At 46.0% G+C, this 72,089-nt stretch overlaps 1 protein-coding gene and 1 pseudogene across 1 annotated transcript; one reads left to right on the top strand and one right to left on the bottom strand.

Moving 5' to 3' along the window:
• Window positions 1–25,333: 25,333 nt before the first annotated feature.
• Window positions 25,334–27,079, bottom strand: LOC123405397 (annotated as a pseudogene).
• A 10,301-nt stretch (window positions 27,080–37,380) lies between these two features.
• Window positions 37,381–38,209, top strand: LOC123403560 (urease accessory protein G-like). The gene is made up of 2 exons (XM_045097486.1): window positions 37,381–37,589; window positions 37,930–38,209. The coding sequence occupies exons 1-2, from the start codon at window positions 37,542–37,544 to the stop codon at window positions 38,191–38,193; spliced, it is 312 nt and encodes a 103-aa protein (XP_044953421.1). The 5' UTR covers window positions 37,381–37,541; the 3' UTR covers window positions 38,194–38,209.
• Window positions 38,210–72,089: the final 33,880 nt, after the last annotated feature.

Below are 72,089 nucleotides of genomic sequence, written 5' to 3'. Positions count from 1 at the left end.
ACTCTTGTGGTCGGTGTATATTTCACATCGCTTCCCTAGAAGGTAGTGTCGCCATGTCTTTAGGGCATGCACTACGACTGCCAACTCAAGTCATGTGTGGCGTAGTTTTGCTCATGCGGGCGCAGTTGTCATGATAGGTAAGCCACAACCCTGCTATCTTGCATTAGGACTCCACCGAGCCTGGTTCTGGAGGCATCATAATATATCACAAAATCCTTGTTGATATCTAGAGTAGCCAATACTGGGGCGGTAGTCAATCTCTTCTTCAACTCTTGGAAGCTTTCTTCGCATTCGGCGTCCATTCGAACTTCTTGCCTTTCTTCAAGAGCTGAGTCATTGGTCGAGCGATGCGGGAGAATCCTTCTACAAACTTGCGGTAGTATCCCGCGAGGCCGAGGAAGTTTCTGACTTCCTTCACATTTATTGGCGATTCCTAGTTGGTTACCGTGGTAATCTTGGAGGGATCGACCGCCAATCCATTTTCTGTCATGGTATGACCCAAGAATCCAACTTCGTGCAGCTAGCATATGCATTTGCTAAACTTGGTATAAAGCTAGTGCTCTCAAAGCTTTTCCAACACTAACCTCAAGTGTTGCTCATGCTCTTCTTCAAACTTAGAGAAGATTAATATGTCATCGATGAAGACGACAACAAACTTATCCAGGTATTCCATGAAGACTTTGTTCATGAGATACATGAAGTATGCTGGGGCATTGGTCAACCCAAATGACATGACGGTGCACTCGTAAAGACCGTACCGGGTTACCAATGTAGTCTTAGGTATGTCTTCGGGTCGGATCTTCAATTGGTAATATCCAGATTGGAGATCGATCTTGGAAAATACCTTGGCTCCATTTAACTGGTCAAATAGGTCTTCAATCTTGGGGAGTGGGGGCTTGTTCTTGATTGTGACCTCATTGAGGGAACGGTAATCGACGCAGAGTCTGATGGTCCCATCCTTCTTAGACACGAACAGAATAGGTGATCCCCAAGGTGATGCACTCGGACGGATCAATCCTTTCCTGAGTTGCTCATCCAACTGCTTCTTCAACTCTACTAGTTCTTCGGATCCCATCCTATAAGGCTTCTTATAGATAGGCCTTGATTCGGGCATGACCTCAATGATGAACTTGATGCCTCAGTCAGGAGGTATCCTTGGCAGCTCATCAGGAAAGACATCCGGGTACTCACAGACTACTGGCACTTGGTCCAACTCTTCTCCCGATAGGCAATTTACCTGAGGGACTTGAGTGGATGTAGGCTCAGGGACATAGTTGACTTTGACCCTTGGTTGCTTGTCATGGTAATAGCCCTTTTGGCACAGTCCAATATGCTCTGGTGCTTGGCCAACCAATCCATTCCAAGGATCACATCCAAGCCTTGCGACTTAATGACGATGAGATCTGTTGTGAAGCTTATCCCATTAATATTGATCCAGAATCCTCTACATCCTAGGTTGGTCCTTAGCACTGCTCCCGAGGTATGTAGTGCCATTTCCCCTTTAAGGAGTGTAGGCTTCAAACCACATTTTCCGCAAACTTCTGAGTAACAAAAGAATGCGAAGCACCACGATCAAACAATACTATTGCTGGGGCGGAGTTGACGAGGAACGTACCTAGAATGCAGTCCGGGTATTCTTGTGCTTCTTCTACGAAGATGTGATTAATACGTCCCTTGCTGTGGTACTGTGGGTTGCGGGGAGCTTGGTTCCTGCCTGGTGCTCCTTGACCTTGATTAGGCGCATTAGGGCGCGGTGCATCGGGCTTCTTTTTGGGGCACTGCCTGGAGTAGTGCCCAGTCTGACCACATCCAAAGCAGGTAACCTGCCCTGGGATATTGGGCTTGACTCCACTGTTATTGGGTGGGTTGATTGTTGGTTTGGTGTTGACTTGCGGCTGGGGCTGGTAGTTCTGGCGGAACGTTGGTGCCTTGTACTGTTGTTGCTCATAGTTGGGTCTTGCTGGGGTTGACTGCCATGGGCGGGGCTTCTGGTTACTGGGTCCTCCATTACCCATCAGCTTCCGCTTGCGGGTATCATCCATTTCACGACCCTTATCCTCCAGCACGAGGGCCTTGTTCACCAGATCGCAGAAGGTCTGGCATTCACAGCCAACCAGCTGATACTGAAGCGACTGTTGCAGTCCTTCCATAAAGCGTTCCACCTTTGCGGCTTCAGTGTTGACATCTTCCGATGCATATCTTGACAGGAGGTTAAACTTCTGCAGATACTCCTTGATAGTTCCGCTGCCTTGCCTCAAGGCTCGGAATTCCCGCTTCTTAATGGTCATCATTCCAGGCGGAATGTGAGCAGCGCGGAATCCTTCCTTGAATACTGCCCAAGTGATAGCTTGCCCTTCTCGCATGATCTGGAACCCGTCCCACAAGGCTCTGGCCGTGCCTGCAAGAAACTGACAAGCATAAAGGACTTTCTCGCGATCATCGGTGCACTTGACCAGCGCGAGGAGGTCTTCGATGGTGCGTATCCAGTCATCGATATCCAATGGTTCAGTTGTCTCCATGAATATAGGAGGCGGAGTCCTCATAAACTCAGACAGAGTAGAGCGACTATTGCCATTTCCATTTTACGGTGGATTGTTCACCAAGACTTGAGCTAGCTGTTGGATGGCAGCATTGTTGCCTTGACGTTCCTCTCGGAGAGCTTGGAGGAACTCACCCATAGTCAGGCTCTCCGGAGGAGGCGGTGACGGGGGAATATCGCCTTGCTGGTGCTCGAGGTGATCTCCAGCTTGAGCATTCCCACCGATTCCCTGCTGCTGGCCAAAGGTGGCAGAGCTGGGGTTGCCGAAGGTGCTGGTGCATGTTGAAATCACCATCCTCTTAGCGGAGAAGACATGTCAATATGTCAAAACGGTCGGGGAATCGTGAGGGATGAAGCTCCTAAATAAGGGGGGTTTTGGTACTGTGCTAGTGTGCGAGTTGAACAAAGTTTTTGGGGAAATATAATGCATTAAAACAAGTGATGTAGTCGCTCACAAGCTGCCTAAGCAGAAATGCGGCTTGTATCATACATGATCACACAACACTCATGGTTCTCATGAACCGCTACACGGACTCAACTACACATGGGGAGACTCCTAATTGCCTAAGACGTTCCTCTAAGCGGCGAACTGCTCGGTCTCGTATGCAGGCTCGGTAGGATCTTTGTCTTCATCCTCATTGGTATCTTCCACCTTCAGAGGTGTGGGAGATGGGAGAGGTCCATCACGGCATATCTTTGTTGGCGAAGCGGTGAGGAGCTCAATATATTCTTCCGCTGTGAGACGACGACTTTGAATAGGAGTGGCCTGGAGCGGTGGTATCCCTCCTCAGAAGGCAATGGCTGACTGCTCTCTGGGTGCTCCTTCCTTCTTGACCTTGTGGGTCTTCATCATTTCCAGGCAAAGTAGGTCCTTGACTTGGTGTAGTTCTTGGTGAAGTGTCACAGACTCCTTGATCAGAAGGTGAGTCAAGGTGTCGGCGGAGAGGCTGAAGTAGGTCTGAAACCTGAGTGGCGTTCCGTCCTCCGAGGATGGGTTAAGTGTCCAACTCCCGTCAAATCCGTCCTTAATAAAATGCAGGTGACGAGCTGTTGGCTCGTTATCCATCTCGGGAAGGAGGTCGCGGAGACGCACGAGCGCCTCTCGTGTGGCTGTCTCCACTGCTAGCATCAGATTCTCCATCTGTGGTCCTTCAAAGAACCAACTAGTTGGGGAGTTGTTAGCCTTCACTATCACGTCCACGTGATATTCTTTTGTGTCGGCGTTAACCCAGTGCTCGTGGTAGAGAAAAATGGGCGTGCGATGTACTTGAGACTTCTCGAGGCTATCTCCCAAGAGTAGGGGAAAGCCCATCTCGAGAAGCATTTCAGGTACGGCGGCCATCTACAAGGTTGTAGGAGGGGGTTAGAAATTTTGGTGGGTGCAGAAAATCTCAAGTGTAAGGGCTGAGTGCACTACTCGTCTCGGCTATCGTCCATGCTACCTAAGGCTTCCTACAGTCAGGATGACTCTGATACTAGCTCTATGGGGACCCCGACTTATGAGTCGAGATCGCCGAATGAACATGCTCAGTGATCCCAGAGAACAATGCTCACCGAACACACAGATACTGAATATAAAGAGTCTTACATACAACATACCAAGATGATACATAAAATGACCAACAAGGTCAAGTTCTCATAGGTAGGGCCTATAAGGCCAAATCACATCGATACATCTACTAGCGGAAATCTGGGGGCTAAGCAGGTGCCCATGCCATCAGCTTTCACCAACAGGCATTCTGACTGAAAAGCGTCCTAGTTCGCAAGTCCGTCTCCGAAGACGAATTCTTCTCCAAATTCCGGTCCTTCCATGTCTGGTCAATAATATAACAAGTGGCAAGCCAATGAGTACTTTGAATGTACTCGCAAACAGCCATTGATATGGATAGTGCAGTTGGTACGATAATAAAGTGATATGTAGCATTTGCGGAAAGCAAGATTGAAGGTAAATAAACATGATCATAGATGGTTATGGATATGCATCATAAGCTAGATGGTATTCAAAAGAACAGGTTACAGATATCAACATATCTGTTAAGGGCTGAACACTTTGGGTTCGCCCGATATGCCAAGTCACCAAACTTGATCATATTAAGTCTTTCACATAACTCCATGAACACACACACCTTTGGTTTATGAGGAAACAACTGGACATAGTTTAAGCAGCACCACCCAACTGTTCTTGACCGTGGACACGACTATTCAAATATTTTACACTCTGAAGTGGTTGTACGCTGTACCCACGAGATCGAGGAAAACTTCTGTATCATCCACGACCCATGGTATATAACATACCCGAGGTAAGTACCCGATCAATGCCTTTCCCCTTACGATACTAGACAAAGAGTTCCACTCGATTGGTACCCAGCCCACATGATGTACGTCTTACGAGCACCAACTCTGGAGAGTATCATCCATGCGGGGAGCAACGGTGTGCCCGCATAGTGGTCCTACCTGGCACGACCCCGGTATGAGAGGGACCACATATCACTCCCGCCACTAGTAATGTGGCTCTTTGCTAGCACAGACCAAAGTAATCAACAAAGCCCCGTCCCACAAAGGGGTAACGTGGTCGCACATGTAAGGTTGGGATGGTCGACAAATCATAAATCTATTCCCATTTACAAAACCACTCACACCAAAATGTTTCCCGGTGCACCACTTGTCCACAAGTGGTCACCTAACTCATCATCACCCTCGGGCATTAGTGGCACCAGACAGGGTTTTCGTAAACCTTTGATATTTACCATCATCATGCTCATGCTTCTAGTATGCTTAGCTCTATTTGTCAACATGATTTTAGTGTGACCCTCATAGGTGGTAGGATCATGCTCAAATGCAAGTGCTCCGGAGGAGCCAATGGAAACATCATATCGATGATTCACCGAATACTTAAGATCATATGCATCGGGAATAAATGCTCTACTAGCATGCAATATAATATTTTCTCAAACATGGTCAAAGGGATGCTTGCCTTGATCAGCTAAGTATCTGGGGTATTCGAGTCCAACTGCCTCGTCAAACGTGGTATCTATCGTCATAGTAAATAATAAAATAATAAGTAGCTCACTCAAAAACAGAGCACAAACTCACTTTAAAAATGTTGCCCTATCTTGTTAAATCTACATTGCTATTTTGAAAATATTTGCCTCTGGTTTTGGTGAAAAGATTATTTAAAAAATCATTTTAACAAAAGCTAAAGTATTCAAAATAACCTTCTTAATTATTACTATACATGCAAGTTGCCTTAAAAATTTGTGCAAAGGCTCTATTAAATTCTACTCAATTTTAGAGGAATTGTGGTGGAAAAATAATTAAATTATATTGGATAACTGATTCTACGAAAATCATTTGAAACATGATTAAACACAAAAAGAAAAGGGAGTTTAGCCCATGCCTGGCTCGACCTGTGGCTTGGGCTGGCCCACTTGGCCAGCGAGCCAGCTAGCCTAGGCGCACGCACCGCCAGGGTGAAACCTGACGCGCGGGCCCCTGTGGTCAGCGGTAGAGAGGAGAGAGGGGAGAGAGAAGAGCCACCGACATATGGGGCACACATGTCGGGGTCGTCTTCCACCTCTGGACAAAGGGGAGGGGAGGCACGCCGACAGTGATACCGACGCCCTCGAGCCCCAACGACGGTGGGAATGGAACCACCATGTCGTCGCCTACCTGCTGGTGGTCGAAAGGATGACGGGGAGGCCCTGGTTCACCGGCGATGAGGTGGCTGTGGTGGAGCCGATTCGGGAGGTGGATGAAGTGGGTGCTACAGGCAAGGATTAGCTCGAGGAAGTGGGGAGAAAGCTTCTTGAACTCACTACGGTCACTGAGGAGGAGCAAGGAGTGTCGGAGCTAGCCTGTAGCCCGAGATCGACGGATCTCTGAAGCAGCGGGGCCGCGGTCGATCTCGAGCACCGGAGCTTGCTTTGCTCGAATGGAGTGGCTAGGGGTTCAATCTAGGCTCCGGAGGAGTGGAATCTGGGTGCTGGAGCAAAGGGGAGGCCTATTTATAGGCCCTCGACGGTGCACCGAGCGAGAAGCACCGGTGGTTTCACCGTGGCTCACAGGAGGGGCAGTGAGAGCTCGGGGTCAAAACCATGGTATTGCGGAGATGGTTTAGGACCCCTGTGACTCACTTAGAGGGAGAGAAAGTGAGGAGGAGTGTGCATGCGTGGCCGCGGTCTTTTCGCCGAATCTGGCACGCGCGGACACGCGTCGCTCCGGTTAACAGAGCGAGGGAGGAGGGGCTGTGAGGCTCCCCTGATGTAGAAGGGTTGTCGAGGACGCGAATGGGCAATGGGGGGAGGCTTGAACCGACTGGGGCTGGCCACCTTTGCCTCGGGTGCGCCCTGCAGCGTGCCTAGAGCGCAGATTTCGCATTCCACGTCATGCTGGCGTGATTTGGGCGCCTTGGTCATGTCTGGCGTGTCCTAGGGCTGGGTTGGAAGATCCTTAGCCGTTTGAGAGCCGAGAGACTCCCTGCTGGTCAAGGAGCTGATTAAAGAGGTGATTCCAGACTTGAACCAGAAATTAGAACAGGGTTTTTGGCTCTTCTGCTTGCATTCAAGGAGGGGACACTCATCTGTAGTTGGGGAGTAGTGCTGGTTGTTTGGTCTATGAGTTTGGAGGGAAGTGTATGGGTGTGGAGTGAGGTAGGAGCTATTTTACTAGTATGGCAGAACTTGTTCGGCAGGTGTTTGGGGTAGCTACACTTCACCACTTGTGATGAAATTAACATGATTAGGTTTGATGCAAAAAATAGGATGCTCCACCGAATTTGAGCTTCATTGGACAAGCTTGGCAATGCAAACTTGAAATCACCCCCAAATGGGCAGATCTATCCCTTCCAAATAGAATGTGGGTAGATTACCCCCTGCAAATCCCATTTTTGGCACAGACTCCTCGTTTGGGGTGTTGAACACTCCTGCAAAATTTCAAGCCATTTGGATAAACTTTGCTATGTAGAGATGTTTCAACTTGATTCTAGACATAGAGGGTTTTAGGATTATTTGGTGAACCAAACCACCTTGGAATGAGGTGAAACTTGGCATGGCCACCAAATATAGCTTGGGAAGGTTGCTGAAATTTTGTAGGAATTTATTGGAAATATTTCAAGAGGTCAAAACAGACAGAGATGGTTTTCATGGGTTTGCTCAAATATTTTGAATATAAATAGGGGTTGAAAATCTTATGTATGGAAAATATATGTCCTGTGAGTATCTCTAAATTTTCTCAGATTTTCTAAGGCACAAAAGTAAGTTTTCATACAAAAATATCATTTGTGGCCTAAAAAATGGACATGCCATTAAAATAGGAAAATATTTTGTTTTTAATTTTTTTAATAAACTCAGATTTTGAAACTACAGTTGAAGTGTGGTAAAAATAGGGTGTGACAGGGTGAAAGTTCGCTTGGCGCAATCTAGCAAGCCTTGGTGCTTGGTTAACCAATCCATTCCTAGGATCATATCCAAGCCTTGATATTTCAAGATGATAAGGTCTGCTTGGAAGTGTACCCCATTGATGTTAATCTCAACTCCTCTACACCCTATCTTGGTTCTCAACTCCGATCCTCGGGTTTGCGCCAACATGGGACTACTCATGGGTGTAGCATACATACCACTTTCTAGAGAAAAATTTTGAGTAACAAAAGAATGTGAAGCTCCACAATCAAACATGACGATTGCGGGTGTCGAGTTGACAATGAACGTACCCAGTATGACGTATCTTCCTGGGCTTCCTCTATGGTGACGTGGTTCACACGACCTATGCCATTGTTGGGCCGGTTGCAGGGAGCTTGTTTCTTCAGTGGAGCCCCACGACCTTGTCCTTGGTTCTACGTATTGGAGCGCAAAGCATCTACCTTCTTGTTGGGGCGCAACCTTGAGATCTGTCCTGGCTGACCACATCCAAAGTAAGTGACTTGACATGAGTTGTTGTTCTTGCCACCATTGTTCTTATTGGGGTTGTTGTAGGATGGCATGGGATTGGCATACTGCTGAGCGTGATAGCTCGGACAAGGTCGAGGAGTCCCGACTTGCTGAGACTGATAGGTTGGCTTGGCTAGGGATGGCTGCCATGAGCGAGGCTTCTGGTTGTTGGAACTACCCTTGCCGTCCATCTTGTGCTTGCGGTTATCGTCCAGAGCACAATGCTTGTCTTCAAGCATAAGTGTCTTGTTCACCAGATCAAAGAAAGTCAGGAATTCATAGACGATAAGTTGATACTGTAGAGCTTGCTGATGGCCTTTCATATAGTAATCCTTCTTAGGTGCCTTAGTGTCAACATTGATAGAAGGTTGAACTTCTGCATGTACTCCTTGACTGCGCCAGTTTGTTGGTTTAGTGCTCGGAATTCTCTCTTCTTGATGGCCATGATCCTAGATGGAATGTGGGCCTTGCAAAAACCAGCCTTGAAATAATTCAAGGTGATCTCATGGTCGCCTTGCATGACCTTGAATCCGTCCACCAAGCGCTCGCGGTCCTTCCGAGACAGTGGGAGGCATAAAGCACCTTCTCACGGTCTTCGTTGCACGTGACCTGTTGTGACAGCCCGAGACTAACGCTCCACAGGATTCCCGTTTTATTTCATTGTCGTTAAGTGATTCGTTTGTTTGTCACATTCATTATTGCGTCATTTGCATCATCCACATTGCATCGACACTTTGTTTTTTTCGTTTTTAAAAACTTGCATCCGTTTGTAGTTGCCGTTTCTTCCCATTCTTGCCGTTGGCCATTTCGAGACCAACCACACACGCACGCGCGTGCAGCATAGGTGAAACATGGGTTTTAAAAGTGCATATAAAACATTCTTGGAATGGGCTGCAGTTGGTGTGCACTCATAATACATTGTAGGTAGACCTCGTGCCAAATTTCGTCGCATTCGGAGGTCGTTTGATACCCCAATGGATAAACCTATAGCGGCCCTATAGTTGGCAAAATGTTAGACGTTTCGGTTTATAATCCTATCATGGGCCGCAATCGTCCTTCTTATATCAGCCGCAAACCACTCTTCAGAGCCCACTACTGACTAACCGAATCCCCCCTTTGATACAGACCGTCTGATGGTGATCAAACGGTCCAAAAACGAACAAAACCCCTAACCCAAGCCATCTCCACCTATAAATGGACACCTAGCCTCCTCCTCGAATTCCATGTCTCTTCACTGCATAGCCACCACCTCCCTTGCGCACATCCTCCCACCTCCCAGTCGCGCAGGCCCACCAAAACCTAGATCCATCCCACCCACGCCCAAATCAGGCCGCCGCCGCCACAACTCCCCATGGGAGCTCCTCCCATGCCTTCCATGGGACCTGCCCGCGCTTGAGGATGCCCACCCCTGCTCCCTCTACGCTGGTCGACGCATCGTTGGGGCCAGCTGTCATCGATGACCCAGGCCAGCCCCGCTGTCGTGCCCTCTTTCTTCACCCCCCTTCGATCTTCTCAAATCTCACCTCTCCCTCCCTCTCTCCCCACGGGCTGGAAATAGTTGCCGCCTACCATGGTGCTCGGAGCTCTATCCACCGTTGTCGTTGCCTGGATCTGACCTTGATGACTAGATCCATCTATCCCTGACACCTCACGGCCATCTGGCCAACTCCACCTCTCCCCGTGCCGGATCCCGACGTGAGTCGCCACCATGGCTCCTATTCGTGTGGGAGCGGGAGAAGGAGGAAGTCGCCCTCGCATGCCTCGCTTGCTAGCACGTGTATGGGCCGCTAGGGCACACAAGGCCCATATCTAACACCCTAACCCGACATGCTTCAACCTCTCCATTCACGAGCCTAGCTGCATCCTGGTATAACGGCCGCACCAAGGCCCAACAGCCTCCTCAAGGCCCAACCAAAGGAATCAGCTCTGCTTGTTGTAGAATCCGAAGTATGTCTAGAGGGGGGTGATTAGACTACTTGACCAAATAAAAACTTAGACTTTTCCTAGTTTTAGTTGTGGGCCAGTTTTAGCAATTATGACTAGTTAAGTTCACCCATAGGAGTGGAAAGTAAAGACATGCAAATGTACTGTAGAGGGTAGGGAAGGAAGATCAAACACAAAGGTTGACATGATGATTTTGGCGTGGTTCTCATAGGTGGCGCTATCGTATGTCCACGTTAGTGGAGCCTTCAACCCACGGAGGGTAATGGTTGCGAGAGTCCATGGACGGCTCCACCCACAAGGGGTCCACGAAGAAGCGACCTTGTCTATTCCACCATGGCTTGCGTCCACACACGACTAGCCTCACTCACGATAGATCTTCATGAAGTAGGCGATCTCCTTGTCCGTACAAACTTCTTGGTCCAACTCCACAACATGAAGTAGGAGGCTCCCAAGCGACACCTAACTAATCTAGGAGGCATCACCCTCCAAAAGTAATAGATGTGGTAGAATGATGAACTCCTCGCTCTTGTGCTTCAAAAGATAGTCTCCTCAACAATCAACCACTCTCTCACAGATTTGGCATGATCAGGAGAGATTGATTGTGGAAAGCAACTTGGGGAGGCTAGAGATCAAGTTTCAAATGGTTTGATTGGAATCTCTTGATCTCAACACATGAGTAGGTAGCTCTCTCTCAGAAAAATGGACCTGGGACGTGTGTGTGTGTGTGTGTTCTAAGTGCTTCCTCTGCGAGTGAGAGGAGGTGTAGGGGTATATATAGATATCCCGCAAAATCCAACTGTTATAACATTTTTGCCAAACTCGGTAACACCGTAAAGAATCTCGATGGTACAAAGTTGCACTAAATGTGGCAACTTTTTAATTCTCGGTGAGACCGATATATGAATCTCGGTGGTACCGATACGATGACCTAGGGAAGTTTCCAAATCTCAGTGGTGCCGATTTCAATCTCGGGAATTCTGATTCTTGAAATAGACACAACACAAAGTTGGTCACTGTCTTTAGGTGGCACTGATGTGAAACTTAGTGGTACCGAGAGATTAGGGTTTGGAGAAGGATTTGTTTGTGAGAAAATTGGTAGGGCTGAGTGGGAAAACTTGGTGGCACCGATATTGCTGTTTTGGCCTGGGACACTGATTTTGTGAGAGAAATGGGGAGTGTTTTGGTGGCTATCCCTAAGCACTTGAGCGGCCAATTCATCATAATACCTCACCCCCTTTTAATAGTATTTGTTTTCCTATGGACTCAAAAGTGATTTCTCACAAATGTGAAATGTAGAGTCCTCTTGTTTGAAGGTTGAACCAATCCTATTATTTTCCTTGCATCAAGGGGTTTATCCTCACAATTCTTTAGCAAATGCATCTTTGAACTTTCCTGAAATATACTTGGATAAGATCATAAGTTCTGTGATACATATGTTGTTATTAATTACCAAAACCACCTTAGGGAGCAATTGTGCTTTCACTTGTCTAGCCCAACTTGTCTTCGACCTAGAGCTCCAAGGTGAGCTAAGCTCTACCTTGGGTGCTGCTCGACTATCTTGCGCAAGTGTGTGAATTGTTGGACCAATCCCAATTTTTGTCGAGTGTAGTTTTTTCCTTGTGCTACGAATTTTGCTATTACTCCATGACTGCATAATTACAGGAAAATGACATGTTCCAAAATGCTAACAATTTAATAACCATACATCGTGTTAAAAAATTAAATATGAAAAATGTTCAGAATTTGGTGTAAATTGAAAATATACAACTTTCATACATGTTTAAAATGTTCAACTTGAGGTTTGCAGTTATTTTTCATAAATGCCATGTTAAAATGATTTATTTCATAACTAAATAACCGTACCTCGAGTTAAAATGATCCACATATGTACCTTGACTAGCAAAATGTGTAGAATAACATGGTGGCATTTATTTCGCGGTTTAAGAAAAATCTAAAATTGTATTCTAGGCAGAAAAATATTGAAATCCAAATTACATATGGGGACTCCCCGGAATTGTTATTCATTGTTCTGGTCTCGTTTAAATTTTCCTAAACATGTAATCTAATTATGCTCCACCTCTTGTCATGATTAACAACATTTAAAATGTTTGTCTAGTTAAAACAACATTAACCACATTTCTATAAATACAAAGATTTATGAATTTTTTTTCTATGTATGTTCTCCTTCTCCATTTAAATTTATTAATTCCATCATCACCTTCTGCCATGACCACCCATGTTTAACAACATTTAAACTTATTGTGTAAATACGAGAGTGAACTAAATGTTTCGAGCATGGATATTCATCAATATGGAACTCGTTGCATATTGAACTTCACTTAACTTGTAATGTTGGATTATTGCATCTTGCCATGCCATGCATAATTAAATGGACATGCATCATATTTGATGTGCATGATGTCATGCATATGTTGTGGTGTTTACCGTTCCATTTGTTTGTTTCTGGATTTTCTTCTCCGTCCTAGAGTTTTGAAAGTGTTTCAAAGTGTGAGCATCCGTTGGACGACGTCTGTTCATCTACTTCATGGATTCGTTTTTCATCCAAGCGGGATCTCAGGCAAAATGATCATTTCCTTGGATACTAGTACGATCATTGCCATGCTACTTGTCTTGTTTCTGTCGCTATGTTTAGATACCTACCACTTGTTTGTCAAGCCTCCCAAAATGCCATGATAAGCCTCTAATCTTCCACACCCCAGCAAACCATTGTTTGGCTATGTTACCGCTTGCTCAGCCCTTCTTATAGCGTTGCTAGTTGCAGGTGCAGGTTGTTCCATGTGATAACATGTATATCTTGGGATATCACATATTAGTGCTATTTAATTTAATGGACATATATACTTGGTAGAAGGTGTAAGGATTGTCCTTTTCCTCGGTGTTTTGTTCCACCTTTGCCGCCCTAGTTACTTGTGTACCGGTGTTATGTTCCATATTGAGCGCTCCTAACATGCTTGGGGTTGTTATGGGGACCCACTTGATTATTTGTTTTTGGATAAAACTCATCTAGCAAGGCCCAGCTTTGGTACTACATTTTTATAATAACAAATAAACATGCATAGGGGGTAATTAACCCGTGGATAATTAATCAACAACCCAGGTCCGTGCTCCGCATGAGTGTTGGTCCAACTTGTCCATTGTGGGTGGCCGATAAGGGTAACTCATTCATTGGCCTACCGAAAGTTTGGAGAATCCGACCGTGTCCTGAGAACAAGATATGTGGCTCCTATGAGGATCATCGACACGCCGGGTGGACTTAATGGATTTGTTTTAACTTTTCTGAAAAATTTGTCCACCGGGATATCGAGGATACTTTGGGATATCTCGAGGTTGAGGTTTTCCATGCAGCTTGTGGCTAGTTTGCGATGGATGAGTTGGAGGACCCGTGCAGGGTTAAATCTTTTCGAGAGCCGTGCCCGCGATTATGTGGCAACTTGGAATTTTTATAACACCCGGTCATAGAAAACTTGAAGTAAACGTAATTAAAATACACCAACCGAGTGCGTAACTGTGACCGTCTCTTCTTGTGAGGTTTGAACCAAAAAGGGAATAGAGTGGGGTTATGTTTGACTCGTAAGTAGGAGTTCAGGATCACTTGTTCATCATTTATATTTCACATCCTATTATGCATAGATCACTCATCTTATTCTTGTAATCGTATGTTAGCCACATATTCAAATGCTTAGTGCTTGCTGTAGCCTCACCAATTAACCATTCCCCACCCATTAAGCTTTGCTAGTCTTGATATCCTTGGAAATGAGATTGTCGAGTACTTGTGGCTCACAAATTACTACAAGAACGGTTGCAGGTACAGGTAATGCGATGCTTTGACGTGAGAACAATGCTTGTTTGATTTGGAGTTCATCTTCATCATCATCTTCTTCTTCAATGATCATAGGAGGGTTTCAGGCTGACAGCCTGAGATAGCAAGATGGATGTCATTTTTTCCAGTTGATTTCGTCCATAGTTGGACCCTGCTTTTATGCATGATGATTTCTATGGTTGCTTGTATTGAGATGATCATGATTTATCTTGTGGTAAGTGTAAGCCAATTCCATATACTCATCTCCTCTTTACATGTACTTGTAGCAATATCCATTCTTGCGAAACACGAGATCACTTCTATCCCTATCAAGGCCCTCAAGCCCGAATGAGGATAGTACCACATCTTGGGTGCTACAAGTTGGTATCAGAGTAGTACCTACCTAGAATCTTCCTTGATTGATCGAACTTGGTTGAGTCAAGTCTAGTAAAAACTATTTTGAGTCAACTTATATATGGGAGAGTAGGAAATGTTTTTACTCCTCTTCTATGCTATGGTGAAGAATCCTAACGTAGGAATTTTAATTCTACCCCTCTTCCCACTCAAATATTTTTTAGGATCATGTGGGTATCTTGAGACCTCTATGATGTTGATGTGACGAAATTTTGTACTTGGTGCCTCGTGTGTGAATTGACTTTATTCCGGGGTGAAGAGCTCCAAAGGGTTCTCGACACATCATTATCGTTTAGTTTCCTTAGTATTTCAGCACACGGATGGTCAAAATTGCTTCAATACTATTTGTGGCGAGAGGAGTTTGGTGTCACCCAGTACTGGGGAGATCATCCAGATGTACTGCCATTTTTGGTATCATTGTGATTACGAGGGTGTGAGGTAGATGAGTTTTCGAGATCTCTGGTTATGTGTTGAGGATGTGATACACTGGAGCGTAGTATCATGTTAGGAGTTGTGTGAGGTTTTGCTCCTTGTATCCGTGGACTAGATTGAATAACTAGAATATTATGGGAGTTCTCACGTGGAAATTCAAGTAGTTACCTAGGATTATCCTTCCAACAAATGCATAATGGGTTCTGTATTTGTTTGTCGCTTAATTTGCAAGCATCATCCTTTGTTTTGTTGAAGTATGTTAATTCGAGTTGCCTCGATGTGGGGTGTTGATTCCGAACTTTCCTAAATCTTGTTCCCATATTTCGATGGAGCGTTTTTACTTTTCATCAATTGAATTTTGTCCACAATCAGGATGGGAAAGAATTGCATGTTTTTCCTATAGGAGTGCTTCTCTTAAGGTTAATTCAATCCTTTAAATATTTGCAAGATCTAACCTCATTTTTCATTTTTCATAGTTCGTTTGAAGTGCCTTTCTTTTCATTTATGCTTCCATTATATTTTCTTTCGTATTTTATCCGGTGATCCATTGTGAAAATTCACAGAAGTTCGAGTGTCAGAATTCTTTGTTCTTGTTTCTTCCCCGATGGATTCGATTCAACCTCTCCGTGTTGATCATTCTTCTCCACAGTTTTCAGCATATCTCAGAAGATTCATGTTTTTGTTCAAAATCCTTTCAAATTTAGAGATCTCAACCCCATCAATTTTTTAACTTTTACTGGTGCAATCTCTCTTCCTAAGAAATCGTTGCAACTGTGTTCTCTTTGAGTGGGCCCATAACCCATAGTTTTCCCCAGGATCTTACGTCACTCTTCTAATCTTTTCCAGAGATCTCAAGTTTTTTCCAAATGTGACGTTAGAATGAATTCCCTCAGTCATATTCCTCATCTAAGGTCGTTTTCTAATTTTTTTTCATCATTGGCTCAACGTTTCCTTATTCGTTGTTCCGGAGTGTTTCCAGGAATTCATGGTGGTGTTTATCAGTGTCATTCTCGGTGTCGAAGACCAAATAAGATTTTCTCTTAAACTTGGTTCATTCTCAAAGATTCATGATTTCAGCTTCATGCTATCCTCTTAAATTGTTTTGGATCATGATAATTCCTTCCATATCTATCCAGAGAATTTCAGAGTTGTTCTAATTTCCCGATCCTTCGAAGGCCATCATTTCAGGACATTTATTCGTTCTCAACTTTCAGTTTTCATTCTCAAATTATTCTGAATTATTTTCCCTTCATATGTATCTCAATTATTCTAGTGCTTCGCTCAAGTTTTCTTCTGGCGAATCATGATCTCTTCATTCTCATGTACCCCCAATTAATTGGAAGTATCCTGATTCGTGTCAAATTCTTACTGGTGTTTCATTGAAGATTTCTCCAAGAGTGATCTCTCTCCCTCCAATTTTTCAAGAACAATAAGTGGTATGCCAAATCCATTGTTTGTCATCAATTTAATTTGATGAAGGATAAGCATAACATAATTATTATTCCAGTTTCCTTGAGATGATTGCAATCCTTCTTCTCGAGTGTTCTTGATATCAAATTCTCAATTCTGAGGTGTTCATCTCCTCTTCTCCGGAGTTTCAAGTTTTCCTGAAGTATCACATTGTGAATCTTCATCTAAATATTTGCAAGGCCATAATATTATTATTTTAAACTTTCACTTCTTTTCTATCATCCTTTTGGTTACGAAGGTTCTTCCTGGTGGTTTGTTAAGGATGTAATTCTTCCTCGAAGTGTTCTTCAATATTTTGTTGGAGGAGCTCAAGTATTCTTCCTGTTGTATTTCAAATTTTAATTCATTCTCCATTATATTCTGAGGTGGTATTATAACATTTTTAATTCATTAGGGGTCTCAGAGGTAATTTATCAAGAATGAGATATTTAAACCCATTAGTCCTCCTCGGAATTATCTTAGATTGGCTTCGGCCTAAAGCTTTTCCTAAGTATTGTTGCTATTATGTAGTTTATCATTGATCCAAGTTCTCAATGCATCCTCTTGGTGAAACAAGGCTTGCATATCTTGTTTCTCCCAAGAAATCATGTTTTATTTAGTTGCCGGTTGTCATCTCAAATTTAAGATGGGTTTCATAAGTCCACACCAAGCTTATTACTTAGTTGTTGTTGATGTTCTACCAACTCCATTCTATCCTTCTTTCTAAGGATTCTTTTCTAATTCAATTGCGATAGACGCTGTTATTTTGTTCTCCATTCTTTTCTTTTCAGCGGTCTATCTTCTGTTCTTTTGTACTCGTGGCATTTTGATGTTGCTTTCTTCAGCCCATCATCTCATTTTATCAAGATCATGTTCTTTCCTTGCTTATCCATTTAATTGGATTGTTGCGACCTCCTCTCAAATTCTTGCCATCTTATCAAGTTTTGTCTCTTTATTCTATCGACATGATGTCCAAATTCATTCTTTCTAATTCTTGGTCTATCTCGTTTCAATCAGAGTGATTTCAACTCTTTCTTGACCCTTGTGTTCTTTTCTTCCCTTTGCAACCTTCAAGTTTTGTTGGTTTCACTTGTTTGCCAATGAAGCAACCAAGTTTTACCTCTTCCTTTCCTATTCCTCTACCTCTTCGCATTCTGAGATCTCAGGTCGAGATCTCTTGTTAGTGGAGGAGAGTTCTGACAACCCAAGACCGACGCTCCAGAGGATTCCTGTTTTATTCCCTTGTCGTTAAATGATTCATTTGTTTGTCACATTCATCATTGCATCATTCACATTAGTCGCATTGCACCGAGACTCTGTGGTTGTCGTTTTGGAAAACTTGCATTCATTCGTAGTCGCTGGTTCGTCCTATACTTAACGTTGACCATTTCGAGACCAACCACACATACACGCGCCCACGACATTGGTAAAATGTGGTTTTTAAAAATCATATAAAATTTTCTAAGAATGTGTTGAAATTGGTGTGTGGTCTTAATATATTGTAAATAGACCACCTGCCAATTTTTGTCGCATTCGGAGGTCGTTTGATACCCCAATCGGTAAACCTATAACGACCCTATAGTGAGTCAAACGTGAGAGATTTCAGTTTATAAAACGTGTCACGGGCCGTAATCCTCCCTCTCATCTGAGCCCCAAACCACTCTACACATCACTCTACCCACTAACATAACCCCATCCCAATGCGGACAGTCTGATGGTGATCGAACGGTCGGAAAACAAAAAAACCCTAACCCTAGCCATATGTGCCTATAAATGAACACCTAGCCATCCAAAACGGGAAAGCCTTGCCCCCTCCTTGAATTACGCATCCCTCCAGTGCGTAGCCGCCACCTCCCTCGCACACAGATCCCACCTCCCAGCTATGCAGGCCCATCAAAACCCAGATCTGGCCCTCCTATGACCAGATCATAACGCGTCGCCGCTGCCGCTCCCCACGGGAGCTCCTCCCGTGCTTTCCATGGCTCCTCCCCGCACTTGAGGATGCCCGACCCCACCGCCTCTGTGCTCGCTGGCACACCGCCGAAGCCAGCTGCCGTCGATGATCCAGGCCAGCCCCGCTGTCGTGCCCTCCTTCTCCATTTCTTTTCCACATTCTCGATCTTATCTCCCCATCCCTCTCGTCTCGTGAGTAGGAAATGGTTTTCTCCTCCCATGGTGCCCGGAGCTCCGTCTACTGCTGCCTTTGCCCGAATCTGACTCCGGTGACCAGATCTACCTATCCCCAATGCCTTGCACCCGTCCCGGCCAACTGTACCTCTCCCCGCTGAATCCCGGCGTGAGCTGCTACCATGGATCTTGTTCATGCGGGTGTGGGAGGAGGCACTACTGGAATTCAGAATTTTGTCGTCTGCGTGGCCTTTGCCGTCTGCTGACGCATGGCAAAGGTACTCTTTGCCGTCAGCTGTCACAGTGCTGATGGCAAAGGTTTATTTTGCCGTCGGCCACCTCTTTGTCGTCTGTTGGCGGATGGCACAGAAGCTCTATGCAGACGACAAAGGGTGGGCAGACGGCAAAGCCCCCCCCCCCAAACGGCCGAAACTCCAACCCCACCCACCCCGCCCCTTTGCCATCTGCATGGAACTCCTTTGGCGTTTGCCTGGGAGCACGGCGGACGACAAAGGGGACGACGGCCCACCAACCACACTAATGGCTGCCCCCACCCGATGCCTCCCCCACCCCGCCCCTTTGCCGTCTGCCTGGGACTCCTTTGCCATCCGCTTGCGAGCACGGCGGACGGCAAAGGGGCGGCCCACCAACCACACTAACGCCCGCCCCCTCCAACTGTCGCTTCCCACGTAGCCCACCAGTGCATCTGCGCCCCGTGCCGCCTGCCGATGAGCTCCCCCGGCCACCCCTAGGTTTTCGCCTCAACCCCGCTCCTCGAATCCCGCCGTTCGGCACCAGGTGCTCTGCACCGACGTCCCGCTGCTCCGGCCCAAGGAGGCCGCGCCGCGCTGCCCCATCGTCCCGCTGCTTCGGCCCAAGGAGGCCGCGCCGCGCCGCCCCCTCATCCACCATCGCGCCCTCCTTCACCACCTTGCCCTCCTCCTCCCCACGACCCCCTCCTTCACCACCACGCCGCCCCTCCTCCACCACTACCCCTTCCAACCAGCGCACCACCTCCTCCCCGCGCCCCCTCCTCCTCTACGGTTGTCCTCCTTGCGCCGTCTTCATCGTCCGGCCGCCCCCCTCCCGTGAGTCCCTATTTTTTTCCTTTTTCATATAATTTGTTAATTAGATTAGTTAGGTTAGTTGTTAATTACCTACTGTTAATTAGGTTAGTTAGGTTAGTTGTTAGCGGTAATGCCCATTCAAATTTTGGACCTTGTTCGTGTTAGTTGTTAGTTTGTAGGTTAGTTAATTAGTAGATTTAGTGGTAGTTTAGTTAGTTGGTACATTCTGTTTAGTTAGTTGGTAGTTTAGTTAGTTGTTATATTTAGTTAGTTAATTAGTAGATTTGTTGTACCCAAGGCCCGACAGCAGACAAGTTTCACTACGAAGCTCCCCTACACTTACCCTAGCTAGCTTATGCGCGGCCATATTACCCGAACGACAAATCCAACTGACCTTGAACTCATCGAAAGAATTAAGCATTGTCTTGATATCTTGTACCCAAGGCCCGACAGCAGACAAGTTCCTATCTGGATGATTATCTTCACCACCAGTGCCCTGCTATCCAGTTCCAAATTTGCTCGTTGGATGTTAGGACCAATAGCCACCTATAGTGCCCTTCTGCACGCCAACGCTTCTACCGCTTCGGGATCAGCAACGCCTGGGAAGAAATGGCAAACTATGAACAAGAACATCGCATTATTATCCCGGAATACTGCCCCACCACCACCATTTGTTCCTTGCTTTGAGACCGCGCAATCAGAGTTTATTTTTACCCATCCATTGACAGGAGGCTCCCATTTCTGGATGGTTTTTGGCTCCGTCTGTGTGACAGCCCGAGACCGACGTTCCACAAGATTCCCCCTTTATTTCCGTTTCCGTCGTGTGATTAGTTTTATTTGTTGCATCGTCATGTAGTTTGCATCATGGCATCATGCATGGCATCATGTCAACTGTGTTTTGTCGGTGTTGTGTGTTGCTCCGTGTTGTTGCTTGTGAGTGCTTGTGCGTGTGGCGTTGTTTGTTGACGTGATGAGAGTGGGTGCAATAAAGCTGCTTCAAACCCTGTTACACCGCGAACCTTAAACCTCCTCCCCTCTTATTTCGTTTTTGTGGTTTTGCTAAAGTTTCCGTTTTAACCCCTTTAAAAAGGGCGTCTTCTTTTAAAAATCCTTTTTATTAAATGTGGGGACAACCCCTTGGGTTTCCTTTATTTTTTCCTTTGTTTATTTTCTAAAACAGACTCTTTTATTTTCTCCTTTAAAGAGCCTTTATTTTATTCTTTAAATAAAAGGGGGGGTTTTTTTTTATCCTCTTGCAAAAAGGGTTTATTTTAATTATTCAAAAGGTTTTATTTTTATTCGTTTAAAAAATGCCCAATCTATTTTTAAAGTTGGGGTATATTTTGAAGGAGTAAAAGGCATTTTTTTATTTTTGTTAAAACCATTTTTTCTCTTGTGTTTGTTTTTTGATTTTTTTTTAAAAAAAGAAGCCAAGTGCTAGCACGGAGAGGGAGTCCAGCTAGCCAGGCCCAAGGCCCAGCCAGCCCCCCTCCCGGTAGCCCTAGCGAGAGGGATCCTGCCCGATCCCTCGCGTCTCCCCCCCAGGCAGCCCCCTCCTCCTCGATCCCTCGCCTCCCTGCGTCGCCTGCCGCCAGGAGCTACTCCGCCGCGCCGCCGAGCTCGCCGTTCCCCGCCTCGCCGGATGCTCGCCGCCAACCCCGCCCTCTAGGTCGCCGCCTCCAGCCGCCGTGCGCCGCCATGGCCACTTCCCCGCCGTGCTCGCGCTGTGCTCGCCCCGCCGGCCGCCTCTTCTGCCCCAGGCCTCCCGTGCCGCCATCCAGCAGGGGCCGCGTCGCCTCGTCGCTGCTCCTCCCTTGTCGGCCGTCGTCCGCTCGCCGGTGCTGCGCCGCCTCGCCTCGCCGTCCCTGCCGCCGTCCGCCATGACCAGCCACCAGAGGTCCTCCCTCTCCTGGAGCCGCCAAGGTCCCGAGCTCCTGTTTCCCTGCCGAGCTACTGCATTTGCTATTGCTGCAGATGCTAGCTCGCTATGTTGCTGAGCTTGCTGTGCCTAGCTACTTGGAGTTGCTCTTTCTGATGCATGTTGTAGCGTTGCTAGCTAGCTTGTGCTGTTGTTGCCTTGCCTGCTTGCGTTTGGCCTGCTGTTGCAGAGAGCTGTAGTTGCTGCTATGTGGCTGTTAGATGCCCTGCTAGCTTGCTTGCTTGCTGCTGCTAATTAGTTGTTTGCTATTGCTTGCTATAGATGCTTGATGTTGCAAGTTGCTGTTGTTAGATGGTGGCATGTTGACGTTGTGTCGCCGTTGCTTGCTGCTGGTGCTGCTTGCGTCGCGTTGCTGTTCGATGTCGCTGGTTATGTCGGCAAAGACCGCGTGCGCCATTCCCTCCTTCATGGAACCGACAAAATCGGCGAGATCCACGACATCCTCGACGACCCCGACCATCTTTGGAACGTGTTCGACTACCGACGCCGAAGACCCGTGAACCGGCACCGAGAGTACGACTACCGTCGACGAGACCCGAGTACCACTACTTCCACGACGACCACGACTTCCACGACGTCTGCTATGAACCGATACGCTCTGACACGCACGCTTCGAAGGTATACCGATGAGACGTGTCATGTACCGGATGCTTGTGATGTATGAGATGTATGTATGTTTGTGCCGTATATTTGCCCGTTGCATGTTGTCTTCTTTTCGTCGTGCCCCGACACATGGGAACCCGGTAGCGGGATCACCCCATCTATATTTAACATTCCCGCACACACTCCCTATATGTTGGCACGATATCTCGACAAGTTATCGGGATAGGAACGTTGTTGTGGCTTCGTTTCCGTCTTGCCGCCTTAGTACCCCTTTTGCTCGCCGTGGCGACATTTGTTTCTTTCTCTTCTTGCCCGTGGTGTTTGAACTTGCATGCATGACGCATTCATGGCATATAATCTTGTGTTGCATGTCTCTTTTGCCGTAGGGTCCGTTCTAAGCCCCTCGTGTTAACCAACTAGGATGACATGTAGGACCACCGCTTCACCCCTTGTCATGTTAACAACAATTTAATATTGCTGTGTGAATAATCGGGAGTGAATTAAATAATTAATCGTGGAGTTTCGTCGATATGCAACCCGTTGCATATCGAGCTTCACTTAATGTGTAGAGTTTGCGTGAGGTGAACTGCCATGCCATGCCTTGCATCATTGAACTGATCATGCATCATAGTAGGTTGTGCATCGTGTTGTGCATCGTGTGGTGAATATTTGTGTTGATGTTTGTTTCCAGTTTGCTTCGTCTCGATAGAGTTCTGCAAGCGTGTCGGAATGTGAGGACCCGTTCGACTACTTTGGTTCGCCGACTCCACGGAGTTGTTCTTCTTCCAAGCAGGATCTCAGGCAAGATGACCATTTCCCCAGATACCATTACTATCATTGCCATGCTAGTTTTACCGTTTCTACCGTTTATGTCTCGTTGCCTACCACTTGTTAAAGATCAGCCTCTCTTCAACGCCATGATAACCTTCAACCTGTTCGACCTAGCAAACCACTGATTGGCTATGTTACCGCTTGCTTATCCATGTTATTAGCGTTCCTAGTTGCAGGTGTAGTTGCTTCCATGTGATAACATGGGTTCCTTGTCATATCACCATATTAAATGCTATTTAATTTAATGGACCTATATACTTGGTAAAAGGTGGAAGGCTCGGCCTTTCTAGCCTGGTGTTTTGTTCCACCTTTGCCCCCTTAATTTCGGCTACCGGTGTTATGTTCCACAATTGAGCGCTCCTAACACGATCGGGGTTGTTATGGGGACCCCTTGATAATTCGTTTTAGATTAAAGCTGGTCTGGCAAGGCCCAACTTTGGTACTACATTTGCCTAATAACTAATGAACCGCATAGGGAGTAATTAACCCAAGGAAATTTAATCAACCCCCGGGCCAGTGCTCCTCATGAGTGTTGGTCCACCCACCTAGCAGTCGGCGGTGCCTCCACGGGGCAACTTGAGGTTTGGTTCCCGTCCACTATGCATAGACGGTGTGTCCTGAGAACGAGATACGCGGCTCCTATCGGGATCGTCGACACACCGGGTGGCCTTGCTGGATTAGTTTTACCTTTGACGAAATATCTTGTGCATCGGGATTCCGGTGATGCTTTGGGTAATCTCAGAGTTGAGGTTTTCCACTAGGGAGTCCGACGAGATTGCGAGCTTCGTGATTGAGGAGTTCTATGCGGCTTGTGGTAATTTGCGATGGACTAGTTGGAGCACCCCTGCAGGGTTAAATCTTTTCGGAAAGCCGTGCCCGCGGTTATGTGGCAACGTGGAAACTTTGTTTAACACTGGTTCTAGATAACTTGAAGTTAACTTAATTAAAATATGCCAACTGTTTGCGTAACCATGACTGTCTCTTTCGTGAGTTCCTTCTCCGATCGAGGACACGGTGGGGTTATGTCTGACGTAGGTAGGTGTGCAGGATCATTCATTTGATCAGCCGTATTTCACGTCCGCTATGCGTAGATCTTCCCCCTCTTTATTTCTTGTACTCTAAGGTTAGCCACCATATATATATGCTTAGCCGCTGCTGCAAACTCACCACTTAACCATACCTCACCCATTAAGCTTTGCTCGTCTTGATACCTTTGGAAATGAGATTGCTGAGTCCCCTGTGACTCACAGATTACTACAACACCAGATGTAGGTACATGTAAAGGTTACTCGACGTGAGCGCGTTGATTGTTCGTTTGGAGTTGCTTCTTCTTCTTCTTCTTCATCGATCTAGGATGGGTTCTAGGCCGGCAGCCTGGGATAGCAAGGATGGACGTCGTTCTTATTTTCTCGTTTGTTTTCATCCGTAGTCGGACCCTGCTCTTCTCTTGATGATTATGTAATGTACTAATGTGACTCTGATGTAGCTTGTGGCGAGTGTAAGCCAATTTTATTATATATCTCTTCTTTTTAGTACATGTACTTGTAACGATATCCATTCTTGCGACACGACGAGATGCGCTTCTATCCCTGATGAGGCCCTCGTGCCAAATTGAGGGTAGGGTTGCATCTTGGGCGTGACAGGCTGTGACACCCTTGTCTCGTTCGCTGCTTTCGAATCTGACAGTTGCACCTTGATAGAATCTATTATTTCATGTGGCTGCTGCAGCTTCTACCCCTCCCTTGTGTTGTTTCTGGCGACCATGGCCCATAAGTAGCCTGTAGCATGAGCTCCTTCTCATGGTCAGCAACGGCAGCGACCATTCAAGCAACCAAGATGAGAGAGCCTTCTGGGAGGTCAAATTAACCGGTGGACTAGCCACCATCACGGCCAGCTCCTCTTTCATCAGTTGCCAGAATGTGACCGAGTGTTGACTAGTTGTAGATTCTGTTAATTAGTAGATTTAGTAGGTAGTTTAGTGGTAGATTCTGTTTTGTTAATTAGTGGTAGCTAGATTCTTTTTCAGTTACTTAGTGGTAGATTCTGTAGGTTAGTTTTAGTGGGAGGTCAAATTAACCGGTGCACTATGTTGTGGTGTGTGTGCTTCCACCGGACAAAATAATGAAATTTTGAAACATCCCTGTCAACTATAATATTCTCAACAAAAATACTACTAGTACTACTACTATATGGTGCCATGCGCCACTCGTGCGAGATTTCTTGGACCAGTAAACTCGTTATCGTTCAACCAAACGCTACCGAGAAGATCCACAGAAAAGTTGATTGAGCAGAAGGAAGAAAGTTGTGCTTGGCCTCGATGAAGGAAACGAATCAGGGGGCGTTATGCGGAGTTGGCTGACCGTGATGTATAGCATGGAGGAGGCGACGATGGTGCGGTAGCGGCCGAGCCACGAGTCGGCGACGGCGGCGCCGAGCAGCGGCAGCATGGATGCGGCGCCGGACCAGGCGTTGACGGCGGCGGCGGCCGTGCTCTCCCCGAGCGGGCCGGTCAGGTAGTTGATGAGGTTGGAGGAGATGCCGTAGTACGCGAACCCCCGACCCCCGATGCCACTTACCCTCGACCCCCGACCACCGACGGCACTCACCCTCGACCCCGACCCCCTACCCCGACCCCCGACGCCACTGACCCCCACCTCCCAAGCCCCGACACCTCTTCGGCCTCTTGTTGACCGAAAATACACCAACCCCCGACGCCAATGACCCTCGACCCTCGACGACACTAACCCACATAGTTATGAGTTAGGTCACATAGTTATGTTAATTATAAAAACATCGTATTTGTGTTGATAGTGTGAATTTCAATGTGCAGTTGTTCGACGACCTCCACGTGCGTTGGACAAGCTCCGCCCTTGTGTTTGTTGGTGAGCACAAATGACTTCTCCTCCTACCCCCTTAATTTGCTCTGTCCCGGTCTTCGTGCCGATTGAACTTGCTAGCTATAGGTTTCTTCAATCATGAGTATCCGTGACCAGTATGCGCCTCCCGTTCAAAAGGGCGACATCTATAAATATGCATTTCTTTGCATATTTATAACCGCCATCCTTTCGAATTGTCCAACATTATCCATGGATAGCCCGAGTATGTGTAGATTGGGTTCGTTTTCCCATATGTTGTGCTCTGGATCCGATGTAGAATTTCATCAGTGCCTCCCTATTGTTCTCCGGGCACACATCCTCTTTGCTTATTGCCGAGACGTGTATGAGGAGAATAGCGGGGAGGTGCTGCCAAATTCTGCGTCGCATCTGGAGTAGAGCATGGGAAAACAAACCCAATCTACACATACTCGGGTGGGACTAGGACCTATCTTTACCTATTAGCGTGTAGGTTGCATGGACGTAATAAAACTGACAAACTTGATTAGCGTATGAATATAGATGATGAATTATATTTTTTTTCTTGTGCCCCCATAGGTAGCTAGGCAACATGAGTGATCGTGCTTGGATGTACACTCGCCACCCTAGTCAGAAAGACATGACCCATGAATGGTTAACAAAAACCAGGGGGTTTGTGAGAGCTGTATTTGCAAATGGCCAGCAAAAAACATGGTGCCCCTATCCCAACTGCAACAACTGGAAAAGGCAGACAGAGTTTGAAATGGGTAAACACCTGCAGAAGTGGGGTTTTACGCCTAATTATACGGTGTGGACTTTTCATGGTGAGTCTGACCAACGTGCCAGAGCTGAGGTGATTCGTCGTCGCACCGACGAGCATGGTACCGGGATTGAAGACATGGTGCAAGACTTTGATGATGCTCGGGATTCGGACGATGAGATGGAGGAATCTGCAAAGGCCTTCTATGAAATGTTGGAGTCTTCAAAACATCCTCTCCACGAGCAGACTGAGCTTTGTCAGTTGGATGCCATTGCGCAAGTAATAGCTCTGAAGGCTCAATTCAACCTAGGCAGAGAATGCTACGACTCTATGATGACGATATTTGGACGCTTTCTATCCAAAGGCCATTTACTGCATGCAAACCTGTACCAGTCAGAGAAAATCCTCCGTGTACTTAAGATTCCCTATGAGAAGATACATGCGTGTGAGAATGGATGTGCCTTATTTAGGCTTGAGTATGCGGCCTTGAACTATTGCCCCATTTGCAATTCTTCCAGGTATGTTGTGGTAGACAATGGTATGGGTGAGAAGAATCAGACCAAAATCCCCATTAGTGTTCTTCGGTATCTGCCAATCGTACCAAGAGTTCAACGTCTTCTCATGGTCCAAGAGATGGCCTGACAGATGACATGGCACAAATTGGGCAAAAGAACCGAACTAGATGCGGATGGGAACAAGATGTTGGTACACACTTTAGATGGTTTTGCGTGGAGGCACTTCGATGCATTACATAAGGATAAATCGGAAGATCCAAGGCAACCTAGAGTTGCCATCAGCACGGATGGGTTCAATTTGTATGGTATGACAGCAACACAATACAGTCGTTGGCCTGTATTTGTCATTCCACTAAATTTGCCACCCGGAGAGATTATGAAAAGAAAGAACATTTTCCTGACGTTGATAATTCCAGGGCCCAACTATCCGGGGAAGAATATGAATGTGTACATGCAGCCGCTTAAGGATAAGTTGCAAGAAGCCTGGGATAATGGGATCAAGACCTACGACGCGGCTACCAATTTTTTTTCAAAATGCATGTGTGGTACATGTACTCGACGCATGATTATCTGGCGTTTGCGCTATTCGCTGGCTAGTGTGTGCATGGAAGGTTCCCGTGCACCACATGCAAGGCAACTCTTCAGTTCCGTTGGCTCCAGGCTGGTCGCACGTATTCTTGCTTCGACATGCATAGACAATTCCTGGATCCTGACCATAAGTTCAAAAAAGACAAGAAGAACTTCATCAAAGGTAGAGTTGCCAAAAACACTGCACCAGCTGCATTGCTAGGCCAACAAACCCTTGATCAGTTAAACGCCCTCGAGCCTGATCCTTTGCGTCCAGGATACTTCAAAGGGTATAATACGGAACACGCCTGGACTCACAAGTCATGCTTATGGGATCTGCCTTACTTCAAAGACCTCCTTTTCCCACACAACATCGACGTGATGCACACTGAAAAGAATATTGCGGAGGCCATTTTTGGTACATTGTTCGGCATAGAGGGGAAGTCAAAAGATAATCCTAAGGCTAGAATCGACCTGGAGGCTCTATATGATAGACTGTTGCAAAACTTGTGACAACGGAAAGGAAAGCAAAGCATAGCGAAGCCAAAGGCATGGTTCAATCTTGAAAGGCCAGCTATGAGGGAAATGCTATTGTGGGTGAAAATGCGGTTGATGATCCCCGATGGGTATGCTGCGAATCTAAAGAGGGGATCGAGTCTTGAGAAATCAAAAATATTTGGTCTCAAGAGTCATGATTGGCACATATGGATTGAGCGGGTAATGCCGGTGACGTTGCGTGGCTTTATACCTGAGGATGAATGGCTAGTACTGGCAGAGCTGAGTTATTTCTTCCGTTCTCTTTGTGTGAAAGAACTATCGCCTGGTGTTCTAGATGAAATGGAAGAGTTGGTGCCGGAGTTGATCTGCAAATTAGAAAAGATCTTTCCACCGGGCTTCTTTAATCCAATGCAACATTTGATTTTGCATCTCCCGACCGAGGCAAGAATGCGGGGGCCTGTTCAAAATCGATGGTGCTACTCAACTGAGAGGATGCAGAAGACGCTTCGAGCTAAGTGTAAAAATAAACGTAGAATCGAAGCATCGATGGCCGAGGCATTCATTACTGAGGAGGCGGTAAACTTCGTGAGAGCACACTACGAAGCCAAAAATCATCATTGGCATAACCCGAAGCCTCGGTACAATGATGGCGATCCAAAAATAGTTCGATCCAACCTCAGCCTATTCAAAGGTAAGCTCACACCATCCGGTGCTTCGAAAGGGAAATCGTTGGATGTCGAAGAATCGCGGACCATTTCATTGTATATCTTCACCAACTAACAGAAGTGTGGCCGTACATCGAGTAAGTTCTCGGTAAATTATTGTTCCACAACTTCTAATTTCTTTGAACTACTCTTATTCCCGGATATTTGATATAGTCGATACGTCGCCAAATTCTTGGATGGAGCGGTCATCGAAAAGGATTCCGTCGAAGAGTATGAGCTTCTCGCAAAGCATGGAGGCGACTATCCCGGTTTCATCTCTTGGTTCAAACAAAGGGTAATTAATTACCATTAAGGGCCCATTTGATTTCTTGGTCTAATTTGCGGCTAATTCATCCATTCTTTCGTATTAAACTTGTAGGCTGATGCAGAGTCTATGGACGCGAGTTGAGACAAGTCGCTAATGGTTTTGACTATAAGGTCCGTTCATTTGACAAATACAACATCAACGGGTATCACTTTCGTACCTTTGGCAAAGAGCTATATATGCTCGACCTAAAGACTACAAATTGTTCTATCTCTGCTATTGGCGAAGGAGGAACCAAGTATTATGGAAGAGTTGAAGCAATTTATGAACTTCTATTCTATGGTGAAAACCCACCGACCGTCGTAGTCTTGAAATGTTATTGTTTGAGCCGAGGGAGACTAGAAGGACTCATGAACATATAGGACTAGTCGAAATCAACCAAAACACCCACTTAGATGTTCCCGATGTCTATATTACGGCTCAACAGGCGACACAAGTTTTCTATCTACCGTGGGCTTGCCAAACTAATCCAAATCTCAAAGGTTGGGATGTCGTTTATGAAGTGCCACCACATTTTAGACCACCTACCCTCAATGAAGAGGATTACGAACCTCACATTAACCAAGACACATATAAAGGAGAATTCTTCCAAGAAACACGTATGTCCAAGAAACGTTTCAAAAACCACTCTACTTCACCCCAGAACATTGAAGTAGACAGCAACAGTGAATCCATCTTAACCCCTGAGCCCGAACAGGAAGAGCTGGAAGAAGAAGAGGTTACTGCTGCGGATGACCTGTCACTTCTTGACCGATTACATAATGGTGGCCTTCCACATGTTCTTCGTGACAGTGATGATGATGATGCATTTATTGATGATAGTGATGATCATGATGCATTTATTTACCCCGAAGCATATATAGACGAGCACGATTGTTATTAGTTCATGTCAGTTATTCAACTATTATACTATATATAAATTTTGAGTTCATGTTAGGTATTCAATTTTTATTAGTCATGTTGGTATGTATGACGATGATACACTTAAATATACATTTTATTACTCATGTTGGTATATATGTTGTACTAATTTCATTTACTCTTTGTCATGACAGGTGTTGAAAGATGGTGGGAAAGGGTCGAAAGCACTCCGCGACTCCTTCTTCGTCGGCAGGTGATGGGATGGGTACGTCCATTCCTGCCTCGCCTCTTCGGAGAGTGTTGCTCTCTACTATGCAAGGAGCACCCCCCGTGAGAGGAGGTCGACCCCTCGCGAAGCCGAGAGGTACTAAAGGTACACGTTGTATTCATGTTAGTATTTATGTTGTACTCATGTTGCATGCATATTGGTATTTATATACATTTTATTACTCATGTTGGTATTTATGTTGTACTAAAGGTACACGTGGCCGCGGGAGAGGTAGGGTGGTGGCTGTCACGCCTTCTAAGGTGGAGGCTACACGGTCTCCTCCACCACCCCAAGCTGATTCACCCGAGCACAGGACTTCTAGGGTGGATTCGTCTGAGGTGGAGGCTACACGGTCTCCAGTTCACGAGCCTCGGGTCAACGAGCCTCAGGTCGACGAGCCTTCGACCCACGAGACTCGTGTCCCAGAGCTTCGTTCTAGGCGACTCCGGAGCAAAGCAGGGATGAGGGTACGTCCCCAGAGACCCAGTGGGATACCTGGGCTGAGCCAAGTGGCCATGCTGGTAGCGACGAGGAGCTGGGTGAGGGGGCTAGCGTCTATGAGCGTGGTAGTTCGGGGCTCCCGCTCGTGCCAGCGACCCCCGAGCAGAGGTGGTCGATTAGGCCAAATGGGGACAAGTAAGTTAATTTACTCTTATTTAACCTTTTGCCTTCACGTTTTCTCAAATATCTAATGTTTTGGCTTTAATTTGTCATACCGTAGGGGTTGGATTGTTGCCAAGGGTGTCTGCAAGCCCAACAGCGTCCTTGGTGTGCTTTGCCATAAAAACTTCCCAGGGTTTGTTACGTTGCCCGGTCGGGAGCGAGAGGCAGGAATGACCTGGGAGCACTACTTGGGTGCCCCGGCCCCGCCGGAGGTGGAGATCGACGGTGTTTTGTGCCACACGAGGGACGACATGGTGATCCGACAGTTCTGGGTAATTTCTCCTTCACACAATTATAAATCAACCATAGCTAGTTATTGTACTAATCGGTGTTGTCTCGTTTGCAGACCTACTACAGGTGTGACGAGGGATACGAGGAGGACGTGACAAAGGTTATCGAAACCGAATGTCGCCGCCTACTTCAAAACTTTCGGCACGAGGCTCGGGTGCACGCTGTTCGAGACTACTATGCCACGCGGCGTATTAGGAAGGACAATGCGAAGTGCCATGATTCTAATACGGAGAAGGAGCATTAAATGAAGGTAATTACATATTATTATGGCTTTCTAGTTAGTTTCCTTGATTTGGTTCTTACGCGCTCAAATTTCTCTTTATTAACTTAGGTGCCCCCGAGATGGTGTGTGGATAAGATGGATTGTTGGGAGGCCTTGGTGGATCAGTGGTCCTCCGAAACGTGGGAGGCCAGCCACAACAACGCCAAGGAGAGGCGTGGCAAAATGGTTGGTGTGCCACACCATCAAGGGAGCGTCAACTTAATCCAATTTGGCGAGAACTGGGTACGTGGTTTGCTTCATGCCTCATGTAATTCATTCTTAATGCTATCTTGAGCCCTTTTCTAATACAATTTTCCTCTCTCTCTTTTAGGCGCGTCACCATAAGACGGAGGTGCCACAAATGTACAACCTGTATGCGATGGCCCAAACTGCCTCGTACAAGAAGGTCAAGGCATTCTCTGAGTCTGACCTCGAGCATCCAGAAAACTTCACCAACACCTCCTCCCACCACAAGCTCGTGAAGTACAGAGATCACGGGAAGGCGAGGAAAGGGGAGGACTTTAACCCGAGCGAGGGGCCTATTGATCCAGAGCTGGTGATGATAGCTGGCAACGGGAGGCCCCATGGCTCGATCCCCATTAGAGACGGCCTTATACGTTGTCCTAGCACTCTCCGGCAGATAAAGGCATGCCAAACGAGCTCCTGTCCAGAGATAACACCTCGTCCATGGCCAATCGAGATCGCCATCGAGGTTAGTTTAATGGACTCAACTATCTTTCCGCATTATGTTGTGCGTTGGAACCAATATGATTACAATGCTAACAATGAGTTGTGTTGCAGGATGCTATTCAGAAAGAGAGAGAGCCAATGCAGGCGGCTATGGCGGAGAAGGATAAGGAGATGAGGGAGCTGGAGGAGAGGACGACTGCATTGGTGGAGGCGGAGAGGGCACGGAATGATGCGCCTAACAGGGCCATATACGAGCTCTTCGTGGTAAGTTTCCTCTTCATGTTATTTCAAATCTTGCATTTTAATGTCCGTTTCATTAATAAATAAAAAGTTTGACTTGTCGAAACCAAATGTACAGTCCATGTGCGAGAAGCGCGGCCAAGTCCCTCCGCCGATGCTAATCATTAACATGGCGGTGATGGTGAGTTTCATTTCAGTGGAGTGATCTTAAGAGTGTCCTCATGCTAATGACACATTGCAAACGATGTTTGGTGCAGAATATCTCCCGAAACGCATCGCACGACCCTTCTATAGTGGAGCCTTCTCCAGGACAGCCTTCTCCAGGTGAAACAAGCCAGAGCCACCGTGCTTCACCGTCGTGATGACGATAATGGTATGTTATTTCTAGTGTTTTAATAAAAATTACATATACTTAGCTAAGTTCTCTCCTAAATGACATAATAAGGCTTAGGTAGCTCGAAGATGACCTATTCCCCCTAACTTAGGTATTAAATGGCCTATAATTAGCTTAGCTAGATCCAAAATGGCTTAATAAGAATAGCTTGCCCGGAATGACCTATTTTACCCAAGGTAGCTCCGAAATGACCTATAATTAGCTAGGTGTAACGCCCCGGACACACCAGCCGGCGGTCGTTACTCCTAGCGGGATCTAGACTGTCCCCACATATCAATACTATTCTTTTCTACGCACTTTGTCCTCACTCATGCGCACCCGGGAACAACTTCCCGGTCGGTCACCCATCCTAGAACTACTCCAAGCCGAGCACGCTTAACCTGGGAGTTCTGTCTGAATGGGCTCCCGGGAAAGAAGGAATTCCTTATTAATATGAGTAGTCTATCATCCCTAATAAGCCAGGCTATCACACTAGGCTTCCACCTAAATGACATAATTAGCTCCAAAAAGGCATTATTAGCTAATTTAGCCCGAAGAAGGGGACAAGAGGAGAAGAAAGAGGAAAAATGGAATGAAGGAAAAAGAAGAAGAAGAGAAGTAGAAGAAGAGAAGAAGAAGGATAAGAAGAAGGAGAAGAAGGAGGAGAAGAAGGAGGAAAAAATCATCTTCTTCCTCCTTCTTCCTCATTCTCCTCCTTTTCTTCTTCTTCTCCTCTTCCTTCTCCTTCTCCTCCTCCTCCTCCTCCTCCTCCTCCTTCTTCTTCTTTTACTTCTTCTCTTCTTGCTTCTTCTCTTTCTCTTCTTCTACGTAGCTTAGACTCATCCAAGAAAGACTAAATTGGCTAATTATCCTACAAAATGACATAATTAGCTTAGTTAGGTGAAAACATCATAAGAACCTTGGTTAGCTCATTAAAATGACCAATTTAGCTAAAAAAATGAAATAATAAGCTCAAAATGGCATAAGAACCATGGTTAGCTCATGAATATTATATACTTAGCTTGGCTTCCACCTAAATGATATAATTAGCCAATTTAGCTCCAATATGGCTTAATAAGCATAGTTAGCTCCAAAATGACATATTTAACCCAAGTGAGCTCCGAAACGACCTATAGTTAGCTAGGCTTCCAACTAAATGACATAATTAGCTTAGTTAGCTCCAAAATGACCTCTTTAATAAAAAATGACCTATAGTTAGCTAAGTTATCTCCTAAATGACATAATAAGGCTTACGTAGCTGCAAGATGACCTATTCCCCCTAACTTAGGTATTTAATGGCCTATAATTAGCTTAGCTAGATCCAAAATGGCTTAATAAGCATAGTTTGCTCCAGAATGACACATTTCACCCAAGTTAGCTCTGAAATGACCTATAGTTAGCTAGGCTTCGACCTAAATGACATAATTAGCTTAGTTAGCGCCAAAATGGTCTATTTAATAAAACATGACCTATACTTAGCTAATTATCCTAGAAATGACATAATTAGCTCCAAAAAGGCGTTCTTAGCTAATTTAGCCCGAAGAAGGGGGCAAGAGGAGAAGAAAGAGGAAAAATGAAAGGAAGGAAGAAGAAGAAGAAGAAGAGAAGAAGAAGAGAAGAAGAAGGATAAGAAGGAGGAGTAGAAGGAGGAGGAGAAGGAGAAGGAGATCAACCTTCTCCTTCATCTTCTTCCTCCTTCTCCTCCTGCTTCTTTTCTTCTTCTTCTCCTCTTACTTCTCCTTCTCCTCCTCCTCCTCCTCCTCCTTCTTCTTTTACTTCTTCTTCTCTTCTTGCTTCAACATGCCATAATAACCTCAAAATGGCATAAGAACCTTGGTTAGCTCATTAATATTATATACTTAGTTTGTTTTCCTCTAAAATGAGATAATTGGCCCATTTAGCTCCAAAAAGACATAGTTAGCTAATTTCGCTCCAAGAAGAGGAGTAGAGGAGAAGAAATAGGAAAAATGAAAAGAAAGAAGAAGAAGAAGAAGAAGAGAAGAAGGAGAAGGAGGAGGAGGAGGAGGAGGAGGAGAAGGAGGACAAGGACAAGGACCTTCTAGTCCTTCTCCTCCTCCTTCTCCTCCTTCTTCTTGATTTCTTCTTCTTCTCCTCCTCCTCCTCTTTCTTCTCCTCTTTCATATTATCTTTGCTTAAATTTCCCCAAAAAGACATAATTAGCACATTTAGCTCCAAAATGCCATAATAACCTCAAAATGGCATAAGAACCTTGGTTAGCTCATGAATATTATATACTTAGCTTGTTTTCCTATAAAATGAGATAATTAGCCCATTTAGCTCCAAAAAGACATAATTAGGTAATTTAGCTCGAAGAAGAGGAGAACAAATAGGAAAAATGAAAAGAAAGAAGAAGAAGAAGAAGAAGAGAAGAAGTTGAAGGAGGAGGAGGAGGAGGAGGAGGAGAAGGAGGAGGACCTTCTAGTCCTTCTCCTCCTCCTCCTTCTCCTCCTTCTCCTCCTTCTTCTTGATTTCTTCTTCTTCTCCTCCTCGTCCTCTTTCTTCTCCTCTTTCATACTATCCTTGCTTTAATTTCCCCAACAATGACATAATTAGCCCATTTAGCTCCAAACATGCCATAATAACCTCAAAATGGCATAAGAACCTTGGTTAGCTCATGAATATTATATTCTTAGCTTGTTTTCCTCTAAAATGGGATAATTAGGCCATTTAGCTCCAAAAAGACATAAATAGGTAATTTAGATCCAACAAAAGGAGAAGAGGAGAAGAAATAGGAAAAATGAAAAGAAAGAAGAAGAAGAAGAAGAAGAAGAAGAGAAGGAGAAGGAGGAGGAGAAGGAGAAGGCCAAGGACCTTCTAGTCCTTCTCCTCCTCCTCCTCCTCCTCTTTCTTCTCCTCTTTCTTCTTGATTTCTTCTTCTTCTTCTCCTCCTCCTCTTTCTTCTCCTCTTTCATATTATCCTTGCTTTAATTTCCCCAACAATGACATAATTAACCCATTTAGCTCCAAAATGCCATAATAAGCTAAAAATGGCATAAGAACCTTCGTTAGCTCATGAATATTATATTCTTAGCTTGTTTTCCGCTAAAAATGACATAATTAGCTCAAAAAGATCATATTTTATTCTTCTTCTGACTTTCTTATTCACATTTTTGCAGATTGGATATACTACATGCATGGAAGCTCGCATTCATGGAGTTGAACAATGTCGATGGATGAACTTTATATGTGTATCATCTAGTTTTCATTTGAGTTGATGAACAATGTCGAACTATATGTATATGTATATATGGATAAACAGTGCAATACTTTGTATGTTGGTTCTTTCGATATATGGGGATGTACATTGATTTATATGTATATCATATATTTGTGGTGAATTATATATATGTGTTGGCAAGTATATGTGTGGTGAACTATATATCATATATGTGTGGTGAATTATATAAATGTGTTGTAATATATATATATATATATATGTGTGTGTGTGTGTGTGTGTGTGTGTGTGTGTGTGTGTGTGTGTGTGTGTGCTGTGAAATAATATAAAACCAAAAAAACAGGTACTATATGGGCTCTTTGCCGTCTGCCAGCTAATGGCAAAGACCTGTGCCATCAGCTCGCAGATGGCAAAGGTGCCACATGGCACCCAGCTGTGCATCCTGGGGTGTCTATATAGGCTCTTTGCCGTCTGCCTCCAGGATGGGCAGACGACAAAGAAGAGGGCAAAGAGTGGAGGGGGGAGGAGGAGGAGGTAGACGACAAAGAATAAGGGGGAGGCAGACGGCAAAGAATAAGGGGGAGGCAGACGGCAAAGCCTCCGTTAACCCCTAACGGAGGCAATGCCTGTCGGCTGCCGTCTCGAGCACTTTGCCGACTGCTCCTATGGAAAGCTGGTGGCAAAGCTCTTTGTCGTCCGCTTTGTGGGGACAGACGACAAAGAAGGTACGATGCCGTCGTAGGCTCACGCAGAAATTTTGCCGGCCGTGAGATTCTTTGTCGTCTGTGGTATTCTCTTTGCTGTGCGGGATTTAGTCTTTGTTGTCTGTGATGGCAGACGGCAAAGAAGTTGATTCCTGTAGTGATAGGCTCTAGATTGGTATGGAATGGTGTAGGTACTCTTGATCTTTGGAGATGATTGTGGATGCATAGCCGCTGAAAAATGTCCCTTTGACCACAAATCTGTTGTCAAATGTTGGAGTTATTCTTGGGCAGAATAGACATTATATGCTCTGTTTCCTGGTGTGATTATTGATTAGTGAACACTGTCATATGCTTATGATTTTTTCTTATTTTGCCAACAGACACGCCTCCTTTGCCGTGCTTACAGCCATACACTGTTTTGTTGTTCTTGTTGTTGGGCCTTATGTTTCCCTACCACAGTATATACCATCCTAAGATATATATATATATATATATTTTTAATTCGGAAGCGAGTTTGGGAGGTCTGGTCCTGATGTGGTGAAGCAAGGGTTCATGTTAAAAAAATAACCGGATGTGGTGAAGCAAGGGTTTCTAATTTCATATCGTGGCAACTAAGAAATGATGAAGTGAGATGATCCCCACAATCTTCTGCCTGTTTTGCCTTATGCAGGAAGACTGCCCTGATGTTAGCACTCTGCACTTGCCTCCGTGACAAATATAGTCTTGCAGCGGTATGTGCCATAGTTCTACCCTGTGATTCTCTTAAGATTGCTTAAGTTGTTATCTACTTTTCCGGATTAAGCTGCACCATTTGCCGCATCTTTGGGCATCAAACTTTCATATCATATGATCTAAAGATATATTCAGTTGGCATGTTTCTGAACTGCAAGCAGTTGATTTAAAATACACGTCAATATTTGTATGTGGAGACCATCATAGAAATCTAATTACTTAACATTCTTGCGTTATTTTCTTAAACACAAATACCTAGTAGTCTAGTCTCCACAATGTATGCTTGAATTATACCACACCCTTAGGATTTCTCTTTCTTTGCTTTTTTATCATCTGCAGGTTACAAATGATATATTCACAAAAGAGGATGGAGAATTCTTGGTCAAGCATGGAGCTCTTCCTGAAGAGCGTATACGTGCCGTTGAAATTGGAGGCTACCCTCATGCAGCTATACGGGAGGACATCAGCATAAATCCGAGCCCTCTGGAAGAGCTATACAACTTGTACAAGGCCGATTTGCTGCTCTGTGAATCTGGAGGAGGTATTGTCCGTGTTGAATCCCACATTATAAGGTTTATTATCTTGTATGTTAGACCGGCTTAGTGTTATCAGTTGACTGTTTGGTAAATATCTTGTATCCTCTTTCTTTTGATACGAAACATGTATCATTTTCCATAATATTATATTTACCCTTATAATCTCTTCTAAAACATGTAGGGGACTCGTGACACGACTCCTGCTTCGTCGAGTTCTTGATGATGTTTTTTAAGTTTCTACTTGTGTTCATTAGATGATGTTCTTGAGATAATGATGATATCTATTGTCATATTGAACTTTATGTGATATTTATGAGATGATGATGTTGAACTTTATGTGATATTATGATGATGTTGGACTTTATGATGATCTTAGTGTGATGTCATATTTGCTGTCATATATCTGTCATATTATTGTGTTGATTTTGAATGAAATGGTCAAAGTAGGAAATATAAAAAAAACAGAGTGTAACTATGCCTACAGCTTTGCTGTGGGCATAGATATGGCCAAGTAAGAGATATGGCACCAGTAGCCGACACGTGGCGCATCTATGCCTACGGCCTAGCTGTCTGCATATATTTACGATCTATGACGACGGCCTGGCCGTAGGCATAGATGAGCCACGTGTCGTTCAGAGGGACGGCCGGCGCAAGACATCTACCATCTATGCTGACGGCCTAGCTGTAGGCATAGATGCGCCACGCGTCACTCCGCTGGACGGCTGGCGGAGTAACGGCGCTGTTAGAAACCGTTTCATGAAAAAAAAATGCCGAGGGTCAAACTACGTTGACGGTTGTACGAAAACCGTCGGCTTAGATACCTATGCCGATGGTCTTTCTCTGCCGACGGCCGAGGCATCTACGCTGACGTGTTCTACATCGACAGGTATATGCCGACGGCAGCCGTCGGTATAGATATATGCCGACGGCATCTGGCTGTAGGCATAGTTGAAAATTCTAGTAGTGAGCCATGGAGACGATGGCGTCAGGTGGCTCGCCCCGACGATGCTAGGAGGGATAGGAGGAGGAAAATGGGTCGAGGAGGAACCCTAGGGCACAAACATGGCTAAATAGGCCGGAGGGGGGAGGGGGGGCTCTAGTGTCCGTCTGATGCAGGAGGAGGTCGATCTCATGGTGGAGATCTGGTCGTACAGGGGATGACGACAGCGAGGAGGAAGAGGAACGTTGGGTGGGCTCTAGGCCGACTAAACATGTCATGGGCCTATGTTCTCCCTCCCTCTGCTTTAATTTTTTTCCCAAATAACAGATCATGGTGTTTGGTTAAATCCCAAGGGTTACAATGAAATAAGTTTTAACAAAATAAAAATATCTTTGGTCTTCTAAAATGTTGTCCATATTTACAAAAATAAGTTGGACATTTTAGAAGAACAAAATAAATTCCTTTTATATAACATGGGGTTGTGTTTTTAAATAAAAGAAAAAGGAAAAATAAACCCAAACCAAAGGGGTGCACTCCAAAACTAACAAGAAGATTTTTCAAGTGGGAGGAACATTTTATTGGGGCAAAACAGTAACTTTCAAATCTGCCTCAATTATAATTGGAAAAGAGGGAGTTGAAACTATGGTGCAACAAGGGGTTTTGAAGGGACTCTTGTTGCACCGAACCACATAGCACATACCCCATCACATCCGCACATTGCACTCACACGTCATACCAAGGTGAAACACAAACAACAAAAGACAAGGACAAAAGAAGTGATGATATGCATGATGTCATGATGCAATATAAAATGAAGACACAAGCTTAAACTCTTTATTCAAAACCAACATGCCAACATAGGAAGGTTGGAATACAAGGAAAGATTTACAAAAAGGGGAAGGAATGCACTGGGGCTGTTACAACTCTCCCACACTACAAGAGGATCTCGACCCGAGATCTATGACTGGAAGAACTTTGGAAATTCAGAATGAAGGTGGTCCTCACGCTCCCAAGTGGTTTATTTGTCTGAATGATGTGACCATTGAACTTTGAGGAAGTTGATTGACTTATTGCGGGTCTTGCACTCAGTCTCTTCAAGAATTTCTATAGGATGCTCATGGTAGGATAGGTCGGGCTGGAGATCAATATCTTGGAGATCGACTATGCGCTCGGGAGTCTTGAAGCATCTCCGGAGCTAAGAGACGTGAAAGACATCATGCACAATGGACAAGTTGTATGGAAGCTCTAACTGATATGTAAGATCTCCTCTCTTGCCAACAACTTTGAAAGGGCCAACAAAGCGAGGAGCAAGCTTTCCTTTGATGCCTAAGAGTTGAGTGCCCTTCATGGGAGAGACTTTGAGATACACAAAATCATTAAGCTGAAAAGTCATGTCACGATGCTTTCTATCATAGTAGCTCTTCTGACGGGACTCAGCTGCTTTGAGATTTTCCCAAATGACACGACATATTTCTTCTGCTTCCGCAATCATGTCATTCCCAAGAATATTACGCTCACCAGTCTGAAACCAATTGAGCGAGGTACGACACTTCCTGCCATATAGAATCTCGAATGGAGCCTTGCCTCAGATTGCTTGAAACTTGTTGTTGTATGAGAACTCGACAAACGGTAGGAAATATTCCCACTTCATGCCAAAAGGAATCAGATGGGCTCTGACATATCTTCAAGGATCTGATTGACTGTCTCAACTTGAACACTTGTTTGAGGATGGCAAGTTGTACTGAAACGGAGCTTAGCACCCATCGCAGTCTGAAAGGAATCCCAGAACTTGGAAGTAAAGATGCTTCCACGATCTGCAAATATGAGCATAGGAACACCGTGCAAAGACACTATACTTGATGTATACAACTCTCCAAGCTGAGCTGTCGAGATAGATTCTTTGACTCGAAGAAACTGAGCAACTTTGGTCAACTTGTCGGTGAAGATGAAGATGGCGTCGTTGCCCCTCTTGGACTTCGAAAACCCCGTGACAAAATCCGTTTCCACATGATCGAATTTCCACTCGGGAATGGGCAAAGGATGAAGGAGGCCTGCTAGACGTTGATGCTCCGCCTTCACTCTACGGAACACATCACACTCGTTCACAAACTAAGAAATTTCACGTTTCATGCGAGTCTACCAGACGGTCTGCTTCAGATCTTGATACATTTTGGAGCTTCCTGGATGTATCGAGAGTAGGGAATTATGGGATTCATCCATGATAACTTTCTTGAGCTCTCCTTTAAAAATTACATGGCGGTCCTCGAAGAACAAGGTATCTATGTCATCAACACAGGAGCACTCATATTTTGGAATGCTCTTTACCAAGTCAATCTTCACTTTCTTCACCATCGCATTAAGAAGTTGAGCTTGGCGTACTTGGTCTTCCAAGGTAGGAGAAATCTAGAGATTAGCAAGAAATCCCTGAGGTACTATCTGAAGGTTGAGCTTCCTGAAAGATTCACAAAGATCAGGATGGAGAGGCTTTAGGATGAGACTATTGCAGTAAGCCTTTCTGCTCAAAGCATCTGCGATGACATTTGCTTTGCCTGGAGTAAAGTCAATGCCTGGATTATAATCTTGGATCATTTCCACCCATTGAGTTTGCCGAAGATTGAGACTAGGTTGGGTGAATATGTATTTGAGACTCTTGTGATTGGTGTAGAATTCAACCTGTCTTCCCACAGGTGTCTCCAAATCATCAAAGCATGCACCACTGCCGCCAACTCAAGATCATGAGTGGGGTAATTCTTCTCGCTTGGCTTCAACCGCCTCGGGGTATAAGCTACCACATTCTTCTCTTGCATCTGGATTGGACCAAGACCTTGGAGAGAGGCATCACATAACACTTGATAAGGCTTGGAATCATTAGGAGGAGTCAAGACTGGAGTTGAGGTAAGCTTCCCTTTGAGTGTATCGAAAGCCAATTGACACTCTCGAGATCATACATACTTCACACTCTTCTGAAGAAGGTTGGACAGAGGCTTAGCAATCTCGGAGAAGTTGCCAATGAACCTTATGCAATAGCTTGCAAGCCAGAGAAAGCTTCGAAGCTACTTCACATTGTGAGGAGGTTCCCACTCAACAATGGCATGCACCTTTGTAAGATCAACTTTGATGCCCTCAGCAGAGATGATGTGCCCAAGGTACACAACTTCCTTCAACAAGAATTCACATTTGGAAAACTTAGCATAGAACTTATGCTAACTTAGCTTATCGAGCAAAAGCCGGAGATGTTCTTCATGCTCTTCCTCAGTTTCAGAAAAGACCAGAATGTCATCAAGATACACCAAGACAAATTCATTTCTGAAGGGAGAGAAGATATAATTCATCATCCGAGAGAAAGTCGGAGGAGCTTTGGCGGGACCAAAAGGCATCACTGTGTATTCGTAAGAGCCAAAGCTTGTCCTGAAAGCAGTCTTGGAAATATCTTCTTTGCGAATGCAGATCTGATGATAGCCCATCCGGAGATCAAGCTTAGAGAACATCTTGGCCCCTTTCAATTGCACGAACATTTCATTGATGTTGGGAAGTAGATACTTGTTTCTGATTGTCTTCTTATTCAATGGACAGTAATCGATACCGAGTCGGTCCATGCCATCCTTCTTTTTGACAAACGGAACACCACAACCCCAAGGAGATGAACTTGGTCTGATCAGACCTAGACGTTCTTGCTCATCAAGCTGCTTCTTCAACTCTTCCAGCTCTTCGGGATCAAGTTTATACGGACGCTTGCAGACCGGTCCCGTTCTAGGTTCAAGTTCAATTACAAACTCAATTGGCCAGTGCGGAGGCATTCCTGGCAATTCTTCCGGGAAGACATCTTCATACTCACATACCACTTGAACTTGAGAAATGGGAGAGATTTCACCCTTCTCATTGAGGGAAAAGAGATGGACCGTGTCATCACGAGCAACGAAAATGATCACGCCCTCCGAAGGATTAGTCAACTTGACTTCTTTGGCTTCACAATCGACATATGCCTTGTTCATCGCCAGAAAATCCATCCCAAGGATCAGATCAATATTTGACTTGCCAAGGACAATTGGAGAAGCCAGAAAGGAATAGTTGCCCATCTTGACAGAGACATCTGGGGCTAGCGTGCCTGCATGCATGAATTTTCCCGGAGAGACCACCGACAATGGCTTAGGCAACTCCTTCACGTGAAAATTATGCTTGGATGCAAAAGGTCTAGAGAGGAATGAATGCAATGCACCATTGTCAAACAAAACCTTTGCAGGAATAGAATTAACCAAGAGATTACACATGATCACATCTAAGGAGTTCTTTGCTTCAGCTGCATTCACCATGTTCACCCTTGTAGACTTGGGCTTAAACTTAACCATAGCATTGCTTGGAGGTCTGATTGGAGGAGGAGGTGGAAGATGTCGTTGGTTGGTGCACTTGTTAGAGTAATGATGCTTCTGACCACACATGTGATTAGTGACCTCTAACAGCGGACGGAATTGCACTTGAGGATTTCCTCACTGCTGTTGCTAAAATTTCTGCTGGAAAGCTGGGTTGGGTGGGTGGGAAGAACCACGACCACCAGACTGCTTGAACTGCTCAGGCTGCCGAGGAGGAGGAGAAACCCAATATTTCTGGTGCTTCGAAACAATCTGAGTTGAGGAAGAGGAAGTCGAGTCTCTGAAACTCTTCCTTGAGTTCTCAACTTTGAGCAAGACCGACTCAGCCCTGAGAGCCAAATTGTAGAACTGGTCGAACTCAATGGGATCATGCAAGGCAAGGGCCAGCTGCAAGTCTTCCTTTAGACCACCACGAAACTGATAAATCTTGCTCTTCTGATTTGGAATGTCTTGCTTAGCATAACGAGCCAGCTACTGGAACGCCACATTATAATGGTACACAAACAAACTCCCTTGCTTCAAGTGCGTGAATTTCTCACGCATCTCATCCACAAAACTTGCTGGAATATAGTGAGCCCGGAAATCCCTATAGAAATCATCCCACCTGATCACTCTGTCGCCTCTGGAATCCTTCAACTGCTGCCACAATTCTGCTGCCTGCCCCTTGAGCTGGAATGTTGCAAACTTGACAAAGTCCTCTGGTCTGACATTACTGCACTCGCAATGCTTGTTCATGTCATGAATCTAGTCATCTGCATCGAACGGCTAGTCACATGAGGTGAAGGACTTCTGCTGGTTCGCCAGGAATTGATTCACAAATGCAAACTATTGACCACCATTGTTGAAATTACCCTGGTGCCCTTGGTTCCTCTCTTGCAACAACTGGACCAACATCTGAGTGTTCGCATTGGTTGCCGCCATCACAGCTTGCCATGCCTCATGTGGAAGAGACGGTGGCGGAGGGGGTGGTGGAGGGTTTGGCTGATCAGTCTCACGACCCGGATTCTGGCGAGTTGGTGGAGCCATCCTGGAGACATACAACAACATTAGACCAGAGATGAAAAATTCAAAGATTAAGCTGATTCAATGGACAGAAATATCCGAACAAGAATTCTTAGCAACTTGACTCGAACTAAAATTACTAAGAATGCTTCCGCAAATTAACTGTCGACAACATGTGACTGAAAAGACACTTGCAATAGTCAAGACTGAGCTAGAATTGCTCAGAACGAATGTATATTCCCAACATACATCTACTGAAAGAATTCCTAGGTTACTAATGGAATTCCCACCTAAGAATTTCTGAAATTTCTGGTCATACAATCGGGTCCGTAGATACAAGGAGAAATTCATCACTCAACTCCTACCATCTAACCCGTCCAGTGTATCACATCCACAACACATAAACAGAATCTCGTAACCTCATCTATCTCACACCCTCGTAATCACAACGATACTGAGTATGGCGATACATCCGGACTATCTGCACCAGTACTGGGGAAGCCAGACTCCTCTCGCCACTACTAGTATTGAAGCAATTTTGAACATCCTCCATCCTGAGATACTAAGAAATCTGAATAATAACGATGTGGTCAAGAATCCCCTAGAGCTGAACTCCCTAGAAGAAATCAAGTTAGACAAGAGGCACCAAGACAGAACTCCATCACATCGGCATCATATAGATTCCAAAATATCCGCGTGATCCTAAAAATAATTGAGCTAGAAGAGGAGTAGAATCAACATTTCCTAAGTCGTGGACCTCACCAGAGCATAGAAGAGGAGAAAAAAGAAACCTACTCTCCCATATAACTAAAACTCAAAATAGTTTGCACTACACCCGACTCGGCCAAGTTCGATCAACCAAAGGCTCCTATGGTCGTAAGGTTCTGATTACCAACTTGTAACAACTAAGATGCGGCACTTTCCTTATTTGGAGGCGAGTCCTCAAAAGGGGAAAGAGGCACATCTAAGCGTTTCGCAAGCAGGATAAACATTATAATACATAATAGATGGAAGAGTAATTAGATTTGGCTTACTCTCGCCACAAGATAAATTACAGATCCACACAGTCATACATTATTCAAATAGAAAGCAGGGTCCAACTATGGACAAGATGAACAACAAAAGCTAATGCTATCCTGCCTTGCTAGGCCCACGATCACGACCAAGTGCCTCTAGTCCTCGGGATACGTCACGTACAGCCTGCCAATGTCCTCGTCGAACTCCCACTTCAGCTGGGTATCCTCAGAAGCATCTGTATGTGGGTTACCTATACTTGTGGGTGGTTGTAGTAATCTGTGAGCCACAAGGACTCAGCAATCTCATGACCTTGGTACCAAATCTAACTAAGTCATTATGTGAGAATGGGGTATGTGTTTGAGTTTTGCATCAACCTAAGAACTTATGGTGGCTAACTTATGTTGAACTAAGTGATTCTGAACACTGCCGCGGCAACAAAAGTCCTTCCTTCGCGCTTAGGAATTCTTCTTGTTACTTCTCTGGTTTGCGTCGGTTTTTCCCTTGAAGAGGAAAGGGTGATGCAGCACAGGAGCAGTAAGTATTTCCCTCAGTTTGAGAACCAAGGTATCGATCCAGAAGGAGGGCCTCGTCAAGTCTAGAGTACCTGCGCAAACAAAAACAAGCTTGCACCCAACGCTTCAAAGGGGTTGTCAATCCCTTCAATATTGTTTGCAAAGTGAGATCTGACGGCGGAAAGTGCAACGAAGTAAAAAGTGTAAGGCTGAAAATATGGTGTGGAGTAGACCCTGGGGGCCATAGTGTTCAGTAGAGGCTTCTCTCATAATAGCAAATATCACGGTGGGTGAACAAATTACTCTCGAGCAATTGACAAAACCGCGCAAAGTCATGACGATATCTAAGGCAATGATCATACATATAGGCATCACGTCCGAGACAAGTAGACCGATACTTTCTGCATCTACTACTATTACTCCACATATCGACTGCTATCCAGCATGCATCTAGTGTATTGAGTTCATGACGAACAGAGTAACGCCTTAAGCAAGATGACATGATGTAGAGGGATAATCTCAAATCAATGATGAAAACCCCATATTTTTACCCTTGATGGCAACAACACGATGCGTGCCTCGCTACCCCTTCTGTCACTGGGTGAGGTCACCGCACGGTATGAACCCAAAACCAAGCAATTCGCCCATTGCAAGAATCATAGATCTAGTTGGCCAAACAAAACCAACAACTCAAAGAGAATTACAAGGATATGAAATCATGCATAAAAGAGATCAGAAGAAACTCAAATAAGATTCATAGATAAGCTGGTCATAAATCCACAATTCATCGGATCTCTACAAACACACCGCAAAAGAAGATTACATCAGATAGATCTCCATGAAGATCATGGAGAACTTTGTACTGAAGATCCAAGAGAGAGAAGAAGCCATCTAGTTACTAGCTATGGACCCGTAGGTCTATGGTGAACTACTCACGCATTATCGGAGAGGTCATGGTGTTGATGAAGAAGCCCTTCGTGTCCGAATCCCCCCTCCGGCAGGGCACCAGAACGTGCCCAAGATGGGATCCTGCAGAGACAGAAGCTTGCGGCGGCGGAAAAGTGATTTCGATGATCTCCTAATTTTTTTTGGGATTTTTAGGGAATTTATAGGCGCAACCCCTAGGTCAGGGGGCGCTCACGGGGCCCACAAGCCTGGGTGGCACGGCCTACCCCCCTGGCCGCGGGGTGGGGGCTTGTGGGGCCCCTGAGGCTCCCCTGCCTTGGTTCCCAAGCTTCCCGATCTTCTTCCGTTCCACAAAAAATCTTTTCGGGGATTTTCTTCCGTTTCGACTCCGTTTCAAAATCTCCTCTAAAAGGGGTCAAAAACATGGAAAAAACAGGAACTGGCACTTGGCACTGAGTTAATAAGTTAGTCCCAAAAAATATATAGAAGGCATGCAAAACATCCAAAGTTTGACAAGATAATAGCATGAAACCATCAAAAATTATAGATACGTTGGAGACGTATCAAGCATCCCCAACCTTAACTCCTGCTCGTCCTCGAGTAGGGAAGTGATAAAGAATGAATTTTTGGTGTGGAATGCTACCTAGCATAGTTGCCCTTTGCAACTTCTTTCACGTGACATGAGTGTTCAGATCTGTAAGATTCGAAACACTAGTTTGCTATTGACATGAAAACAATAATACTTCAATCAAACTAGCAAGGTAATCATGAACTTTCAAAATAACAAGGCCAAAGAAAGTTATCCCTACAAAATCATATAGTCTGGCTATGCTCCATCATCCTCACACAACTAATGTAAATCATGTAGAACCCCGGTATTGGCCAAGTAATTGTTTTCGCACTCTTGCTTTCTCAAACTTTTTATAACTATCACGCAATACATGAGCGTGAGCCATGGATATAGCACTATAGGTGGGATAGAGTGTGGTGGTGGTTGTCAGACAAAAAAGAGGAGATGGTCACATTGACTCGGCGTATCAATAGGCTATGGAGATGTCCATTAATAGATGTCAATGTGAATGAGTAGGGATTGCCATACAAAAGGATGCACTAGAGCTATAAGTATGTGAAAGCTCAAAAGGAGAACTAGTGGGTGTGCATCCAACTTGCTTGCTCACGAAGACCTAGGGCAATATTGAGGAAGCCCATCATTGGAATATACAAGCCAAGTTATATAATGAAGATTCCCACTAGCACATGGTGGTGACGAAGCAAGAAGCTCTCAATCATGAAGAACATGGTGCTATCATGAAGCACAAGTGTGGAAAAAAGATAGTAGCATTGTCCCTTCTCTCCTTTTCTCTCTTTTCTTTTTTTCATTTGGGCTCTTAGGCCTCTTTTTTTCTCTTTTTTTTGTTTTTGGGCTCTTTGGCCTCTTTTTTTTATTCCTCACATGGGACAATGCTCTAATAATGATGATCATCACACTTTTATTTACTCACAACTCAAAGATCACAATGATGATGACTCCATAGGAAATGCCTCCGGCAGTGTACCGGGATGTGTAACGATCTAGCATGGCGTATGACGTTGAAAACATCTCGCTAGCTATCTTACGATCATGCAATGGCAGTATGAGAGTGACGGCACAAGTCATGAGATGGAACAGTGGGAGTTGCATGGCAATATATCTCGGAATGGCTATGAAAATGCCATAGTAGGTAGATATGGTAGCTATTTTGAGGAATGAATTTGGTGGGTTTGTGCACCGACGAGAATTGCGCGGCACTAGAGAGGCTAGCAATGGTGGAAGGTGAAAGTGCATCTATACCATGGGCTCACATTAGTCATGAAGAACTCACATACTTGTTGCGAAAGTTTTTATTAGTAATCGAAACAAAGTGCTAAACACATACTCCGAGGGGAAGGGTTGGTAGGTGTTAACCATCGCGCGGTCAATCATGACAATCAATAGATCAATCATGCTCCAACTTCCTAACATAGCGGTTCACCATACGTGCATGCTACGGGAATCACTAACTTCAACACAAGTATCTCTAGATTCACAACACCCTACTAACATAACTCTCAATATTACCGAATTCACGTCTCAAAACTAATTGAGAGGAATCGAAACTTCTCTTTCTACTCAATGGACATGAAGATGGAGATTTTTGAATCCTCTTTGGGTACCTATCACATTTGGGACTACTTTCATAGCATAAGCCAACTACCAAATCACACACCGCCGTGCTCTAAAAGATATAAGTGAAGCACTAGAGCAAAAGTATCTAGCTCAAAAGATATAAGTGAAGCACTATGAGCATTCTAGCAAAATCACGATGAGTGCATGTCTCTCTCTCTCAAAAAGGTGTGCAGCAAGGATGATTGTGACACAACAAAAATAAAAGACTCCTATGATACAAGACGCTCCAAGAAAAACACATATCATGTGGTGAATAAAAATATAGTTCCAAGTATTGTTAACGATGGATTGAAGACGAAAGAGGGGATGCCTTCCCGGGACATCCCCAAGCTTAGGCTTTTTGGTGTCCTTGAATTACGCTTGGGATGCCTTGGGCATCCCCAAGCGTGAGATCTTTCCACTCCTTATCTCATCGTCCATAAGAACATCACCCAAAACATGAAAACTTCACAACACAAAACTTAAACAGAAACTCGTGATAACATTAGCACAAGAAAACAAACTTCCACTTCTTTTGATACTGTAGCAAACTTGAATTCCATCTATATTGGTGTTGGGCTACTGTATTATCAATTTTCCATGGCTATTACCCCCCGATACTAATCATAGTTTCATCAAAACAAGCAACCAACTCAACAAAAACAGAATCTGTCAAAAACAGACCAGTCTGTAGCAATATGTATACTTCGTATACTTCTGGTACCTAAACAAATCTGAAAAATTACAACGGCCTGTGAAAAAAGCATATAAACCAGCAAAAAAAAGAATCAACTCAAAATCTCTTTCTGAATAAACATGAAAAATCATCTCGTGAGCGCAAAGTTTCTGTCTTTTTCTAGCAGGATCAAACAACCATTACCAAGACTAGTCATAAAGGTTTTGCTTGGCTCAAACACAAAAAGAAACACAAAAAACATAATCACAACAGAATTGTGATGGTGTAGATGCAACAAAACAGAAATAAAAATATAAATTCATTGGGTTGCCTCCCAACAAGCGCTATTGTTTAACACCCTTAGCTAGGCATAAAAGCGATAGAATCACGTATCGTCGTCTTTGGTGGTCAAACCATAAGTGGCCCTCATCATAGATTCATAAGGCAATCTTAGTTTCTTTCTAGGAAAGTGTTCCATGCCCTTCCTTAATGGAAATTTAAGTCTAATATTCCCTTCCTTCATATCGATGATAGCACCGATAGTCCTTAGGAAAGGTCTACCAACAATAATAGGGCAAGTAGGATTGCAATCAATGTCAAGCACAATGAAATCCATGGGTACATAGTTCCTATTTGCAACAATAAGAACGTCATTGATCCTTTCCATGGGTTACTTGACAGTAGAATCAGCAAGATGCAAATTAAGAGAACACTCTTCAATCTCATTAAAACCCAGAACATCACATAAAGACTTTGGAATCGCAGAAACACTAGCACCCAAAGCGCATAAAGCATTGCACTCATAGTTTTTGATTTTGATTTTGATGGTAGGATCCCACTCATCATGAAGCTTTCTAGGGATAGAGAATTCCAATTCAAGTTTCTCTTCAAGAGATTTTATCATAGCTTCGACGATATGATCGGTAAAGGCCTTGTTTTGGCTATAAGCGTGCGGAGAGTTTAACATGGATTGCATCAAAGAAATGCATTCAATCAAGGAGCAACTATCATAATTGAATTCCTTGAAATCCACAGTAGTAATTTCATTACTACTCAAAGTTTTAACATCTTCTACTCCACTTTCAATGCTTTTAGCATCAAGATAGATGGACTCTGAATCATTGGGGCACTTTTCAACCAAAGTGGATTCATATCCAGCCCCATAATCATTAGGTTTGACACAAGAAAACAAAGATTCAATGGGAGTCACACCAAGCACTTTAAGATCTTCGTGATTCTCATCATGAGAACACACCTTTTTAAGCCATTCATGTCTAGCACGAATTTTGGCGGTTCTTTCTTGGCTCTCAATCATGGAAACACGCATAGCTTTCAAAGTTTCATCCATGTTGATTTTGGGAGGAGCTCATCTAACTTTCAAGGCATCAACATCACTAGAAATTCTATCAACGCTCTTAGCCAAATCGTCAATTTTGAGTAGCTTTTCCTCTATGGACGCATTGAAAATCTTTTGAGAGTTGATGAACTCTTTGATATTACTCTCTAGATCAGAGGGTAATCTATTGTAATTTCCATGAGTATTGTTGTAGGAGTTTCCAAAGTTATTAGAGTAGTTACTAGGAAAAGGCCTAGGAACATAGTTTCCTCTAAAAGCATTGTTGTTGCCAAAGTTATTAGAGGAGTTACTAGGAAAAGGCCTAGGAACATAGTGTCCTCTAAAAGCATTGTTGTTGCCAAAGTTATTCCTACCAACAAAATTAATGTCCAAGCTAGCGTTGCTACTCTCAATCAAAGAAGACAAAGGCATATCATTAGGATCCAAAGGATCACTTCTACTAGCAACCAAATTCATTAACTCGTCCATCTTAGCACTCAACGAGTTAATTTCCTCTATAGTGTGTACCTTCTTACTAGTAGGTGACCTTTCAGTGTGCCACTGAGAGTAGTTCGTCATGATGTTGTCTAAGAGCTTTGTGGCTTCTCCTAATGTGATTTCCATGAACGTTCCACCTGAGGCAGAGTCCAAGATATTTCTAGAAGCGAAATTCAAGCCAGCGTAAAAGATTTGAATAATCATCCAAAGGCTCAAGCCATGAGCGGGACAGTTTCTAATCATTAATTTCATTCTCTCCCAAGCTTGTGCAACATGTTCATGATCAAGTTGCTTGAAATTCATGATATCATTACGGAGAGATATGATCTTAGCGGGCAGAAAATACTTGGATATATAAGCATCTTTGCACTTATCCCAAGAATCGATACTATTTTTGGGCAAAGAAGAAAACCAAGTTTTTGCGCGATCTCGCAACGAGAAAGGAAAAAGCTTCAATTTAATCACGTCATTATCCACATATTTTTTCTTTTGCATATCGCAAAGCTCATTGAAGGTATTGAGATGGGATGCGACATCTTCACTAGGAAGGCCAGAGAATTGCTCTTTCATAACAAGATTCAGCAAAGCGGCATTGATTTCGTATGACTCCGCACTAGTGGCGGGAGCAATCGGAGTACTAATAAAATTATTATTATTAGTATTCGAGAAGTCACAAAGTTTGGTGTTTTCATTCATGGTGACTTCAGAAAGAAAGCAAGCACACGAGCAAACAAAGAGCAGGCGAGAAAAAGGGCGAACGAAAAGGCAAACGAAAGAGGCAAACGAAAAAGGCAAATTGGTGAAGTGGGGGAGAGGAAAACGAGAGGCAACTCGCAAACAAAGTAAATGCAAGAGATGAGTTTGCAACACCTACTTGGATGAGTTCTTGACTTGATTTTCCTCCCAGGCAATGGCGCCAGAAATTCTTCTGTTGCGGCAACAAAAGTCCTTCCTTGGTGCTTAGGAATTCTTCTTGTTACTTCTCTGGTTTGTGTCGGTTTTTCCCTTGAAGAGGAACGGGTGATGCAGCACAGGAGCAGTAAGTATTTCCCTCAGTTTGAGAACCAAGGTATCGATCCAGAAGGAGGGCCTCGTCAAGTCCAGAGTACCTGCGCAAACACAAACAAGCTTGCACCCAACGCTTCAAAGGGGTTGTCAATCCCTTCAAGATTGTTTGCAAAGTGAGATCTGACGGCAGAAAGTGCAACGAAATAAAAAGTGTAAGGATGAAAATATGGTGTGGAGTAGACCCTGGGGGCCATAGTGTTCACTATAGGCTTCTCACATAATAGCAAATATCACGGTGGGTGAACAAATTACTGTCGAGCAATTGATAGAATCGCGCAAAGTCATGACGATATCTAAGGCAATGATCATACATATAGGCATCACGTCCGAGACAAGTAGACTGATACTTTCTGCATCTACTACTATTACTCCACACATCGACCGCTATCCAGCATGCATCTAGTGTATTGAGTTCATGACGAACAGAGTAACACCTTAAGCAAGATGACATGATGTAGAGGGATAATCTCAAACCAATGATGAAAACCCCATCTTTTTACCCTTGATGGCAACAACATGATGTGTGCCTTGCTACCCCTTCTGTCACTGGGTGAGGTCACCGCACGGTATGAACCCAAAACCAAGAAATTCTCCCATTGCTAGAATCATAGATCTAGTTGGCCCAACAAAACCCACAACTCGAAGAGAATTACAAGGATATGAAATCATGCATAAAAGAGATCAGAAGAAACTCAAATAAGATTCATAGATAATCTGATCATAAATCCACAATTCATCGGATCTCGACAAACACACCGCAAAAGAAGATTACATCAGATAGATCTCCATGAAGATCATGGAGAACTTTGTATTAAAGATCCAAGAGAGAGAAGAAGCCATCTAATTACTAGCTATGGACCCGTAGGTCTATGGTGAACTACTCACGCATCATCGGAGAGGTCATGGTGTTGATGAAGAAGCCCTCCGTGTCGGAATCCCCCCTCCGGCAGGGCACCAGAATGTGCCCCAGATGGGATCTTTCGGAGACAGAAGCTTGTTGCGGCGGAAAAGTGATTTCGATGATCTCGTGATTGTTTTGGGATTTTAGGGAATTTATAGGCGCAACCCCTATGTCAGGGGGCGCTCAGGGGGCCCACAAGCCTGGGTGGCGCGGCCTACCCCCCTAGCCGCGGGGTGGGGGCTTGTGGGGCCCCTGAGGCTCCCCTGCCTTGGCTCCCAAGCTTCTCGATCTTCTCCCGTTCCAGAAAAAATCTTTTCGGGGATTTTCTTCCGTTTGGACTCCGTTTCAAAATCTCCTCTGAAAGGGGTCAAAAACATGGAAAAAACAGGAACTGGCACTTGGCACTGAGTTAATAAGTTAGTCCCAAAAAATATATAAAAGGCATGCAAAACATCCAAAGTTTGACAATATAATAACATGAAACCATCAAAAATTATAGATACGTTGGAGACGTATCAAACACCTACCTACGCCAGTCATAACCCCACCATGTTTTTGATCAGAGAAGGAACTCTGAAGGAGACAGTCACGGTTACGCACACAGTTGGCAAGTTTTAGTTAAGTTACTTCAAGTTATCTAGAACCGGATGTTAACAAAATATCCATAATTGCTACATAACCGCGTGCACGGCTTTCTGAAAGACTAAACCCCGTAGGGGTGCTCCAACTAATCCATCACAAATTACCACAGGCCGCATAGAAATCCTCGATCACGATACTGTGACTGCCCGATGCCGACGCCCCAGAAGGTTCCCCTTCTATTTCTGTTTCCGTCGTGTGATTAGTTTTATTTCTTGCATCATCATTTAGTTTGCATCGTCGCATCATGCATGGCATCATGTCAACTGTGTTTTGTCGGTGTTGCTTGTTGCTCCGTGTTGTTGCTTGTGAGTGTTTGTGAGTGTGGCGTTGTTCGTTGGCGTGATGAGAGTGGGTACAACAGAGCCGCCTCAAACTCTGTTGCACCGCGGAACTAAACCTTCTCTCCCCTTCTCTATTCTCTTTTATTTGTTTTGGGGTTGCGTAAAATTTTCTGTTTTAACCCCTACTTAAAAAAATGTTTGTCTTCTTTTAAAGAAAATCATTTTATCAAATGTGGGGGTAACCCTTGGGTTTTTATTTTATTTCTCCTTTTGTTTTATTTTAAAACTGAGTCTCGTTTTATTTTTCTCCTTTAAAAGAGCTTTCATTTTTATTCTTTGTAAAAAAAGGGTTTATTTTAATTCTTAAAAAAGGTTTTATTTTTTTATTGTTTTAAAATACCCAATCTATTTTATAGATTGGGGTATGTTTTAAAGGAGTTTAAAAGGTATTCTCTTTATTTTATTTTATTTTGTTTTTGTTAAATCCTTACTTTGTGAGTTTCTGTTTTTAAAATAAAAAAAAACAAAAGAGAGGATGAGCCCTGCCCAAAGGCCCAGCCAGCCGGCCCAACAGATCCCCTGCCCTAGCGCCCTCGTCCCCCCGTCCGCTTCCCCGTGCGCCGTCATCCCTGATCCCCTCCTCTCGTCCTCCCCTCTCCCTCCTCGATCTCCAGGGCCTCGATCCCGTCGCCCCCGCGCTGCCGCAGCTGCTCGCCGCTCTAGCCCCGGTTGCCACCATCCCTCTCGCCTCCTCGTTGCTCCCCCACAGCCGCCGCGCGCCGCCCTCGGCTTCAACCGCTCCTCCCTCGAGCTCGCCGGACCCGCATGCCTCCCCTCATCCCGCTCGACGGCCCTGCGCGCCGCCCCGCCGGGTTGTGCCCCGTCGCGCTCGACCTCGCCTGCGACGCCGCCCCTTGTCATGCTCCCCTGCCGCAGGTGCTCGCCGCCCGAACTGCCTTGGGCTCCTCCTGCTGTTGTTGATTGCGTGTTGCTGCCGTGCTGTTGCTGGCCTTGTCGAGCTAGCTTGATCTGCTGTTGCCGATGTTGCTAGTGCTGCTGCTTGCGTGCCTGGCTCTTGCTGCTTGCCGTGTTAGCTGCTGCGAGTTGCTGTTGGATGTCGCCGTGGCTGATGCATGTTGTCGCGTTGCTTGCTGTCGCTTGCTGCTTGCTGCCGTCGCTGTAGATGATTGATGTTGCTGTTGCCTATAGATGCTTCTTGCTGCTTGTTGTTTGCCTTTTGCTGTTGCTGCTCGTGCTGCTTGTGCCGTAGCCCTTGCATGCTTGCTGCCATGCTTGCTTGCGTTTAGTTGTTGTAGATGCTGTTGTCGCTGCCGTAGCTTGCTGTTAGATGCTAGTGCTAGTAGCTGTAGGTAGTTTGTTGCACTGCTAGTTGCTGTAGTTGCTGTTGTGTCGCGTGCCTTCACCGCGTGCACCATTCCTGCCCGCCGTGGGTCGACGACGAGCTCGCCGAGTACCACAACGTCCTCGACGACCCCCGGAAACGAGTTCGACTACCGTCGCCGAAGACCGTGAACCACGACGCCGAGCTAACGACTACCGTCGACAACACCCGAGTACCTCGACGACCATGACTTCCACGACGATCGTTGTTCTCCTTCATCGAACAGAACCCCTCCAATTCGCACGTGTCGTGACCGTGTGCATGTGATGTATGATATGTATGTATGTTGCACCGTATGTTTGCCTGTTGCACGTGTACCTCTTTCGTCGTGCCCTCGACATATGGGAACCCGGTAACCGGGATCACCCATCTTAAATTGGTTTGTCCCGCACACACGCTTCCTAAGCGTTGGCATGATATCTCGACGAGTTATCGGGATAGGAACGTTGTCGTGGCTTCGTTTCCGTCTTGCCGCCATGGTTCCATCTCGCTCGCCGTGGCGACACCTGTTTCTTTCCCTTCTTGCCCGTGTTATGAACTCGCATGCATGACGCATTCATGGCATATACATCTTGTGTTGCATGTTCTTGTGCCGTAGTTCCGTTCTATGTTCCGCGAGTTAAACCATCTAGGATGCCATGTAGGATCACCGCTTCACCCCTTGCCATGATAACAACAATTTAATATTGTTGTGTAAATAATCGGGAGTGAATTAAATAATTAATCGTGGAGTTTCGTTGATATGCAACCCGTTGCATATCGAGCTTCATTTAATGTGTAGTGTTTGCGTGAGGTGAATTGCCATGCCATCCCTTGCATTTTGATCTGATCATGCATCATAGTAGGTTATGCATCATGTTGTGCATCGTGTGGTGAATATTTGTGTTGATGTTTGTTTCCGGTTTGCCTGTCTCGATAGAGTTCCGCAAGCGTGTCGGAATGTGAGGACCCGTTCGACTACGTTGGTTCGCCGACTTCACGGAGTTGTTCCTCTTCCAAGCGGGATCTCAGGCAAGATGACCATTTCCCCAGATACCATTACTATCATTGCCATGCTAGTTATTTCGATGCTATCGATTATGTCTCGTTGCCTACCACATGTTAAATTTCAGCCTCTCAACAATGCCATGATAACCTTCAACTATACAACCTAGCAAACCACTGTTTGGCTATGTTACTACTTTCTTAACCCTGTTGTTAGCGTTGCTAGTTGCAGGTGTAGATGCTTCCATGTGATAACATGGGTTCCTTGTCGTATCACCATATGTTATTGCTATTTAATTTAATGGACCTATATACTTGGTAAAAGGTGGAAGGCTCGGCCTTTCTAGCCTGGTGTTTTATTCCACCTTTGCCCCCTTAGTTTTCGTCTACCGGTGTTATGTTCCATAAATGAGCGCTCCTAACACGATCGGGGTTGTTATGGGGACCCCTTGATAAATCGTTTTAGTTTAAAGCTGGTCTTGCAAGGCCCAACTTTGGTACTACATTTGCCTAATAACTAATGAACTCCATAGGGAGTAATTAACTCGAGGATAATTTAATCAACCCCCGGGCCAGTGCTCCTCATGAGTGTTGGTCCCACCTAAGCGATGTCCGGGGCCCCTCTGGTCACCCGGAGGTTTAGCGATCCCGACGTCTAGCTCATCCGTCGTGTCCTGAGAACGAGGTACGCGACTCCTATCGGGATCGTCGACGCGTCGGGTGGCCTTGCTGGATTAGTTTTACCTTTGACGGAATATCTTGTGCATCGGGATTCGGGTGATGCTTTGGGTAATCTCAGAGTTGAGTTTTTCCACTAGGGAATCCGACGAGATGGCGAGCTTTGTGATTGAGGATTTCTATGCGGCTTGTGGTAATTTGTGATGAACTAGTTGGAGCACCCCTGCAGGGTTAAATATTTTCGGAAAGCCGTGCCCGCGGTTATGTGGCAACGTGGAAACTTAGTTTAACACTGGTTCTAGATAACTTGAAGTTAATTTAATTAAAATATGCCAACTGTGTGCGTAACCGTGACTGTCTCTTTCGTGACTTCCTTCTCCGATCGAGGACACGGTGGGGTTATGCCTGACATAGGTAGGTGTTCACGATCATTCATTTGATCATCAGTAGTTCACGTCCATTATGCGTAGATCTTCCTCCTCTTTATTTCTTGTACTCGTAAGTTAGCCACCTCATACATAAGCTTAGCCGCTGCTGCAACCTCACCACTTAACCATGCCTCACCCATTAAGCTTTGCTAGTCTTGATACCTTTGGAAATGAGATTGCTGAGTCCCCTGTGGCTCACAGATTACTACAACACCAGTTGCAGGTACAGGTAAAGGTTACTTGACGCGAGCGTGTTGATTGTTTATTTGGAGTTGCTTCTTCTTCTTCTTCATTGATCTAGGATAGGTTCCAGGCCGGCAGCCTGGGATAGCAATGGACGTCATTCTTCTTTTATCGTCTGTTTTCGTCTGTAGTCGGACCCTGCTCTTACTCTTGATGATTATGTAATGTACTGATGTGACTCTGATGTAGCTTGTGGCGAGTGTAAGCCAATTCTATTATATATCTCTTCTTTTCAGTACATGTACTTGTAACGATATCCATTCTTGCGACACGACGAGATGCGCTTCTATCCCTGACGAGGCCCTCGTGTAAAATTGAGGATAGGGTCGCATCTTGGGCGTGACACACGACCTCGTCGGATTCCTTAGTGGAAAACCTCAACTCTGAGAGGACCCAGAGTCTCACCGGAATCTCAATCCACAAGATATCTCGTAGAAGGTAAAACTGATCCAGCAAGGCCGCCCGGCGTGCCGACGGACCCGATAGGAGCCATGTATCTCTTTCTTAGGGCACGACCGGATGAACTAGACATCGGGTTGGCTTGAACCCCGGGTGACCAGGGGGCGCCGAACATCGCTCACGTTGGACCAACACTCACGAGGAGCACTGGCCCAGGTTGTTGATTAATTCCTCGGGGTAGCTATTCCCTATACTTTTTATTAAGTTGTTAGCAAATTTAACACCAAAGTTGGGCCTTGTCGGAAAAGCTTAACACTAGAACGAGTTATAAAGGGGGTCCCCATAACAACCCCGAACGTGTTAGGAGCGCTCAATTATGGAATAAAATACCGGTAGTAGAAACTAAGGCGACAAAAGCGGAGCAAATCACCCGGCAAAAGGCCAGGTCTTCCACCCTTTACCAAGTATATAGGTGCAATGTTTGATGGCCTATATATCGGGTGGTAGGCAGCGGAGAACAACGATGGAAACGAATCAACTATGCATAACAAAGCTAGAAACGGTGTCAAGGTCACGATCATCTTGCCTGTGAAATTTGAGAGTGGGACTGCTCGTGATCTTCCTGAATGAACTCACCGGACTCCTCGAACTCGTTTTCCACACCCGTTGCTACCCAAAGAAACAATGACCCAATAAACACCAGCAAGTGATAATGCAACAGACAATATGATGCATGTATGGCACACACTTCAAAGCACGCACAGAATAATCCTACTCAAATGACAAAGTGCCACCTCATCACAAAATTGCATTTTAACAACTGCTCAAAACTACAATCCACTGCCACCGTTGAATTCCTTGGGTTTTTCTACCCCAAATCCATATATCATACTGCTATACTTGTATGCAGAAAAACACCACAAAACTGAAAAGTAAAACTACCTAGAATCATATACCACTATAAATCAAAATCAGAAGTTGAGTTGTATATGCCAGATTTGGCACATTCCTCTTCTAGAATATTTATGAAAAAAACACCACAAAAAATAAGAAAAAACACACATACAATTTAACACGGGGGGCACTGGTCATAGACACCAGGGGCCCCTAGTATGACATGTGGGCCGTGTGACCCACCTGTCAGTGACTAGCTACAGAGGAAAAATTAAAAGGCGGGGAGTGGGACTGCTCCTGATCTCCCTGAATGAACTCACCGGACTCCTCGAACTTGTTTCCCGCACCCATTGCTACCCAAAGAAACAATGACCCAATAAACACCAGCAAGTGATAATGCAATAGACAATATGATGCATGTATGGTACACACTTCAAAGCACACACAGAATAATCCTACTCAAATGACAAAGTGCCACCTCATCACAAAATTGCATTTTAACAACTGCTCAGAACTACAATCCACTGCCACCGTTGGATTCCTTGGGTTTTTCTACCCCAAATCCATATATCACACTGCTATACTTGTATGCAGAAAAACACCACAAAACTGAAAAGTAAAACTACCTAGAATCATATACCACTATAAATCAAAATCAGAGGTTGAGTTGTATATGCCAGATTTGGCACATTCCTCTTCTGAAATATTTATGAAAAAAACACCACAAACAATAAGAAAAAACACACATACAATTTAACAGGGGGGCCACTAGTCATAGACACCAAGGGCCCCTAGTATGACATGTGGGCCACACTAGTATGACATGTGGGCCGTGTGGCCCACCTGTCAGTGACTAGCTACAGAGGAAAAATTAAAAGGCGGAGAGGGGATTTGAACCGAGAACCCCCTCGTGGGTTTCATAGCACCCCACCACTGGGCTACCCCAGTGGAGCGGAAGGGAAAACCTATCTAGCTATACTTCCACGAGCTATAGAGGGGAAAAATCCAAAAATATAAAAGGGGCGCCCGAGGGCTCTAACCCTAGGCCTCTTGCAGTGCAGGTGGCTCTAATGCCACTGTGGTATGCTGCAGCTACTTCCCCATCAGAGGAAACACACAAGGTACTTATCACCGCTAGCTTCTACAACAAGGAAGAAGAAAACCACATGTATTAAAAGGGGCACTCGAGATCGAACCCGCGACCTCGGGGTCGTTGCGCAACGTTCGAGCCGGTCGGGCTAGCGAGGTGAGTCTATCCACAGAGGAATCTCAACAGAGATGTCTAATAAAAAGGTCGTCTTCCCCTGCTAGAGTAGAGAGATGCCGTCGGAAGCTCGCCGGTGCAACACAGGAATGCGCACGCACGCACGAGTCAAACTGCTAGCGAAGCAGAGGGCATCCTTGCCTACGCGAGCGCGCATGAATGATGTTGAACCGTTGTTGTATAACTGCATGTAATAATTATTTCTTCGTCCGTTGTAACAACCTATACCTAGTCTTCAGCCTGTACCTAGTCTCTTGGATGATCCTGGTAGATCTCACGGGACGTGCCCTGCATGTAGGTGTCGTCTTCCATATATATGTAACTGATAGGCTGTAACACCAATCAAGGCAATAGACATCCTTCAGTTTGGTAATCAGAGTCGGTTCTGCTGCTAACCGCGATGACTACGCCTCCTCCTTCCCCTACAGCCGATGCCAACTCCGTCGCCGCCGTCGCTGCCGCCACCGCCGCCACCGCGGAGCTTCCTGCCGGCTCCACCGTTGAGACGCGTCCTCGCGCTCCGGCCTCCGAAGAACCCACCACCCTGCCTCTTGCTGCCATCCCACTCAACCCCACTCTCCCTGCTTCCTCCTCCAACTCGCCTGCCTCCCTGCCAACCACCGTGACCGGCGTTGTTGATTTCACCCTGCTCCTCGCGCGCTACCATGCAGAGGACCACGTCCAGGCGGCCTCGGTCCATCGTCTGGATGACCACGCGTGGCGTGATGACGACAACACCGTTGTCCTCTAGTTCTTCACCACCGTCGAGGGGGACCTCCTCGACATCGTGCTCCTGCCGGATCCACCTCCTACACCATCTGGACGCGAATCCACGACTACTTCCTCGCCAACGAGGTCGAGCATGCGATGCATGTTGGCCAAGAGTTCCGGGCGATGGTGCGCGGCGACCTGAGCGTCAACGACTACTGTCGTCGTCTTCAGGGCATTGCCGCTGCCCTCGCCGGCGTCCACGAGCTGGTGAGCGACCGTACCCTCACGCTGCAGATGCTGGATGGCCTGCGATCCAAGTTTGCCATGCAAGCTGCGATCATTCAGTCCATGGTGCCTCTTCCCACCTTCCAGCAGGCTCGGTCCCGGCTCGTCCTCGCCGAACTCTCCATGCACCGGCGTGCCCGCACCGAGGGCTCTCAGGTCCTCGTCGTCCAGTCTGACGAGGGTGGCGCGGATCGTTCCGGCGCTCGTGGCGGTGGGCGCGGCAGCGACCACGGTGGTGACCGCCCCGCTAACGGTGGAGGCGGGCGTGGTGGCCAGTTTGGTGCCAACCGCGCTCAGCGTGGCAACCGCGGGCGCCGGCGCAGTCGCGGCCGTGGCGACGCCCCTCCTGGTCGCGGTGTCGGCGGGACACCCTGGCTGGGCTACTTCGCGCCCGTCGGAGCGCCTTTCCCTCCGCCCCGCGCGCCATGGATCCCGCCGAACTCGGCTGGTGAACTCGGCGGGTGCCCGCACCGCTTTCCCACCCAACGCCGAATGGATCATGGACACCGGCGCCGCGTCCCACGTCACCGGAGATGCAGGTACCTTGTCCTCGTTTCGTCCCCTTTTAGAGCCCTATACTCGTCATATCATTGTTGTTAATGGCTCTCGGCTCCCTGTGCTTGCTACCGGTACTGCCGATCTTCCCCCTAAACCTTTTTATCTTCGCCATACTCTCCTCTCCCCCAACATTGTCAAGAATCTCATCTCCGTCCGTAAGTTTTCTCGTGACAATTTATGTTCTGTTGAATTTGACCCCCTTGGCTTTTCCGTGAAGGACCTAGCAATCAAGGAAGTGCTTCTACGGGTCAACAGTGATGGCGACCTGTACCCCTTCTCTGGCAATAACGGTGCAGCCACCACGCGAGCATTCACCATCTCCACGCATGATCTCTGGCATCGGCGGCTTGGGCACCCTAGTTCTTCCACCTTTTCCCGATTTTCTTTAGATTTTCTTACCACATGTAATAATGGTGTCCGCCCCTCCCATCTCTGTAGTGCGTGTCAGCTGGGAAAACATACCCGTCTCCCCTTTCCCACCTCGGCCACCTACACCACTGCCCCGTTTCATTTAATTCATTATGATGTGTGGACATCCCCGGTTGTAAGCTACTCCGGGTACAAATATTACCTTGTCATTCTTGATGATTATACCCATTTCTCCTGGACGTTTCCGTTGCGTGTGAAGTCTGACACGTGTGATATATTACTTCGCTTCTTTCAATTTATCCTCACCCAGTTTGGCGTGCTCATTCGTTGTATGCAGTGTGACAACGGCAGGGAGTTTCTCACTACCTCGCTCCGCGATTATTTCTCCTCCCGCGGCATCTCTTTCCGCCTCACCTGCCCCCACACTTCTGCGCAAAACGGTAAAGTCAAACGTCATATTCGTACCACCAACGACGTCGTCCGCACCTTGCTGCTGCAAGCTGCCATGCCTCCTCCCTTTTGGGTTGAAGCACTCCACACCGCCACCACTCTCCTTAACATCCGTCCATCACGTGCCATTCACCACTTCACCCCCTACTTCTTGCTTTATGGCACACCTCCCACATACGATCATCTTCGGACTTTTGGGTGCCTTTGCTTCCCCAACACTTCTGCCACCGCTCCCCACAAACTTTCTCCGCGCTTGACGCGCTGCGTTTTCCTTGGCTATCCATGCGAACAGAAGGGTTACCGTTGCTTCGATCTCGCTACCCGTAAGGTTATTATTTCCCGGCATGTTACGTTCGATGAGCACATCTTCCCCTTCTCAGAACCACCGGTCGCAAAGAATCCCTCCCTGGGATCTCGTTCCTCGTACCTGCCACTGGAACCTCCCACTCCACATGCTCCCACCCTCCCATGCAGCCAACCACCGCATGCACCCACACGCCCTCACGTCTCGGCTCCCGCCCCGCCATGCCGCCACCTTTCGCCTGCACCCGGATCCCGCCCTCCTGCATGCGCTACGGGGCCCTCCTCGCCATGCACCCCGACGCGATCATCTGTCGCTCCTCTCGCTCCCACTCGCGTCATGGGGCCCGCCTTACCATGCACCCAGCCATCGCGCTCCCCGCCATGCAGCCACTCCCCGCCCGCCTCGCCATGCAACCGTCCCACCACTCGCATCGCAGGCTCGGGCCCTCCACCCGGATTCCCCTCGGGATCGCCCTCCCCACACCGCCCATCTCTCTTTCCCACTCCTTCCCCGCCACGTTATCCTCGGTCTCCTTCGGTCGCAGCCTTGCCTCCGCGCGTCGTGCCCGTCTCTCCGCCTGCCAACCCACATCACATGCAGACGCGAGGCAAGACGGGGTACACAATGCCTAAACGGATCCTTGATCTTCACGTTTCCGATGCTCCTTCCCCCATCCCTTCCCCGTACCGCGCCGCACTCAAGGACCCGCACTGGCATGCCGCGATGCTTGACGAGTTTAACGCGCTAATTCGGAATGATACGTGGTCTTTGGTTCCTTGTCCTGCAGGTGTTAACATGGTGACCGGCAAGTGGATTTTCCGCCACAAACTTCATCCCGATGGTACGCTGGCTCGCTACAAAGCTCGGTGGGTGGTACGCGGCTTCATGCAACAGCCGGGAGTTGACTATGGGGAAACATTCAGCCCTGTGGTCAAACCAGCCACCATCCGCGTCGTCCTCAGCATCGCGACTGACCAGTCTTGGCCCATCCGTCAGATGGATGTCAAGAATGCTTTCCTCCATGGTGATCTTGCTGAGACGGTCTACTGTCAACAACCTTCCGGTTTTGTTGATGCCACCGCTCCCACCCATGTCTGTCGCCTCAACAAGTCCCTATACGGGCTTAAGCAGGTGCCGCGCACGTGGTTCCTTCGGTTCACTCGCTTCATTCACTCTCTTGGCTTTGTGTCCCCGAAGTGCGACACCTCGCTCTTCATCCTCCACCGTGGTGCGTCCGTTGCCTATCTCTTGCTATATGTAGATGACATCATACTCACTGCCAGCACCACCTCCCTGCTTCAGTCGCTTGTCGCCTCCCTTGCCACCGAGTCCTCCATGGGTGATCTCGGCGACATCCACCACTTCCTTGGGATTAACGTCCACCGCTCTGCTACTGGCCTCTTTCTCTCCCAGGAGCAGTATGCTCTTGAGATCCTTGATCGCGCCTCCATGCTTAACTGCAAGCCCATTTCCACCCCCGTCGACACTAGCAGTAAGATCTCCGCTGCTTCTGGAGTGCCCTACTCCGATCCCACCCACTACCGTCGCCTTGCCGGCGCTCTCCAGTACCTCACACTCACACGACCTGATATCTCGTACGCTCTGCATCAGCTCTGTCTCGTCATGCATGCCCCTATGGAGGGGCACTTCCAGCTGCTTAAGCGGGTTCTTCGATACCTTCGTGGCACGACACATTACGGGCTTCAGCTCTATCGCTCGTCCTCGCACGATCTTATTGCTTATAGAGATGCTGACTGGGCTGGTTGTCCTGACACCCCTCGTTCTATATCCGGCTTCTGTGTGTTCCTCGGCGCCAACTTGGTCTCTTGGTCTTCCAAGCGACAACATATGGTATCTCACTCCAGTGCTGAAGCCGAATATCGTGATGTCTCTAACGGTGTTACTGAGTCGTGTTGGCTTCGCCAGCTTCTCACTGAGCTCCGTCGTCCACCTTCTCGAGCTACCCTTGTGTACTGTGATAATGTGAGTGATGTATATCTTTCGTCTAACCCCATTCAACATCAGCGGACGAAGCATGTGGAGATCGACTTGCATTTTGGTCGCGATCGTGTGGCCCTCGGTGAGGTCAAGGTGTTGGACGTCCCGACGGCCTCTCAGTTTGCAGATATCTTCACTAAGGGACTGTCGTCTTCGGTTTTTCGAGATTTTCGCTCCAGTCTACACGTCTTGCCTGGCGTCGTTTCGACTGCGGGGGGTGTTGAACCATTGTTGTATAACTGCATGTAATACTTATCTCTTCATCAGTTGTAACAACATGTACCTAGTCTACAGCCTGTACCTAGTCTCTCGGCTGATCCTGGTAGATCTCACGGGACGTGCCCTGCATGTAGGTGTCGTCTTTCATATATATGTAACTGATAGGCTGTAACACAAATCAAGGCAATAGACATCCTTCAGTTAATGCATGCAAGCAAGCAGCTGCGTGCGAGGGACTGCACCTACACTCGCCGGTGCACACTCCAGCTGTGGAACTACTACTACGTTGCTGCTGCTACTGCCACCACGGCGTTGCTGCTACGACCACTACACGGTGATGCTACGACCACTACGCGCTGCCGCTACTACACGACGGTGTTGCTCCTACTGCCACTACGGCGCTGCTACTCCTACACGACGGCAACAAGAAAAAAAAATGGTGACGCATGCTACAACGACGCGGGACGGCTATGGACAGAGAGGAGAAGTGGAGGAGAGCGGGGGTTGCGGCTCACCCGGGGGCAGAGGAGAAAATTCCCGACGCAGAGGAGAGAAACAACGGTGACGCCGTTGAGGTTCCCTGCAGACTAGTCGCCGAAGGTGGCCGAAGAGCCGGTCGTCGTGGACGACGAGGATGAAGACCCTGGCGTCCGATCTTCATGGGGACGGGTCGGCCTTGGCGTCCACTTCCTCCGGGTGCTGCTGGGGAAGAGGGGGGGCTGCCTACGTCGATGTTGAGCTCCAGCAGGAAAAGCCATGGCGACGACGACATCGGGTGGCTCAGCTCGACAGTTCTAGGAGGGAGAGGAGGAGGAAAATTTGTGGAGGAGGAACCCTAGGGCGCATATGCCGGAGGGGGGTTCAGGTGTCCGTGTGATAGAGGAGGAGGTCGATCTGGTGGTGGAGCTCTGGTCGTATAGGGGATGACGATAGCGAGGAGGAAGAGGAACGCTCCCTGGGCTTTGGGCCGACTGAAACAGGTCATGGGCCTTTGCCCTTTGTCTCTCTGCTTTAAAGGTTTTCCCAAATAACATAACATGATTTTTGGTTAAATCCCAGGGGTTAAAATGAAAAGAGTGTTAACAAAATAAAAATATCTTTGGTCTTCCAAAATCCCAGGGGTTAAAATGAAAAGAGTTTTAACAAAATAAGCAGGACATTTGCGAAGAACAAAATAAATTCCTTTTATTTAACATGGGGCTTTGTTTTTAAATAAAAGCAAAAGGAAAAATAAACCCAAACTAGAGGGGTGCACTCCACAACTAACAAGAAGATTTTTCAAATGGGAGGAACATTTTATTGGGGCAAAACAATAACTTTTAAATTTTCCTCAATTATAATTGGAAAAGAGGGAGTTGAAACTATGGTGCAACAAGGGGTTTTGAAGGGACTCTTGTTGCACCCGACCACATTACACATACCCCATCACATCCACACATTGCACTCACACTTCATACCAAGGTGAAACACAATCAACAAAAAACAAGGACAGAAGAAGTGATGATATGCATGATGTCATGATGCAACATAAAATGAAGACACAAACTTACACTCTTTATTCAAAACCAACTTGCCAACATAGGAAGGTTGCCATACAAGGAAAGATTTACAAAAAGTGGGAAGGAATGCACTCGGGCTGTTACACGAGAAGTGCAGCGGATGCAGCTAGGCACTATGCAGCCAAGGAGGGGGATGCCGAGGTGAGGCTATAATTTCAAACCCTCGAGCAACCTCTCCGACCAGATGAAACAATTGATGGAGTTGCATCGGATGGGGTGTCGGCCATGAAGGACGTCTGCATCAGGCTATGTCCTTCAGAGCCGCTGTCGAGCAGCTACTTGGCTTGGTGCAGAACCTAATCGTTGTCGCACCCCGGTTTGACGTCATGAAGCGTTCCATATGCATTGAGGGAGCTCAGATGGCTTTTGCGAAGACCATGGTGCATTGTACGAAGCTAAAGTGACTGAAATGGCCATCGGGCCCCGCCGCCTAGAAAGGAGCATATGCATCCCGAGCAGTATTTTCCCATCATTACAGATGATGCTCGGGCGATAGAAACCATGTGCCCTAAGAATGTAATTCTTGAGTGAGAGTACTATCATGTATGTTTATGGATAGTTAAACTATTGTGTTTATAATGCTATTGATTTACATGATATACCGTCACTACGAGAATCAACTTCTTTGCCATTTGCCATAGCGGACGACAAAGTTCAAGGTCACGGATGCCAACCTTTGCCGTCCGCTGGCTGACAGTTCCACTTCCAGCACTGTAAGTTACGGTAATCAGCTTCTTTGTCATCTGCAAAACGACAACGGAGGGCAAAGACCTTTGCCGTTGGTCTTCCTAGACAAGCTGGCGACAAAGGTGATAGACAAAAAAACATAACTGTCAGCCTCGTTAGGTTGCTAACGGCAGCCTGTGCTGTCTGCCAGCTAACAGCAAAGAGGCTCTGCCATTGCCGTCTACCCATTGACGTCAGTAGTCATGTGGTTGCATGTCACTCCTTCCTGCACCTTTGTCGCCTTTCATGTGTTTCTTTGCCGTATACTGGTCGCCAACTGATGGCAAAGTGACCAAATGGGTAAGTCCTGGTGCTCCCAAGTTGCACATATAGCTGCCATGTGGCACCTTTGCCATCAGCCGGCAAACGGCAAAGGCCTTTGTCGTGAGCTGACAGATGGCAATATGAATGTATTACCACTTTTTAAACTATTTTGTGTTATTTCCTACATTTTGAAAACACATATATGATATATATAGTTTCAAGCACTAAAATAGGCCATGTATTCCAACAAGTACTATGTAATATCCAACATTGTCGTGAATTATTAAATAAGAGAACACATAGGCTATTAAAAGAAGCAATGCACATAGATTCACACTGTTCATCCATGCATAGTTTCACATTGTTCATCAATACAAATCAAAAGAAAAACTAAATACTAGCATTCCATCATGCCAGCTTCCATGAAGTGAATCAAATCTACAAAATGGGAATAAGAAAGTTAGAAGAATAAGAAGAAGAAGACTAGAAGAAGAACAAGAGCAAGAAGAGAAGAAGAAGATGAAGAAGAAGAAAGAGAATAAAAATAATAAGAAAACTTACCATCATCGTCATCACGGAGGTGAAGCATCTGGGTTGCTTGGATCGGTTTCACCTGCAGAAGGGGTGTGCGATGTGGCTCAGCAGTTATGTTGTACCAAAGATCATTTGCAATGTCTCGTTAGCATGATGACACTCAAATGTTAAGACTAGTAACTAATGACCATTCAAATGGAACTCACCGTTCCCGGTGGAGTAATGACTCGCATTGGCGAAAGGGTCTCACTGGTCTTCTCGCATACAGACTATACCTTTGGTTTTGACGAGTCAGTCATATTTGCTAGTAATGAGACGAACATCTACGTGCATGAATTGGCTAATATGTAGAAGAAAATTACCACGAGGAGCTCGTACATGGTTCCGTGAGCCGCCTCATTCCGTTCCCTCTCCTCCTGCAACAACCGAGTCGTCTTCTCCTCCACGGCCAGTTCATTATCCGCCACCACACGGTCCCTGTCCTCAAGAAGCGTTTGGGTTGTAACTCTCTTCTAAAGAGCAGCTTGCAACACCACTCCTTGTTAGCATTGTAATCATCGATGTCCGCACATAATGTAATGGAGGAAATATATCTGAGTCCGTATAACTAACCTCGATGGCGAGACCAACTGGACGTGGGCGAGTCCTTATCTCTGGACAAGAGCTCGTTTCATGCGCCTTGATCTCCGGGAGAGTGAGAGGACAACATAGCAGTCCATCTCCAATGTATATCGAGCCATGGGGTCTCTAGCCACTAGCTATCATCACCAGTTCTGGATCAATAGGAAGTCGGCTCGGGTTAAAGTCCTCCCCTTTGTTGGAATTATGCCCTAGAGACAATAATAAATATTGTTATTATTATAATTCCTGTATCAAGATAATCGTTTATTATCCATGCTATAATTGTATTGAATGAAGACTTTTATACATGTGTGGATACATAGACAAAACACTGTCCCTAGCAAGCCTCTAGTTGGCTAGCCAGTTGATCAAAGATAGTCAGGGTCTTCTGATTATATACAAGGTGTTGTTGCTTGATAACTGGATCACGTCATTAGGAGAATCACGTGATGGACTAGACCCAAACTAATAGACGTAGCATGTTGATCGTGTCATTTTGTTGCTACTGTTTTCTGCGTGTCAAGTATTTGTTCCTATGACCATGAGATCATATAACTCACTGACACCGGAGGAATGCTTTGTGTGTATCAAACGTCGCAACGTAACTGGGTGACTATAAATATGCTCTACAGGTATCTCCGAAGGTGTTCGTTGAGTTTGTTTGGATCGAGCGTGGGATTTGTCACTCCGTGTGACGGAGAGGTATCTCAGGGCCCACTCGGTAATACAACATCACACACAAGCCTTGCAAGCAATGTGACTTAGTGTAAGTTGTGGGATCTTGTATTACGGAATGAGTAAAGAGACTTGCCGGTAAACGAGATTGAAATAGGTATGCGGATACTGACGATCGAATCTCGGGCAAGTAACATACCGAAGGACAAAGGGAATGACATACGGGATTATATGAATCCTTGGCACTGAGGTTCAAACGATAAGATCTTCATAGAATATGTGGGATCCAATATGGGCATCCAGGTCCCGCTATTGGGTATTGACCGAGGAGTCACTTGAGTCATGTCTACACAGTTCTCGAACCCGCAGGGTCTGCACACTTCAGGTTCGACGTTGTTTTATGCGTATTTGAGTTATATGGTTGGTTACCGAATGTTGCTTGGAGTCCCAGGTGAGATCACGGACGTCACGAGGGTTTCCGGAATGGTCCGGAAACGAAGATTGATATATAGGATGACCTCATTTGATTACCGGAAGGTTTTCGGAGTTACCGGGAATGTACCGGGAATGATGAATGGGTTTCGGGTGTTCACCGGGGGGAACCCACCCCGGGGAAGCCCGTAGGACTTGGGGGTGGCGCACCAGCCCTTGGTGGGCTGGTGGGACAGCCCAAGAGGGCCCTATGCGCCAAGGATAGAAAATCAAAGAGAAAAGAAAAAAAAGAGGTGGGAAAGGAGAGAAGGACTCCACTTTCCAATCCTAGTTGGACTAGGATTGGAGGAGGACTCCTCCTCCCCTTGGTGCGCAGCCCTTGGGGCTCCTTGAGCCTCAAGGCAAGGCTCCCCTCCCTCCTCCTATATATATGGAGAAATTAGGGCTGATTTGAGACAACTTCTCAAAGGCAGCCCGACCACATACCTCCACGGTTTTACCTCTAGATCGTGTTTCTGCGGAGCTCGGGCGGAGCCCTGCCGAGATCAGATCACCACCAACCTCCGGAGCGCCGTCACGGTGCCGGACAACTCATCTACCTCTCTGTCGCTCTTGCTGGATCAAGAAGGCCGAGATCATCGTCGAGCTGTACGTGTGCTGAACGCGGAGGTGCCGTCCGTTCGGCACTAGATCGTGGGACGGATCGCGGGACGGTTCGTGGGACGGTTCGCGGGGCGGATCGAGGGATGTGAGGACGTTCCACTACATCAACCGTGTTCACTAACGCTTCTGCTGTGCGATCTACAAGGGTGCGTAGATCGGAAATCACCTCTCGTAGATGAACATCTCCATGATAGGTCTTCATGCGCGTTGGAAAAAATTTGTTTCCCATGCGACGTTCCCCAACAGTGGCATCATGAGCTAGGTTCATGTGTAGATGTCTTCTCAAGTAGAACACAAAAGTTTTTGTGGGCGGTGATGTGCGTTTTGCTGCCCTCCTTAGTCTTTTCTTTATTCCGCGGTATTGTTGGATTGAAGCGGCTTGGACCGACATGACTCGTACGCTTACGAGAGACTGGTTTCATCGCGACGAGTAACCCCCTTTGCTCAAAGATGACTAGCAAATGTCGGTTTCTCCAACTTTAGTTGAATCAGATTTGACCGAGGAGGCCCTTGTATAAGGTTAAATAGCAATTCATATATCTCCATTGTGGTGTTTGCGTAAGTAAGATGCGATCCTACTAGATACCCATGGTCACCACGTAAAACATGCAACAACAAAATTAGAGGACGTCTAACTTGTTTTTGCAGGTATGCTTGTGATGTGATATGGCCAATGATGTGATGTGATATATTGGATGTATGAGATGATCATGTTGTAATAGATAATATCGACTCGCACGTCGATGGTACGGCAACCGGCAGGAGCCATAGGGTTGTCTTTAAACTAACGTTTGTGCTTGCAGATGCGTTTACTATTTTGCTAGGACGTAGCTTTAGTAGTAATAGCATGAGTAGCACGACAACCCCGATGGCGACACGTTGATGGAGATCATAGTGTGGCGCCGGTGACAAAAAGATCGTGCCGGTGCTTTGGTGATGGAGATCAAGGAGCACGTGATGATGGCCATATCA

This window comes from Hordeum vulgare, chromosome 6H, assembly GCF_904849725.1.
Source record: "Hordeum vulgare subsp. vulgare chromosome 6H, MorexV3_pseudomolecules_assembly, whole genome shotgun sequence".
NCBI classification, from domain to species: domain Eukaryota; kingdom Viridiplantae; phylum Streptophyta; class Magnoliopsida; order Poales; family Poaceae; genus Hordeum; species Hordeum vulgare.
The sequence above is the reverse complement of the archived record's forward strand: the minus strand, read 5'-3'. Positions and strand labels throughout refer to the sequence as shown.

Excerpts from the sequence above, each read along its gene's own strand:
- LOC123403560 (XM_045097486.1), top strand. The coding sequence starts at position 37,542 with ATGTTAGCACTCTGCACTTGCCTCCGTGACAAATATAGTCTTGCAGCG. Across the intron at positions 37,590-37,929 it reads ACAAATATAGTCTTGCAGCG|GTTACAAATGATATATTCAC; the intron begins GTATGTGCCATA and ends TATCATCTGCAG.